Source organism: Rana temporaria, chromosome 4 (genome assembly GCF_905171775.1).
Source record: "Rana temporaria chromosome 4, aRanTem1.1, whole genome shotgun sequence".
Classification (NCBI taxonomy): Eukaryota; Metazoa; Chordata; class Amphibia; order Anura; family Ranidae; genus Rana; species Rana temporaria.
Genome location: NC_053492.1, coordinates 371,928,950 through 372,001,038, shown reverse-complemented (window position 1 = coordinate 372,001,038; position 72,089 = coordinate 371,928,950). Strand labels below are relative to the sequence as shown.

General features: G+C 44.1%; 1 protein-coding gene across 2 annotated transcripts; it reads right to left on the bottom strand.

The window, feature by feature from the left end:
* Positions 1–22,681: 22,681 nt before the first annotated feature.
* On the bottom strand, positions 22,682–63,148 carry TMEM242 (transmembrane protein 242). 2 transcript variants are annotated; one of them, XR_005748737.1, is made up of 5 exons: positions 62,982–63,148; positions 54,313–54,413; positions 45,898–46,035; positions 44,361–44,544; positions 23,907–23,987 (listed from the first exon to the last, which is right to left on the bottom strand). XR_005748737.1 is itself a non-coding variant. In XM_040350960.1 (4 exons), exons 1-4 carry the CDS (start codon positions 63,064–63,066, stop codon positions 23,874–23,876), a joined length of 438 nt encoding a protein of 145 aa, XP_040206894.1. In that variant the 5' UTR covers positions 63,067–63,141; the 3' UTR covers positions 22,682–23,873. The 2 variants fall into 2 exon arrangements, 1 of the variants encoding a protein (XP_040206894.1); XM_040350960.1 differs by lacking the exon at positions 44,361–44,544 and having other exon boundaries at positions 22,682–23,987; positions 62,982–63,141.
* Positions 63,149–72,089: the final 8,941 nt, after the last annotated feature.

Genomic DNA, 72,089 nt, shown 5'->3' with positions numbered 1-72,089 from the left:
GGTGTCAAGCCACAGGATGGACAGAAGAAATACACCTATCCTTTTGGCCTACCTCTTCCATGAGCTAAAGTAAACCCCTTGATGTATACTTGCCTGAATCAGAAGACCGCAGCAATTTTTTGCTTCCTCAGCCAAAATCTCCTTTTCTCTGGACATACCTGTGTAATCAATCCCTACAGACCTCTATGAGATGGTCTCCTGTATTTGGAGAACGTCCCATATGGCCATGACTGTGTAGCTGTAGACAGGAGAAGATTTCAGCTGAGCTTTGGGATCTAATTCCGGTAAGTAGGCATCTGGGGAAGGGGTTCTTTTTCTGAAAGAACAGTTATTCCTTTATCTTCATTGTTCATGAAGCCTTTAGTAATATACATGTGTCCTAAGACATTGTACAGCAATTTCTATAAATGATAACTGTTGCGATTTAACATTTCTTATAAATTCACCCTTACCTAATTTTTTTGTCATTTGCTGACTCACTCTCAATTGCTACAGTGTTTTTACATCCCTCTCATTTTATATTTCAAGACACTTTTCTCATTGTTAAGTGTTCCTGTAATATAGTCCATTTAATCATCATTTTCTTGCAAGTTATGTATTTAAAAAAAGACATCTGACGGAAAAAAAAAATCTGATTTAAAAACAATTCAATGGCTCCCTCTAATGGTGTTTTATTGTATTGTAATAGTAGAGCAGCAATGCTGATGCGTGAACTATAGTTAGTTACTTTATAGCATAATCCCAAACATAATTATAATAATGTTTGGGCTATATATTACATATGCATATGCTTTACGCACAGTGCAAACTTATAATGACTTACAGTTCATAAATTAAATTCTTTCATGTATTTTGTCCAAAGTATATTTCAGATTTCTCTGACATCGCAGCCACTAACAGGGAGTACGTTAATGCTTTGTTACTAGAATTTTAACAGTTTAACTGATAGCTGTAATTTATAACTTTAATGCTAGTTATAGTGCTCAGCAAAACAAAAAACTTACAGCAGTCTGGACTAAGTCTAGGCTACATTCTACTTTGAGATTTAAACACGTGTAGTTGTCTCAGTTGCAGTCCCGGGAAATGTGTATCCAATGAAACAACTGACAACCCTGTTAAAACAGTTATATAGAGAGATTTATGTAATTTAAATAAGTTTTCTAAATTTTAAATAAAATTAAATGTTTAATTTTAAAATTAAACAATCTGCCCCAAGCACTTTTCACCATCAATTTGTCAGGAAATTACATATATTAACTGTCTTAGAGACATTTCCTTTAGGGGAGACCAGTTACCAGGGGCGGACTGACAACTCATGGGGCCACCGGGCAATAAAAGACTATGGGGCCCCTGGGCATACAGATGGCCACCATGCCAGGAGGCAGTGCAGAGGCAGGGCAGTTAAAATCTCTGGATTTTCACATCAAAAGCATGTCGGTTTCAGACATATCAGGAACAGATGTAAAAAAAAACTGATTTTTACATACTGTCCCTGGTTTTATTGAGCCTGGCAACCCTGATGGGGCCCCCTAGTGGCATGGGGCCTTCGGGCAGTGCCCGAGAGCCCCAATGGTCAGTCCGCCCCTGCTTGTTACTAAAGCCAGCTATTTGTGTGCTGGGGGAACCAGACCACCCCAGGAAAATAACGTCTTCAGGAAGATATTCTCATCACAGCATAATAAAATAGTTCTCTAGCAGAGTGGGGGGGAAGGTTAGGGTTAAGAATCTGACAAGCCTGGAGATGGGCTTTAAATGTATCAAAAATAAAAAAATATTGACCATATAGCTTAACTCTAACAGGCTGATAACTTATGCCCTGTACACACGATCGGACCTTTGTCCGACCAAATTCACACAATTCCATCGGAGTAAAAGAGAACATGTCTATCTAAACTCAGATAGAATTCATCGGAATTTACGATGGAATTACACCAATAGAGCATATACACAGTCGGAATTTCCGATCGAAAAAGTCCGTCTGACTTTTTCCATCGGAAATTCCGATCGTGTGTACGGGGCATAACATGTAAATTTACTAGCAATTTCTTTGCCTGTCTGCCTATCTAATGACTTAGGGCTAGTTTACACTTGCTTCAAAACATGGCTTCGGACACGCTTTGTGAAAGCTCCTGTCACTAAATAAAATGGTTAGCTTACAGTCCTTGTAAGAAAAGGTTTGGAACTATAAAAATTTACTTTCTAGGCACAAGACTAAACAATATGTAAAGTAATTAAAGTTTTTAATTGAGTATTAGTAAATAGATTATACACAAACGAATATAAAATACAAGGAAGGTGACCCCATAAACTCTGATAAATCCTCTAGTAAGTGCAACTATTTTATAAACCCTGATGGTGCGGTGATTGAGTACACAGTAATGGCAACCAATTGGGAATGTCGACGTGGAGTGATTGGATCAGAATATGAGGCCGTACAGAAATTTGCTCTACATGTTACGTGTAGAATTACACTTCTTCAGGAGCACATAGATCTATTGACTGCTTAAGCCCCGGACCATGTGTAAAGACTAGGCCACTTTTTGCGATTCGGCACTGCGTCGCTTTAACTGACAATAGCATGTTCGTGCGACGTGGCTCCCAAACAAAATTTACGTCCTTTTTTATCACAAATAGAGCTTTGATCACCTCTGCGTTTTTTATTTTTTGCACTATAAACAAAAATAAAGTGACAATTTCGAGAAAAAAATTCAATATTTTGTACTTTTGCTATAATAAATATCCACATTTTTTTTTTAAAAGCTTTTTTTTCTCAGTTTAGGCCAATATGTATTCTTCTACATATTTTTGGAGAAAAAAAATCGCAATGAGCACATATTGATTGGTTTGCACAAAAGTTATAGCGTCTACAAAATAGGGGATAGTTTTATGGCATTTTTATTATAATTTTTTTAAACTAGTAATGGCGGCTATATGCGACTTTATGGCGGACACATCGGACACATTTTTGGGACCACTGTCATTTTTACAGCGATCAGTGCTATAAAAATGCACTGATTACTGTAAAAATGACACTGGCAGTGAAGGGGTTAACCACTAGGTGGCGCTAAAGGGGTTAAGTGTGCCCTAGGAAGTGATTCTGTTAGGGGGAGGAGCTACTGGTGACACGTCACTAATCACTGTTTCCGATCACGGGAAACAGTAGATTAGTGACATATCACTAGGCAGAACAGGGGAATGTCTTGTTTACAAATCACGTTCCCGTGACCCGCAAGCACACTCAGGAGGCACGCTGCGGGTGCGCGCGTGCCTGATGGGCAGCAAATTTAAAGGGACGTACAAGTACGCCCATTTGCCTGCCCGTGCCATGTTGTCAACGTATATGTGTGTGCGGCAGTCGGCAAGTGGTTAAATATATGAGAAAAACATCACATAAGTATACTATTTACAAAAAGATGAATACAGAAGACGTTCTGATGAAGCCCAACAAATACAGCAACTGCCAAACATGACCACCGGGGGCCAAAAAGCAAAGCCCCTCAGTTGGGATGAATCTATATATAACAAAGTTGTATTTGTATAAAAAAAAGCTAGTTGGGATTAAAATAAAGTATAGAAAAGTTCATCAATATATATTTTCAAATGTATAAATACGGTAGTACTTACATATAAAGTAGATTGTCTAGAAAACAGTGGCAGATGACTATAAATATGTGTCAGAACCACACAGTTCAAATTATAAAATCTATGGGTGAAAAATGGAAAAACTATATAGAGATAAGATATATGGAGGTATATGCATGAGACCCAATGGGTCATAACCTAAGGCCCCATGCACACGAGACGCTGCTAAACTCGAGTTCAGAGGCATTTGGGCATTTTTTTCAACTGCCCCTGAACACATTTAATGTTATCCTATGTGTCCATGCACACAATCACGTTTTTTGGCGTTTCAAAGCAGTTGGGTTTAGGGCCGTTTTTCCAAACCCAAAATTTTGGGTTCAGAAGCATTCAGCTTTCGCGTTTTGGACGCAAATCGCAGCAAATCGCGGCAAAACGCGGTACCGGCGTTTTGCCGCGATTTCGTCTATAAGCGTTTTTAAAGGTGACCTATTTTTTTACATTAGAAATCTCAAAAATGATGGCAAATGATGAAAAACCATAAAAAAAAACATAAAAAATGTAATTGCTTGTATTGCATTGTGGACAATCCACAACTTGTGGCAGGTGACGTGGCCAGTGGACAATCCACAACTTGTGGCAGGTGACATGGCCAGGTGACGTGGCAAGTGGACAACCCACAACTTGTGGTAGGTGACGTGGCCAGGTGATGTGGCAGGTGACGTGGCCAGGTCACGTGGCCAGTGGACAATCCACAACTTGTGGCAGGTAACATGGCCAGGTGACGTGGCAAGTGTACAATCCACAACTTGTGGTAGGTGACGTGGCAGGTGATGTGGCCAGGTGACGTGGCAGGTGACGTAGCCAGGTGACATGGCAAGTGGACAATCCACAACTTGTGGCAGGTAACGTGGCCAGGTGACATGGCAGGTGACGTGGCTTGGTGACGTGGCCAGTGGACAATCCACAACTTGTGGCAGGTGACGTGGCCAGTTGACGTGGCAGGTGACGTGGCCAGTGGACAATCCACAACTTTTTAGCCGGTTGACGTGGCAAGGTGATGTGGCAGGTGACGTGGCCAGGTGACATGGCCAGTGGACAATCCACAACTTGTGGCAGGTAACGTGGCCAGGTGACATGGCAGGTGACATGGCTTGGTGACGTGGCCAGTGGACAATCCACAACTTGTGGCAGGTGACGTGGCCAGTTGACGTGGCAGGTGACGTGGCCAGGGGACAATCCACAACTTGTGGCAGGTGACGTGGCCAGGTGATGTGGCAGGTGACGTGGCCAGGTGACATGGCAAGTGGACAATCCACAACTTGCGGCAGGTGACGTGGCCAGGTGACGTGGCCAGTGGACAATCCACAACTTGTGGCAGGTGGGGTGGCCAGGTGACATGGCAGATGACGTGGCAAGTGGACAATACACAACTTGTGGCAGATAACGTGGCCAGGTGACATGGCAGGTGACGTGGCTTGGTGACGTGGCCAGTGGACAATCCACAACTTGTGGCAGGTGACGTGGCCAGTTGACGTGGCAGGTGACGTGGCCAGGGGACAATCCACAACTTGTGGCAGGTGACGTGGCCAGGTGATGTGGCAGGTGACGTGGCCAGGTGACATGGCAAGTGGACAATCCACAACTTGCGGCAGGTGACGTGGCCAGGTGACGTGGCCAGTGGACAATCCACAACTTGTGGCAGGTGGGGTGGCCAGGTGACATGGCAGATGACGTGGCAAGTGGACAATACACAACTTGTGGCAGATAACGTGGCCAGGTGACATGGCAGGTGACGTGGCTTGGTGACGTGGCCAGTGGACAATCCACAACTTGTGGCAGGTGACGTGGCCAGTTGACGTGGCAGGTGACGTGGCCAGTGGACAATCCACAACTTTTTAGCCGGTTGGCGTGGCAAGGTGATGTGGCAGGTGACGTGGCCAGGTGACATGGCCAGTGGACAATCCACAACTTGTGGCAGGTGACGTGGCCAGGTGATGTGGCAGGTGACGTGGCCAGGTGACATGGCAAGTGGACAATCCACAACTTGCGACAGGTGACGTGGCCAGGTGACGTGGCCAGTGGACAATCCACAACTTGTGGCAGGTGGGGTGGCCAGGTGACATGGCAGATGACGTGGCAAGTGGACAATACACAACTTGAGGCAGGTGACGTGGCAAGTGGACAATCCACAACTTGTTGTAGGTGACGTGGCCAGGTGATGTGGCAGGTGACGTGGCCAGGTGACGTGGCCAGTGGACAATCCACAACTTGTGGCAGGTGACATGGCCAGTTGACGTGGCAGGTGGCGTGGCCAGTGGACAATCCACAACTTGTGGCAGGTGATGTGGCCAGGTGACGTGGCAGGTGACATAGCCAGGTGACATGGCAAGTGGACAATCCACAACTTGTGGCAGGTGATGTGGCCAGGTGACGTGGCAGGTGACATAGCCAGGTGACATGGCCAGTGGACAATCCACAACTTGTGGCAGGTGTTGTGGCCAGGTGATTTGGCAAGTGCATAATCCACTTGTGGCAGGTGATGTGGCAAGTGGACAATCCACAACTTGTGGCAGGTGTCGTGGTCAGGTGACGTGGCAAGTGTACAATCCACAACTTGTGGTAGGTGACGTGGCAGGTGATGTGGCCAGGTGACGTGGCAGGTGACGTAGCCAGGTGACATGGCAAGTGGACAATCCACAACTTGTGGCAGGTAACGTGGCCAGGTGACATGGCAGGTGACATGGCTTGGTGACGTGGCCAGTGGACAATCCACAACTTGTGGCAGGTGACGTGGCCAGTTGACGTGGCAGGTGACGTGGCCAGTGGACAATCCACAACTTGTGGCAGGTGACGTGGCCAGGTGATGTGGCAGGTGACGTGGCCAGGTGACATGGCAAGTGGACAATCCACAACTTGCGGCAGGTGACGTGGCCAGTGGACAATCCACAACTTGTGGCAGGTGGGGTGGCCAGGTGACATGGCAGATGACGTGGCAAGTGGACAATACACAACTTGAGGCAGGTGACGTGGCAAGTGGACAATCCACAACTTGTTGTAGGTGACGTGGCCAGGTGATGTGGCAGGTGACATGGCCAGGTGACGTGGCCAGTGGACAATCCACAACTTGTGGCAGGTGACGTGGCCAGTTGACGTGGCAGGTGGCGTGGCCAGTGGACAATCCACAACTTGTGGCAGGTGATGTGGCCAGGTGACGTGGCAGGTGACATAGCCAGGTGACATGGCAAGTGGACAATCCACAACTTGTGGCAGGTGATGTGGCCAGGTGACGTGGCAGGTGACATAGCCAGGTGACATGGCCAGTGGACAATCCACAACTTGTGGCAGGTGTTGTGGCCAGGTGATTTGGCAAGTGCATAATCCACTTGTGGCAGGTGACGTGGCAAGTGGACAATCCACAACTTGTGGCAGGTGTCGTGGTCAGGTGACGTGGCAAGTGGACAATCCACAACTTGTGGCAGGTGACGTGGCCAGGTGACGTGGCCAGGTGACGTGGCAGGTGACATGGCAAGTGGACAATCCACAACTTGAAGCAGGTGACATGGCCAGGTGACATGGCAGGTGACGTGGCCAGGTGATGTGGCCAGTGGACAATCCACAACTTGTGGCAGGTGACGTGGCCAGTTGACTTGGCAGGTGACGTGGCCAGTGGACAATCCACAACTTGTGGCAGGTGACGTGGCCAGGTGATGTGGCAGGTGACGTGGCCAGGTGACATGGCAAGTGGACAATCCACAACTTGTGGCAGGTGACGTGGCCAGGTGACGTGGCCAGTGGACAATCCACAACTTGTGGCAGGTGGGGTGGCCAGGTGACATGGCAGATGACGTGGCAAGTGGACAATACACAACTTGAGGCAGGTGACGTGGCCAGGTGACGTGGCAGATGACGTAGCAAGTGGACAATTCACAACTTGTGGCCAGGTGACGTGGCAGATGACGTGGCAAGTGGACAATTCACAACTTGGCAGGTGATGTGGCCAGTTGATGTGGCAGGTGACGTGGCCAGTGGACAATCCACAACTTGTGGCAGGTGACGTGGCCAGGTGACGTGGCAGGTGATGTGGCCAGGTGACGTGGCAGGTGACGTGGCCAGGTGACATGGCAAGTGGACAATCCACAACTTGTGGCAGGTGACGTGGCCAGGTGACATGGCAGGTGACGTGGCAGGTGGCGTGGCCAGTGGACAATCCACAACTTGTGGCAGGTGACATGGCAGGTGACATAGCCAGGTGACGTGGCCAGTCGACAATCCACAACTTGTGGCAGGTGGCGTGGCCAGGTGACGTGGCAAGTGGACAATTCACAACTTGGCAGGTGACGTGGCCAGTTGATGTGGCAGGTGACGTGGCCAGTGGACAATCCACAACTTGTGGCAGGTGACGTGGCCAGGTGACGTGGCAGGTGATGTGGCCAGGTGACGTGGCAGGTGACGTGGCCAGGTGACATGGCAAGTGGACAATCCACAACTTGTGGCAGGTGACGTGGCCAGGTGACATGGCAGGTGACGTGGCAGGTGGCGTGGCCAGTGGACAATCCACAACTTGTGGCAGGTGACATGGCAGGTGATGTGGCCAGGTGACGTGGCAGGTGACGTGGCCAGTCGACAATCCACAACTTGTGGCAGGTGGCGTGGCCAGGTGACGTGGCAAGTGGACAATTCACAACTTGGCAGGTGACGTGGCCAGTTGATGTGGCAGGTGACGTGGCCAGTGGACAATCCACAACTTGTGGCAGGTGACGTGGCCAGTTGATGTGGCAGGTGGCGTGGCCAGTGGACAATCCACAACTTGTGGCAGGTGACGTGGCCAGGTGACGTGGCCAGGTGACGTGGCAGGTGGCATAGCCAGGTGACGTGGCCAGTGGACAATCCACAACTTGTGGCAGGTGGCGTGGCCAGGTGATGTGGCAAGTGGACAATCCACAACTTGGCAGGTGACTTGGCCAGTTGATGTGGCAGGTGGACAATCCACAACTTGTGGCAGGTGGCGTGGCCAGGTGATGTGGCAAGTGGACAATTCACAACTTGGCAGGTGACGTGGCCAGTTGATGTGGCAGGTGACGTGGCCAGTGGACAATCCACAACTTGTGGCAGGTGATGTGGCCAGGTGACATGGCAGGTGACGTGGCCAGGTGACGTGGCAAGTGACACGCTAAATACACATACACTGCTGCTCTCTCAGCTGCTCTGGTCTCACAAAATAGCTGAAATGGTTAAATAATATTGTTTTTTGAGCTTAGGGAGGGTCTTATGATGTTTCTTAACTAAATGCTTATAAACGCAAACGCGTTAAAACGCGGTAAACCGCCGCGAAATTAACGGCAAAAACGGGCGTTTTAAACGCCGGTTTTTGCGTTTGAAAACTTGTGTTTAGATGAGTTTGCATTTGCTTCTCGTGTGCATGGGGCCTACTGCTAACATACAACTAAGTACTGATGAGTAAAGCTATATAATTTATAGGAACAGAGCTTACCAAGTAGTTGTCAACCACAGATAATTAACATTGTGGATTGCTGATAAGCAAGAGATATCCAGGGGAAGGAAGAGCTCTACCCGGAGCACAAACGTATAGATGAAAACATATTTTGGTGATGTATACCAACAGATGTTATGATTTAAAAGGTAATTAATCCAGTGATAGAAAGAAGGGCTTGCAGCTCAGGGTAGCCGGTCCCTAATGATAGATAGACAAGATACACCGTCAAAAAGGCCGTACCGTCAAGCCTTTCTGACGGTATATCTTGTCGTTCTATAATTGGGGACCGACTTTTTAGAACTTTGTTATTGTATAATATGGATGTGAATTGTATACTTATGCGATGTTTTTCTCATATATTTAATAGATCTATGTGCTCCTGAAGAAGCGTAATTCTACACGTAACATGTAGAGCGGCATTAAGGTTCACTTTAATATGCCAAAAGCTCCTAAATTTAAACTAGAGCTCCACCCAAAAAGGGGAAAGTTGCACTTGTTTGCTTGCTATCCCCTCCGCTGCCACATTTGGCACTTTTTGGGGCGGATACTTGTTTTTGACAGGTACTTGTCCCTACTTCCCCAGAAATACGACCCTCCACCTTTTTTCACTGCCGCCGGGTCATTCAGAAAGCGCAGCATAATTCGCGCATGCACAGTAGGGAACCATTTTTGAAGCTGTAAGGCTTCACTGCCGGATTCCCTAATGAGGAATTGCGTCGGCAGTAACCGAGAGCCGACTGAAAAATCGGCTGCGGTGCCGACATCACGGGATCCCAGGATATAAGTGTCTTAATATAAAAGTCAGCAGCTGAATCGACTTCAGTACAACCAGCCTGAGGGAGGAGTCTAGAGATGGCGCGGTCAGTGTGGAGGAGTAGCTAGACGGGATGCCGGCTCTCCAGCCCTGCTCCGAACTGATGTCGATATGAGCGTGAGCTGGATCCCCCGCTCCCTCCACTGAAGAGTCCCCCCCCCTCCCTTCCTCCTCCCCCCCATCGGATTGTAGCTCCCGGCCGGTTGGCCGAAACGGACTTGCACGGGTCTCCCCGAACTGCTAACCTGGCGGGTGGGCTGTTGTGTGGGCTGGGCGGCTCCCCTGGTTTCCCTGGCTTGCAGGCTGGCTGGCGGTGCGGCGGTGCTGCATTGTGTCGGCCGGTGCTGCGTCTCCCTGGTCTGCCTGGTCTGCCTGGTTCTCTGGAGCGGGCGGGTGGATGAGCTGCGGAGGTGTGCCGTGCGGCTTCGGGAGGGGGCCTGGGGGGAGGGGACGTCACGCAGTCACGCAGTATCAGGTGGCCCAGTGGCCTCATAGCTTGCAGCCCAGCGAAGTGAGGCACTGGCCCCATCATTAAAGCCAAAGCCAAAGCCATAATAGTAGGTACAGAAATAACCTGGAAACTCACTGCAGCAGCTCGTAAGCACTTCCTAGTCAGACAACTATTGGACTGGTGAGTACATTCTATGAGCACACTTCATCCAGCAAAGTGGTGAGTACAAATGTCCTTTTAAATATGAACTAAGAAAAAGAAATACACGAATTGGATACCTCTTTCTGAGGAGATTGACAAATGGATGGGACTGACATGAAAGCATGAAATAATGCTCATAAGGGACATGTGCGCAACACTGTCATTTGAAGTGTCTGTAAAGATGTCGGTAACTTTATAGTCTCCCCGGTGGTTCCCTCTTGATATTTTCCCTCTTCCCATGGGGGTTAATTAAAAAAACACAGTGAAAAACTTTTTTTTTTTGGCAAAACGAGACATACGGAACGTTGGTTCTTTTTTTTTTTTTGGGCGCACCATATTCAATAGACGGGCACCAAAATCGCAGAGAAGAGGGGGGCCAGTACACTTGCTTGTGGCTCCGAATACCCTTATCCAAGGCCAAAGACAAAGAGCGGAAAAATTATAGCAACCCTAAACTGTGATAAATGAAACATCAAAAGGCACTGTTTGGTGCTATACGCAACTTATATTGTACTCTTTCCACGTTATACCTCAGTATTCACAATATATAGGCGAGTCGGCAGAAAACGTGTTTAAAAATCCCTTGCAGATATAACTGTAAAAGCGTAGTACACAGTGCAAGTAAACAGACCATAGAGCCCTGAAAACCCGTAGAAGGAGGTCCCTGAGGTATACGGGCGCTGGAGACCGACAAGAGGGGGGGTCAGTATACGAGTTGGGTGCTCCTAATAGCTCCAAGTCAAGCTAAAGATTAGAAATACTATAACAACTATAAATTAAGATATAAGAAACATCAAAGGGAATTGTCTCGTGCAGTAGACACCAACCACAAGTTTAAACGGTCTTCCCATAGAATCTCTCTAAAGTAACGCAGTTACAACTCAGGTGTGAGGATGACCACAAGGGGAAAAACAGTGAAAGGTGGGGCAATCCCAAAGGTCCCCCGCTTAAGTCAAAGCCCAGGCCCGATGTGTAAATTTGTGATCCATGGGACAAATGGAGATAATCAGCACATAGAAAAACCACCAGCTACAGTATTTGTAGCTGCTGACATAAAAAAAAGTTGTTGGGGGGGGGGTTTAGGGGCTGGAGCTCCGCTTTAGGTTTAGGAGCTGCCAGTGTATATGAAGCCTTATGCTAACATGAAATACACAACTGTGAATTTTTGTTTTCATTTTTTGCCCAGACTGTAACAAATAAGCAGGGAATTCTAGGAAAGAGAATGGTTTCACTTCAGTAAAGATACAAAACATAATTAAAGCTTCACTCAGCAGATGTATTAATGAAAATTTATAATGAAATACAATTAATAGTAAAAAAAAAACCAACAGCCTTTAACAGAAAACTCACAAAAAAGATGTACTCACATAAGAATACATGGGTTCACTAAACACACATCATACTGCTTTATAGTTTAACCATAAATCCTAGGAAAACCTGCGTGATGTTGGTACCTGTCTTAACTAGCCTAGATGCTGACAAAGTCTTCAATGACAAAATATGTAGGGCAGAGAGGGGTAACAACATTGTTCAGGTTTGCAGAGGATTCATTGTGAAGCTACTGAGCAGTGTGATGTTTGTTTAGTGATATGTTCTGAGGTGAGCTACATGCCTTTATTCGTCTTTTGAAAGAAATAAGGGAAAATACATTATTAGACTTTTATTTGTCTGTTAACCACTTCAGCCCCGGAGGATTTGGCTGCCAAATGACGAGCCACTTTTTTGGCACTGCAACGCTTTAACAGACAATTGTGCAGTTATGCGACGTGGCTCCCAAACAAAATTTACGTCCTTTTTTCCCCACAAATAGAGCTTTCTTTTTGCACTATAAGCAAAAATAGAGCGACAGTTTTGAAATTTTTATTAATAATTATTTTTTTTACTAGTAATGGCGGCAATCAGCAATTTTTATTGTGACTGCGACACTATGGTGGACACATCGGACACTTTTGGGACCATTCACATATATACAGCGATCAGTGCTGTAAAAATGCACTGATTACTGTATAAATGTGACTGGCAGGGAAGGGGTTTACCACTAGGGGGCTAGGAATCGGTTAAGTGTGTCCTAGGGAGTGCTTCTAACTGTGTGGAGGCGGGGCTTACTGTGACAGGACACTGATCGCTGCTCCCGATGAGAGAGAGGAGACGATCAGTGTCCTGTCACTAGGCAGAACAGGGAGATGCCTTGTTTATACATGCATTCCCCCGTTCTGCCTCCCCATTGTACGATCGTGGGACACCGGCGGGCATCGAGTCCGCGGGTTCGGTCACGGGGCTCGCGGCAGGGGCGTGCGCGTGACCACATGGCAGAAAATTTAAAGGGGCGTACCTGTACGCCCATTTGCCTGTCCGTGCCATTCTGCCGACGTAAAAGTGTGTGCGCTGGTCGGCAAGTGGTTAAAGTACATTTTTTCTGGATGCCAATACATGTGTAAAAAGGAAATATAGAGGTAAAATTTAAAAAGGCATATATGATGGAGTCTGTGATCAACATTACAGTTTTATTTCCTGTTGTTAATGCCAATAGGTCCATTACTAGTCCACTTGCTGTAAAGGCCAAACTGTGTAGAACAAGTGACAGTTACAGGGGCTGGGACAAGACATTTACCATTGGGAGAGGTACTTACAAAGGCCAGTTTTTATTCAAATGAAAAAAACAACTGTTGCTGTAACTGCTTAAAAAGTGTTACTTAGTGTTGGGCTACAGTTAATAATTTTAAAGTTTGTCATTTACTTTATTTAATAACTTTATTATGCCTCTGGATGGACTTCATTGTCGGTTTTTATTGTTTCCTTTCCATTAACTTCTGTCAACATTTAAGTCTCAATTTGGCTGTAAAAAAAACAAGCAATGGATGTATTTTCTGTTTATATGTTATCTACTCTATTATTTATTTTTATTATAGAAATAACATTTTCTATCTATATATAGAACCCTGAAGAAAGAAGGGGTTCTGAAACGCGTCGGTTGTGGCCCATGGACCTCTGCCATGGTATTAATATCACGGCAGTCCTGGACCTATGAATATTACATCTTCTTTGCTATGTTATGTTTACGCACATGTTGATCAGCCACTTGTCTTGTTTACATAGATATCTTTATATTTTACCTGATGTTAAATAAAATTCTATATTTTTTATATATCTATTTTTTTTATATATTTGTTGATTCTACACATTGTGATTGATACATCAAACAATAGGGCCACTAAAGTCCCGTTAAGGGGGAATTTTTTCCACTTGTTCCATGCCATTGGGATGTGGGTCCACCCCATAGTTCGACCTTATCTCAACATTTCTTTATTTATTAAGATGCAAATGTCAAAGTATTTACAAATCAAATCATTTTTTAGAGGACTTTTTAGAGGACTTCAAGCAGTCACTTAAACTGTGGAAGGCTGAATGCGGGGTGGCAGCTGCTATCATATTTCGGAGCTACAGACACACCAGGCAAAGGAATGCGAAGGTGCGAGACAGATGAGTTGTATGTAAATGTGCAGTGGAGTGCCAATTAAAAGTAAAAAGCAGCACAACATACCAACTCACGGAAATTGTACTATATATACAGTGGATAAAATAAGTATTGAACACATAACCATTTTTCTAGGTAAATATATTTCTAAAGGTGCTAAACCAGCTGAAATCCATCAGCAATTAGAAAGTCATCCTGCCCCTTTTCAGCAAATTAATATCAGTCTTAACTGATGGCCTAAAAACAGCTGTCTCATTTCCAAGGTGTCACACAAAAAAACATCTCATGATGGGTAAAAGCAAAGAGCTTCGCAGCCTAAGGCCGGGTACACACGGACAAACATGTATGGTGAAAGCGGTCCGTCGGACCGTTTTCACCATACATGTCTGCCAGAGGGCTTCTGTACGATGGTTGTACACACCATCGTACAGAAGTCCGCGCGTAAACAATACGCGGGGCGTGTCCGCGGTGTCGCCGCGTCGATGACGCGGTGTCGCCGCGACAATGACGCGGCGACGTGGGCGGCCCGCCTTTAAAATGCTTCCACGCATGCGTCGAAGTCATTCGACGCATGCGAGGGACGGCGGGCGCCTGGACATGTACGGTAGGTCTGTACTGACGACCGTACATGTCCGAGCGGGCTGAATTCCAGCGGGCTGTTTTAAAACAAGTCCAGGAATATTTGCCCGCTGGGAAAAGGCCCGGCGGGCAAATGTTTGCTGGAATTCGGCCCGCTCGCGCCCACACACGAGCAAACATGTCTGCTGAAACTGGCCTGCGGGCCAGTTTCAGCAGACATGTTTGCTCGTGAGTATGGGGCCTTACTGTTGCAAAACATACTGATGGCATTGGTTACAGAAGGATTTCTAAACTTCTGAATGTTCCAGTGAGCACTGTTGGGGCCATAATCCGGAATTGGAAAGAACGTAATTTACAATAAACCGGCCACGACCAGGATTTCCTCACAAAATTTCTGACAGAGGAGTGAAAAGAATTATTAGAAGAGTTGTCCAAGAGCCAAGGACCCTGGGGCGTTGCGCTAGCAGGGGGTGCTTTTAACCCCCGCTAGTGGCCGAGAAAGGATTAAAACTGACCTGAGAGAGCCGCCCCTTTCACTCTTGTGTGAAAGCCTGAGGGCTTTCACACTGGAGTGTTGCGCTGGCAGGACGCTCAAAAAAGTCCTGCCAGCCGCATAAAAAAAGAAAGGCTGGTATAGTGTAAAACCTTTTACGAAAAGCCTTTCTTTTTTTTATGGGAACACACTGAACCTGTATATGCACATGAGAACCACTACTACCTAGGCTCAGACGTCCGATGCATGGCACTATAGACCTGAGGTTGGGTTATAAACCACAAGCGCCTATTGATCTCCTATAATCAAGAGATCACTTTTATCCGGTAAGCGGCAGTGTGAGTGAGTGAGAAACTTGTATAGCGCTACATATGCAAACTGAATTGCCTCAAGGCGCTTGGTATCCATTTACTACTATTTTTTGCCTTCAGAATAGATGGGTTTTGAGTTTTTTCCTGAAGGCCAGGTGATTCCCTTCCATTCAGATGCTGGTTGGTAAAGCGTTCCATAGTCGAGGTCCTTGGACTGCAAATCGTCGTTCTCCTTTGGACTTGTAGCGGGCCTTGGGTATTTGGAGTAAATTTTGGTTGGTAGATCGGAGGACGCGATTTGGGTTGTGACATTAAAATTTTTCGCATAGATATTGGGGTGCACTGTTTTGTACACATTTATGCGTCAGGCAGAGTGCCTTAAACGTGATTCGATCTTTTACGGGCAACCAGTGGAGGGACCTAAGGGAGGGAGAGATTGATTCCCATGGTTTTTTATCTGTTACAAGTCGTGCCGCCGTATTCTGGATGACTTGTAGATGAGCAATTTGGTACTTTGGGAGTCCGAGGTAAAGGGCGTTTGCGTAGTCGAGTCTGGAGTTGATTATCGTTCCCACCACGACTGTTATGTCTTCTTTTGGGATAAAGGGAATGAGTCTACGTAGCAGACGCAGCAGATGGTGGGATCCGCTGACTACTGAACTTTGTGCATCCATTGTCATGTCGGAGTCAAAAGTGACTCCAAGACTTTTGACTTTGGTGCTAGGGGTGATGGTTTGTCCCAAAATGGGCGGGGGCGTCCATGTTGTCATAACAAGTCTTTTTCGGTTGGCGTAGAACAGAAGAAGTTCTGTTTTTGATCCATTGAGTTTAAGGTAACTCTCCGTCATCCAATTCTCTATCAGAGTAAGGCATTTCTCTAGTCCGAGATAATGATCCTTTTTCTTGCTGATACGAAAGTAGAGTTGGGTGTCATCCGCGTAGGAATGATAGAGTAAATTCTGGTTACTGATGATTTCGAGGAGGGGGCGGAGATAAATATTGAATAGTACGGGCGACAAGGGTGACCCCTGAGGGACTCCGCATGACACCGTACGTTTTTCAGAAGTGAAAGGACCTAGTTTCACTATCTGTGATCGGTTTGCCAGAAAGGAGGAGAACCAGGGTAGATCCGAGTCTGCCACTCTAGCTACTTCAGCTAGGCGAGTCAGCAGCAATTTGTGGTCTACTGTATCAAAAGCTGCACTTAGGTCCAACAGTACCAGAAGACAAGATTCTCCTTAATCTGCAGCTTTGAGAGCGTCATCCCATATTTTGAGAAGTGCTGTTTCCGTCCCATGACCAGGACGGAAACCCGATTGAAATGGGTCCAGTAGTTTGTGGGTGTCTAAATGGTGTTGTAGCTGTTGCACTACAGCTTTGTTCATTACCTTGGAGAAGATGTTTAGGCCTGTTATGGGACGACAATGGTTTGGGTCTGTGGGGTCGAGCCCGGGTTTTTTTTTAAATGGGTTTAATTATGCTTTGTTTCAGGGAGGTCTGCACCATGCCTTCCTTACAAGATTGGTTTATGAGGTGCGTGATAGCAGGTGCCAATATATCGGCACATTCTTTCAACAGTCTAGTGGGAATTATATTATTAGGTGATGTACTGTCTCGCAGGGTATCGATGATATATTTGGTGGTGTCGATGGAGATAGACTTTAGTGTAAATTTTGTTGATTGCGGCATATTTGTATTAATATTGCCTTTTTGGTTGAAAGGGGGGTGGGTAGAGGTTCTCTTTTGCTGAATAATTTCAAGGATATTTTTAATTTTGTTAATGAAAAAATCCGATAATTAGTTGCAAAAATCTTGTGATTCAAAATTCGGAGCCTCTAGGCAGGCTGGATTCATGGTCTGAGCAACTAAATTAAAGAGTTCGCTGGGACGGTTGCAGGCTTTTGCGAGGATATTAGAAAAATTATCTTTTTTTGCTTTAAAGATTTCTTTGTGATATTTCTTGGTAATTCGTTTGTAAATTATGTAATTTTCCTCTGTTGAGCTTCTTCTCTAGGCTGCTTCCGCTCTTCTGCTTCCTTGCTTCAGCAACGTGAGATCGTCGTTGAACCAACCGGAGTTGTTTTTACGGATGAACATTCTACGTTTCGGAGCTACTATGTCTGCTGTCTGTAGTAGAGCTTTGTTGATGGAGTTGAGTGTTTCCGCTGCTGTTTGACATGGCTCTATTGTTTTGATATTGTTCAATAATGTAGTTTTGAAGAGTTCCGAGTGGAGCTTCTTCTGGGATCTTGTCCAGTGTGTTGTTAACGGGTTTGTCATTTTTTTTAAGAGGGCGTTTGTAATGATTTTGAATTTGATTGCATGGTGATCTGTCCAGGGTAGGGGCTCATTTTCCAGTATGGTGATATCCATATCTTGTTTGAAGATAAGATCGAGAGTGTGACCTGAAACATGTGTGGGCCCGCATACCAGTTGCTGCAGACCTTCCAAGTGGTCAATGCAGGCGTCGGCGATGGGGCCCTGTGAGGAGTTGGCCCAGAGGTTGAAGTCCCCAAGTAGCAGGAGATGTTTGATGTTTAAGCTATAGGTGGAGATGAATTCTGTCAGTGAAGTGAGGAGCTGCGTTTTTGGTCCAGGTGGTCTATAGCAGAGTAGTATGTGAATGGTGTCCTGGGGATTTGTTTGAAGTTGCAGAGTGAGGCCCCGTACACACGACAGAGGAACTCGACGTGCTTGGCACGTCGAGTTCCTCGTCGAGTTTTGGGATGAAGCCGCCGAGGAGCTCGGCGGGCCGGCTTCTCCCATAGAAGAACGAGGACAACGAGAAAATAGAGAACATGTTCTCTATTTTCTCGTCGAGTTCCTCGGCGGCTCCATCGAGCCAAAACTGTACAGACGACAGAGTTTCTCGGCAGAATCCGGGTTTTGACCGAGTTTCTCGGTGAATTCTGCCGAGAAACTCTGTCGTGTGTACGAGGCCTCAGGGTTTCCATAAATAGTAGTGAGGTCTGTGGATCTGGTTTGATGAGTGAGAGGTGAGCCTTGTAGATCACTGCTAGGCCTCCTCCTCTTTGCCCCACTCCGTTTTCGGTTAAAATACCATAATTCTCTGGCACCAGTTCTCCTAGAATGGTGTTGCAATCCCATGTTAGCCAGCTTTCTGTGATGAAGAGGCAGTCAATGTTGTGTTGAACGATGAAATCGTGGATTTCCTGTCTGTGCTTTACTGCGGATCAAGGCCCGGATTTACATACAACGGCGCATATTTATGCCGGCGTAGCGTATCTAATATATACGCATATGCTACGCCGGCGCTGCGCACAGAGGCAAGCACTGGATTCACAAAGCACTCGCTCCCACTCGCTGTTAAAGATACGCTGGTCTTCCTCGGCGTAAGCCAGCGTAGGTGGAAGTGGGCATGAGCCATGCTAATGAGGCGTGACCCCATGTAAATGAAGGACTGAGCGTCATAAAGATACGAATAACGTACGGTGCATGCGCCGTCCCGTGGACGCATCCCAGTGCACATGCTCAGAATCACGTCGAAACAACTGCCTAAGATACGTCGAATCACTGCCTACGACGTGAACGTAACCAACGCCCAGCCCTATTCACGCATTACGTAAACAACGTAAAATCCGACGGCTGTGTTCCCTGGTCCATTCCTTAACATGATTGTGCCTCCTATATGGGGAATAACTTTACGCCGGACGTAAGTCTTACGCAAACCGCGTATATTATGCGCCGGGCGCAACTACGTTCGTGAATCGACGTATCCCTCATTTACATATTCGAATCGTAAATCAATGGGAGCGCCCCTTGCGGCCAGCGTAAATATGCGCCCACGATACAACGGCGTAGGAAAGTTACGTCGGTCGGAAGAAGCCTATTTTCAGGCGTATCTAGTTCTGTGGGCGCGGCGCATAGAAACGACGGCGCATATTTACACTTACGCGGCGTATCTCGAGATACGTTGGCGTAAGTGTTTTGTGAATCCAGGCCCTAGTGTTGATCAAGGCGCATGATAAGTGTTGCAGCTGAAATGTAGGCGTCCTATTTTTGACGGTCGATCGTCGATCGGTTCTTAACAGTTGCTCTTTCTCTAGTACTTTTTTTGTGGCATCTGGTAATGTTGAGGCGGTTGTCCTTAGACCCCCAAATGTTTTTTGCTGAGTATTTCATGTTACCCATGATAGCAGATGCGCCGACGATGATGAGAGTGTGAACTCTGGTGGAGGCACTTTCTATGTATTTATCTTATGTTTCCTATTTGTGTGATTTATACTGAAGCCAATTGACCTGTGATCGCCGTTTCCTAAATTTCCCCTGTGTTTCCACATCCGTGATCAAGTCTGTATTGTTGGTAATCAGTAGATCCAGTAATGCTTTATTTCTAGTTGGTGTGTCCACCATCTGACCCATGAAATTGTCCTGCAAGACATTTAGGAACTGGCAAACCATAGACGAATGTGTGGTTCCTCTGCCCAGTCTATGTCTGGATAATTAAAACCCCCCATTATGATAACACTTCCCATCCTTGCTGCTAATCCGAATTTTGATAGGAGATCCATCTCCCCCTCCTCCCTCAGGTTACGGGGCCTATAGCATACTCCCAGTATTATTTAGCCCCTAGCTTCATCCCTTTGGAGCTCTACCCATAAGGATTCCACCTCCTCCCTAGCTCCCTTAGTGATGTCATCTCACATTTACTTGTACATTATTCTTGATATATAGGCATACCCCCCTCCACCTTTTTTACCCTCTCTATCCCTGCGATAAAGGGTATACCCCTGAATGGTTGCCAGCCAATCATGAGAGCTGTTGAACCAGGTCTCTGAAATTCCCACAAAATCCAAATCCTCCTTTTATAACAGTATCTCTAGTTCACCCATCTTGTCCGCCAGGCTCCTGGCACTAGTGAACATGCTACGTAGTTTAGACCAGTCGCATACTATCCTCTTATTGGGTGTTCCGAGATTGCAACTAGGACTGGTTAATATACTTACCTTGAGCTTATGTACTTTAGTCAACCTACCACTAATGCCCCCAATACTACCCTCTGGAATATGTTCCTCGCTAACTATCTCTACCTCTGGACCCTCCCCCGTCGCATAGTTTAAAAACCCCTTTAACTTTTTGGCCATCTTCACTTCCAGCCGATCTGCACCCTCCTCATTTAGGTGCAGGCCGTCCCTTCTATAGTGCTGGTGACCGACTGAGAAGTCGACTCAGTCCTCCAGGAACCCAAACCCCTCCTTACTACACCAGCTCCTCAGCCACTTATTTACTTCCCTAATCTCCCTCTGCCTTTCTGGTGTAGCTCAAGGTACCGGTAGTATTCCTGAGAATACGTGCCCTAAAATCATTCTTTAGGACACTCCATCTACTTTTGACTTTGTCATTGGTGCCAACATGCACCATGACAGCCGGGTCTTCCCCAGCCCATCTCTGTAATCTGTCCACCAGATCTGTAAAGTGCCAAACCTGAGCGCCTGGTAGACAACATACAGTTCGGCACTTTAAGTCTTTGTTACAGATTGCCCTTTATGTCCTTCCCAGAATCTGTCTTTCATTTCCCTTTGCTCCCCCCCCCCCCACTCTCACTAGAGGAGTTCTTGCCCCAGCAGCTAGGAGAGTCCCTCAACTCCAGCAGGGCTTGTCCCTGACCTTGTCACCAATGTCACTCAATAGAGCGTACGTATTGGGATGCTCCAGCCCTGGATCGGCCTCTCTCTGGCACTTACCCCTCTACCCTTCCTGACTGTCACCCATCTACTATTTTCTAGTGAATGCACCTTTTTGTCTCCACCCGCCTCTGTGCTGGCCCCTGCCGTCACCTGTAGGGTACGTTCCTGGCTCTCCTTTAGTATGAAGGGTCTTGTCAGTGTTGACAGTTGCTTCCCCAGATTCAGAACCTGAAAAAAATTTGCTCACATTTTGCACAGCAGTATTCATCCTCGATCAGATGATCAAGGAAAGCATGTATGCCGCAAGATGTACACCGAGTCGCATCTCCACACCCACCGGGCATCGTACCTACTAATTTAATGAGGATTGGGATTATACCCTGTTCAAATTACGTAACAACTAGCTTCCTGACACTAATACTCAACAAGACAATACACAAGTACTCGCAGACCAACGTGTATTTGCAGACCAACGTGCACACACAATACACAAGTACTAAAGATCCACACACACTACTCAGACAACACTCAGGTATTACCTGACACTAATACTCAATACAGCCCACATGCATTTACAGCACTCATGTACTTACAATACACAGGTACACACTACACAGGTACTATGACCCCTGTTATAACCTCCTGTTTTCAACTCTGGGTTTTTACCACTTCAGCCCCGGGAGATTTTACTCCCTTCCTGACCAGAGCACTTTTTTTACAATTTGAGATTTTTTTACAAATTGCGCAGTCATGCAATGCTGTACCCAAACAAAATTTGCGTCCTTTTTTACCAACAAATATAGCTTTCTTTTGGTGTTATTGATCACCTCTGCGGTTTTTATTTTTTGCACTATAAACAAAAAAACAATACATATTATTGTAAAAAAAAAAGAAAAATCGTAATAAGTGTCTACAAACTATGGGAAAGATTTATGTCATTTTTTTTTACTAGTAATGGTGGTGATCTGCGTTTTTTTGTGGTGTTACGATATTGCGGCGGACAGTTTGGACACTTTTGAGACTTTTTTGGGACCACTGACATTTATAGAGCGATCAGTGCTAATAATATGCACTGTTTCTGTATAAATGTCACTGGCAGAGAAGGGGTTGACACTAGGGGGCTATAATGGGGTTAACTGTGTGTTTCCTCACTGCGTTCTAACTGTGTGGGGATGGGACTAACTAGGAAAGATGACAGATCGTTGTGACTACTTTGTAGAGACACATAATCTGTCTCCTTTGCTCTGACAGCACAGGGATTTGTGTGTTTACACACACCATGTTCTTCTGGGACAGTTTGGTTGCTCTATTTTATGGAGCAGACGAAGTAGAATCTGCACTGAAGGGAAATTTTGTTAAGTTTCCACACTGAGGTATTACAGAAAACTATACCACATTTTGGCCACTATATGGAGCCCACGATACGGGCATTATTCTCTTAAAAAAAATGTGTGACATTTCGTTCAGCTTGCATCATGAATATTTCTGACATGCATGCAATGCACGTTTTATAAAAAGACCCCTACATTTCCAATTGTAATCCACATAATCCACTAAAGGGTAGCCCCAGTTAAACTTGGTTTAATAATCTAGTAATTCTCAGTTGAGACACAGAAAAAAACAGAAGCATTCATAGGATAATATTCATAGGATAATATTTTTATTATGAAACCAGAAAAAAATATGTAACTTCACATTTTCATAATGTATTAGCACTATCAACATAATGTTCAAATATAAATGGACATATGAGTTGTACACTGCTGCTGCACTGTGTATCTCAACTCAGGCTGAAAGTCATGATTCAACTGATTTTACATGTTTTGCAATCCATGACTTCTTCAGGGAACCCGAAACTTGTAGATCAGCTGCAGGACTTTAATCAGGAAGTGAGTCACACAGTGTTGTGACACTGTACAGTGAATATGGATAGCATTGCTCTGTTCTGACGTCCTGGTAGTAACAATGATGAGCCATGCCTATGCAGTGTTATCTTAACATGGCCGCTTGTAGTCTCAACCAGGGGTTCATATTACAAGGTGGCAACACAGGAACACAATTATGAGACAGTTGCCAAACAGCAAGTGGCCTTCATAACAGGATCACCAGGTTTTTTCTAATGAAAGCTGCAGATTTAAAAAAAAGAATGAAAACTTTTAAAATTACATTACAGTGTTGCAGCTTATATACAATTTTAGTAATCAGGTTCAGATCTACTTTAATAAATCCCTCTCACTGTGCTTATAGGAGGTTGAATGTATGAAGTTTGGTTCCAGGGTTTTCCTTGGTACTGTGGCTCCTACAATTATCCATACTGTAGGCCTTCCTAAAAGGTAGACAAGTAACTTCCATTTCTGACCCTAAACTGCAGCTCCTTTTCCGCCAAGGACGAGTGAGGGACTAGCAGGTAACAGCAATAAATTGAGAGGGAAGTCTGAGCTGTTGATTTCTTCTTTTTCTAAACTCATATCTGTAGAGATCAATCATTTATTTTGTTCATGAAGTCACTTATTTGAATGATGTCTGGCTTTGGAAATTCATTTTAAGAACTCAGAAGTCACTAAGGTAACCCACTCTTTACACTATTACAGTTGTTAAATAATCCTTTTATAACAACCTTCTTAAAGAAGTAGTATTACATTTCCATTTGGAAACAAATATGCGTAGAATATCTGTAAGGGTCCAGAAGTCCTTTTGCATATATTAAATGCACATTCATCATTCATAAATGAACTTCATGCAATATAGTGTGTAGCCAAGTAACTTCAGAAGCTGCTCCGCTAACCAGACTATAAAGTTGATACCATCAGGTACGTGCCGATACATCATTTCGATTTCAGGAGGCTTTCCAGGCTGAATGGCTCAGAAGTGGAAGGCTGCTCTTGGGTTCTAGGCACAGCTGGAAATATAGACTGCATTTTCTCCCGGAATTCCTTAAGCTGCAGAAAGCAAAAGAGATGACATAAATATAAAACAAGTGATGGAACTCATGCTCATTAGTCTATGTTTTTTGTCTATTATTATCATATCTGCACTGCTTGGACCAAGAAGGGGGTAGACCTCAAAACTATCCTGAAAAAGTAAAGTGTTACTAAACCCACAACAGTAAAATCAGTCTGTATATGCAGTAAAGCATGCTTGTTATGCTCACTGTAGAACCTAAGGGGTTAATCCTCTGCATTGTGTAAAAAGGCTGCTTGCTCTTGTATGCACAGATCCTCCCCACCCTGCACCGTCCCTTTGGACAAGTCCCTAGAAGACAGTGGGGTAGATTCAGGTAGGGGCGCGCACTACTACGGAGGCGCAGCGTACCGTTTTTACGCTACGCCTTCGTAAATTACTTGAGCTACGCTTCATTCACGAAGCATTTGCTCCGTAATTTGCGGGGGCGTTTTGTAAAAGTGGCCGGCGTAAGCGCGCGTAATTTAAATGATCCCGTAGGGGGCGTGGATCATTTAAATTAGGTGCGTTCCCGCGCCGAACGTACTGTGCATGCTCCGTCGGGAAAATTTCCCGACGTGCATTGCGGTAAATGACGTCGCAAGGACGTCATTTGCTTTGACGTGAACGTAAATGGCGTCCAGCGCCATTCACGATTCACTTACGCAAACAACGTAAAATTCGAAAATCGCGATGCGGGAACGACGTGTATACTTACCATTGGCTGCGTCTCCTAATAGCAGGAGCAGCCTTACGCAGAAATCAACAAACGCAAACGACGTAAAACTCGAAAGCCGGGCGCGCGTACGTTTGTGAATCGGCGTGAGTATGCAATTTGCATACTCTACGCTGACCACTACAGAAACGCCACCTAGCGGCCAGCGTAAGAATGCAGCCTAAGATACGACGGCATAAGAGCCTTATGCCAGTCATATCTTAGGCTACAGTCAGCGTATCGAGCTTTCTGAATACAGAAAGTCGATACGCCGGCGCTACTTAGCAATTACGCTGCGTATCTATGGATACGCAGGCGTAATTGCTTGCTGAATCCACCCCAGAGTCTTTGAAGTCAGGCTGCACATGCTCAATTTGGTGTGTATTGCTAGAGAGATTTTTCTTGGGAGAATGCATGTGATCAGCACAGGGCCAATCAGCACTGTCCAGACAGAGGGTCAGGGGTCCTGCGGACTCATAGGACAGCTCTGTGCAGTATGAAAACTCCTCCTACAAGCTTCACCAGGAACTGGAAGTCACAAGACTGCTATATACTGCTGATGAGAAAAGATATTTAGCAGTTAATATTTACTAAAATAATTGCATTTCCATGTTCTGTGTACTGTGGTAGACCAGATATAGTGAATGCAGGGTCCTGTGTTTAGTAACACTTTAACTTTTAGTGAAGAAACTGATTGTTTCCATTATTTCCTATGGGGAAACTCGCTTTGATATACAAGTGCTTTGGATTACAAGCATTCTTCTGGAACGAATTATGCTCGTAATCCAAGGTACCGCTGTATAGACATCACAGGAACAGGAAGTGAGGAAAAATCTTCCCAATGGGGCCACACATAGAAATGAAAGCCCTGGTGAAATTTTTTCACCTCTCCTATAGCCAAAACGTACATTTAACCACTTAAGGACCGCCTCCTACAAATATACATCAGCAGAATGGCACGGCTGGGCAGATGTACGTACAGGTACGTCCTGTACATGTACCCAGCCGTGGGTCGCGGATGCGCGCCCGCGACCCGGTCCCAAGCACCGGGACCCGATCGCCGCTGGGGTCCCGCGATTGGTCCCCGGAGCCGCGTGTAAACACGGCTTCCCCGTGCTTCACTGTGGCGGCTGCATTGATCATGTCATCCCTTTTATAGGGAGACACAATCGATTACGTCACTCCTACAGCCACACCCCCCTACAGTTGTAAACACACACTAGGTGAAACATAACTCCTTCAGCGCCCCCTGTGGTTAACTCCCAAACTGCAACTGTCATTTCCACAATAAACAATGCATTTCAAATGCATTTTTTGCTGTGAAAATGACAATGGTCCCAAAAATGTGTCAAAATTGTCCGAAGTGTCCACCATAATGTCGCAGTTACGGAAAAAAAATCGCTGATCGCCGCCATTAGTAGTAAAAAAAAAAAGAATGAATAAAAATGCAATAAATCTATCCCCTATTTTGTAAACGCCATACATTTTGCGAAAACCAACCGATAAACGCTAATTGTGATTTTTTTTTACCAAAAATATGTAGAAGAATACGTATCGGCCTAAACTGAGGAAAAAAACAATTTTTTATATATTTTTGGGGATATTTATTATAGCAAAAAGTAAAAAATATTGCATTTTTTTCAAAATTGTCGCTCTATTTTTGTTTATAGCGCAAAAAATAAAAACCACAGAGGTGATCAAATACCACCAAAAGAAAGCTCTATTTGTGGGGAAAAAAAGGACACCAATTTTGTTTGGGAGCCACGTCGCATGACCGCGCAATTGTCAGTTAAAGCGACGCAGTGCCGAATCGCAAAAAAGGGGCCTGGTCCTTTACCTGCATTTTGGTCCGGGGCTTAAGTGGTTAAAAAAAAAAAAAAAAAAAAAAAAACAAGGTGGAGGTAAGTTAAAGTTGAACTATAGGCAAAAACCTTTTTTTTTCATTTTGGAGAGAGTAAGGGAGGGTTATAACGGCAATCATATATTTTTTTTCCACCACATGTGTCCCAGTTCAGAGATTTCATTTCACTTCCTGTCCCATATACAAACAGGAAGTGAGAGGAAATCTGTGCAAATTAGGAGGAGAATCCCTTGGGGAAAAAATTGAATGCTAAAAAAATACTACGGATGTAAAAAGATTGGATTTTACTTTGGTCTTTTACTTAGGTCTTTGTTTCTGCCCCTCATAATATCCCGTATTAAAAAAGAGCTTACAAATACTATGCAAGAAAATGTATTTTTGAATTACTTATGTTATAAAGTGAGTCACTTTACACCGCGCTCTTACAAAAAAAAAATTCTCAAAAAGACAGAAGACAAATGGTTAGGGATATACAACAATTACCAGTGCTGGGTACAGCAATTTGTCATTTTTTTATTAATAGCTGGAAGGACAAGTAATTCTGCCATTTTCTGCTGATGACACAAAATTAAGCAAAGGATTACATTTCAGCAGGATGGTGGCATACTACAGAACAATCTTAACAAATAGCAACATGGGCAGTTAAATGGCAAGTACAATGAAAGGCTGATAAAAGCAAGGTTATTCACCTTGACCGGGGTAATAGCTTTGCCTCTGTTCATTGAAATGAAACCAAATTCTCAGAAAATAATACTTAGGTTTGTAGGCAGTGTTAATAAAACTGCATCATTTATTTTTTATAAAAAAATAAATACAAATTGAATACTTCTTCTTGACTGAACAAAGTCAAGGAGAAATATTTAAAAAGTGTATATACAGTAGTAAATGACAGTCTACTCCCTCCCTCCTATGGCATGTCCTCCTATTGCTACATCTTATGCGGACAAGATAGAAGATGTTGATTGATGGAGGCTTCACCTCCCTGGTAGTCCCAACACATACAGTGCATCTGGAAAGGATTCATATGCTTCGCTTTTTCCATAGTTTGTTATGTTACAGCCTTATTACAAAATGTATTAAATTAAATTTTTCCTCAAAATTTTACAAACAATACTCCATAATGACAATGCGAAAGAAGTTTGTTTGAAATCTTTGTGAATTTATTAAAAAAAAAAAAAAAATCCAATGTACACAATTATTCACAGCCTTTGCTGAAGTACTTTTGGCACCAATTGCAGCCTCAAGTCTTTTTTGAGTATGATGCTACATGCTTGGCACACCTATTTTTGGCCAGTTTCGCCCATTCTATTTTGCATGAACTCTCAAGCTTTATTGGGTTGGATGGGGAACGTCGGTGCACAGCCATGTTCAGATCTCTCCAGAGAAATGGTATCGCCCAGGGCACCCGTCCGCCCCTGCCTCGTACCGGCGGCCCTGTGTGACCTCCGCCAAACCCCCGGGGTTCGATCGAACCCAGGTTAAGAACCACTGATCTACACATTATATCAGTTTTATTAATCTCGAACAGGATTTGTTTTAATAAATTATTGATATCTTTTACAGTAATTAACCCTTTGTTAACTTTATTCAGCTTAAACATATTTCTCTCTTTCTCCTGATAGCTATTATTTTATTTTTGTATTTACTGTGTTTATGTAAATTGTTGTTTGTTTTGTAGCATGGCATTAAAAAAATGTAAATTACCAATAAACTGTATTTCATTTGTGAATAACTTTGCAAGGCTTTGCATCAGAAATTACATTTCTGTGTCATTATAAACATGACAGATTACTGAATACAATTTGAATTTTTTATCTACAGTTTTTGTAAATCTGTTTACTGAGTTTACTTTACGCACAGGGCAGAAACTTTGAAAATCAATAGGAAGGAGGAATGCTTGTTTTTCACATTGCTGGGCAAAATCAAATGACCGTGATCATATGACAAGATGGATTTCTCAGTGATATTGATAACAGATACTTTAGGACTAATTCTAGGATGCCAAATGAAATACGTAACAAAAAGAAACAATGTGACTTAGAAAGAAAATGACTACAGATATGCAGCATTACTGTTGTTCCATCTGTATTTGTATTTATTACTGACGGCAAAACATGCTTTAATTTTTCTAGTCTGGTAAATAGAATACATTATTTATAATATTCAGAATTTTCAATTCCAGCCAGCAGGTGGAGATTTTTTTTTCCTTTTTTTTTTTGCGGTGGATGGGAAAAAAAATCTGATGTTTGCAAAGTTTAAAGGGGTTGCGTCTTGACTACAGGAGAGTCAGGACGCTCTCTACGTTGCAGATAAAGGAGCTGTGTGTTAGTGGGCGTCCTGACTCTCCAGCACGCCCCCTCAAGGGAGGGGGCGAGCATGACACTCCACACCAGGGAGAAAGTCTCGCATTACGGTGGTGAGTTACAGACAGAAGAACAGAAAGTGAGGATTTCTAAGAAGAATTAAGGACAGTTAAAAGCAAAATCGAAGGATGAGGTAAGTGAAAGAGGACGGCACTAAGGTAAAGGAAGCTATTTAGGGGGGAAAAAAATTACTTTTACAACTCATTTAACTGCTTGCCGACCAGCCGCTGCAGTTATACGGCGGCAGGTCGGGTCGGCTGGGCGAGATCACGTAGCTATACGTCATCTCGCGAATCAGCCAATAGGGGCGTGTGTGTGCCGCGCGCTTGCTCCAGGTCCCGACGCACGAGCCCGGTGGGCGCGATCACCGCCAGGCACCCGCGATCGCTCGTTACAGAGCGAGAACCGGGAGCTGTGTGTGTAAACACACAGCTCCCGGTCCTGTCAGGGGTAGAAATGCTGATCTTCTGTTCATACAATGTATGAACAGCGATCAGTCATTTCCCCAAGTCAGTCCCACCCCCCCTTCAACTAGAACACACACAGGGAACATAATTAACCCCTTCCTCGCCCCCTAGTGTTAACCCCTTCCTTGCCAGTGGCATTTTTATAGTAATCAATTTTTTTTAGCACCGATCGCTATAAAAATGCCAATGGTCCCAAAAATGTGTCAAAAGTGTCCGAAGTGTCCGCCATAAGGTCACAGTACCGATAAAAATCGCCGCCATTACTAGTAAAAAAAAAAAATATTAATAAAAATGCCATAAAACTATGCCCTATTTTGTAGACGCTATAACTTTTGCGCAAACCAATCAATAAACGCTTTTTGCGATTTTTTTTACGAAAAATATGTAGAAGAATACGTACCGGCCAGAACTGAGGAAAAAAATTGCTTTTTTATATATTTTTGGGGATATTTATTACAGCAAAAAGTGAAAAATATTATTTTTTTTTCAAAATTGTCGCTCTATTTTTGTTTATATCACAAAAAAATTAAAACCGCAGAGGTGATCAAATACCACCAAAAGAAAGCTCTATTTGTGGGAAAAAAAGGACGCCAATTTTGTTTGGGAGCCACGTCACACGCCCGCGCAATTGTCAGTTAAAACCACACGAAACGCAAAAAGTGGCCCGGTCATTGACCAGCAATATGGTCCGATGGGGACCTGCCCCTCCTTCCTCCTCCTCCACTGAGAAATGTTCTTTCATCGATTGCACTGTGTATAACACGATCTGTAAATGGAGGAGATAATTCTGTGACTGATCAGACTCTCCCCCATTAACAGATCGTGTTACAAGTAGTGTAATCAATGAAAGAACTTTTTTGGATAGAAGAGGAATAAGGAGGGGCTGTTAATCATTGTAGTGTCAGGAACTTCAGAGACAGGAAGAGGACAGGCATCCAGGCATTGGAGATTTGTTTATGATCAAGCTATCTGCACAATGTGGGACGAACGTCATTACCAGTAGGTGATGTGACTAAAGCTGTAGCTAAACTTCAGCTTAAATTTTTTTACTGTAAAGGTGTACTTGCGCTCTGAGATACTGTACTTCCCTCTGCTCTGTGTAGATATGCCCCTCTAGCTCATAAAGTACTATAATTTACAGTGTTTTTTTTTATATATTATCACCCTCTGAGACCATACCAAGCTTTTCAACACTTATACGTGATGTGAAAGAAGCCAAATGATTTGCCTCTCAGGTGAAAAGTGAAAATTCAGCCTACTGTAAATTTTGTAAAAATTTAACATTTAGAAACCGAAATTTGGTTGAAGTTCTTTAAATGTTTCTGAACATAAGGCCCCTTTCCCATGGGTGGGCAAATCCAGTCCACCTGTCAGTTTTTTTGGTGGACCTGATCGGAGCATCCATTGCCCTTTGTGGAGCGTCGGATGTAAACGGACATGTGTCTGCTTACATCTGCCGACATCAAATTCGATCCTATTCACCAAAAACAAGACAGATGGGGGATCCATTCCCTATCAGTCTGGCGAATCAGATCTGATGGCAGTTGGATGTAAGTGGACAGGCGGTCCATTTATATCTGACCACCCATAGAGGAAAGCTGGCTGTGTCAGTGTCCACACTGCATAAGCGGACCTCTCATCCACCTACTAAGCGGACAGATCCCCCACTGAGCAGAGAGATCTGATGGCACAGTCTACCCATGTGAAAGAGCACTTCAGAAACCCAATGGGCAAAGCATCTCTACCAGTGCTGCAGAGATGCTGCGTTGAACTGAACACAGCATACGAAATCAGGGTTTTGGCAATGTGTATATGTTAAATTGTCAAATCATATAATCATATTTATTCTGCTGATCCTAGCAGGGTATTGGAACTGCGAGCGGGCTAAAACAGGCCATACACTAGTACAGTGGTGGCGAACCTTAGCACCCCAGTGGTTTTGAAACTACATTTCCCATGATGCTCAACTACACTGCAGAGTACATGAGCATCATGGGTAATGAATAGGGCCGAAACAACTAATCGATTAATCGACAACTAATCTATTATGAAATTAATCGATTACAATTTTCATAATCGATTAATGGGCCAGTAACATAATAAAAAAACTAAAATTAGCCCTTCACAAAAAAGCTAATCGCTACTGTAAATATTACTTTCACTGTCCCACAGTAAATAAATGAACCCCTTACAATAGCGATTATTTGCTCTTTTTGTACTTATTTTTGTTTTTTTAACCCCATTATGTTACTAAACATCTCAGGCCTGGGTCCACGCCTCTGTTTTTTGGTGCTTTTTGCAGAAACACACTACAGTTCATTTACATGTTTTTCTATGGGACACGTTCACATCCATGATTTATTTTCGGCTGCTGCGTATTTGGAAAGGGCAGGGACTTTTTAACGCAAAACGGTGCTATATTTTTTTTTTTGGTTCAATATACTTCAATGGAGAAGCTGCAGAAAAGCATGTAATGTGTTTTTGCGGCAATTTGTGTTTTGTAGTCTGTCCAACAACAAATTGGCACAAGAAAAATGGAAAAATGCAAACTTTTTTTTTAAGGCTATTATTCGATTAATCGAAACAATAATCGGCCAACTAATCGATGATGAGAATAATCATTAGTTGCAGCCCTAGTAATGAAGTTCCAAAACATCTGGGGTGCCCAGGTTCGCCATCACTCCATTCCGCTTCAAAATTTTCCATTCTGATCCTTCAATCTCATCACTGGGGTCAAAAACAAAGATAGATTTGACCGCACTAACAATTCAAAAATCTAACCTTTATAACAGGAACGTTTTAAAAAGAAATTCTTCTACTGTATAGCCCAGGGCTCGACAAAATCCGGGCGCCAGGTCGCAATTGCGACTAGAATTAGCGACCTGGCACCTGGGGAAAGAAGCATAGGCCTGCAGAAGGCAGCAAAGCCGCGGCCTCAATTACCGGCCGGCGCGGCCCGACACAATCGCGCGGCGGGGGAGGTGGGGCGCACGGAGACACAGGAGATCCTGAGTCTCTGTGCGCCCCCACCTCCCCCGCCGCACGATCGAGTCGGCCGGTAATTGAGGCCACGGCTTTGCGGCCTTCTGCAGACCTATGCTTCTTTCTGTGATCTGGCGCCATCTTGTGGTGGCCGTTGGCATGACAAGATTAATTTAGCTTCCCCTGTGTTTTCACTGCCATCTCATTCCCTCTAATTAGAACCCCCAAAAATTATATATATATTTTTTTCTAACACCCTAGAGAATAAAATGGCGGTCGTTGCAATACTTTGTCACACCGTATTTGCGCAGCGGTCTTACAAGCGCACCTTTTTGGGAAAAATACACTTTTTTATTAAAAAATAAGACAATACTAAAGTTAGCCCAATTTTTTTTTATATTGTGAAAGATAATGTTACGCCGAGTAAATTGATACCCAACATGTCACGCTTCAAAATTGCGTCCGCTCGTGGAATGGTGACAAACTTTTACCCTTTAAAATCTCCATAGGCAACGTTTAAAGAAATTCTACAAGTTGCTTGTTTTGAGTTACAGAGGAGGTCTAGGGCTAGAATTAATGCTTTCACTCTAACGATCGCGGCGATACCTCACATGTGTGGTTTGAACACCGCTTTCATATGCCGGCGCTACTCGCGTATGCGCTCGCTTCGGCGCACAAGCTCGGCGGGACGGGCGTGTTTCTGGCTCCTAACTTTTTTAGCGGACTCCTAGATTCCAAGCAAATTTGTCAAACCCTGGTATAGCCAGCTAAAGCAATTCAACCCTGACTTATTTTTCTAGTCTTCCAATAGGTTCTTCCGAGAGTGGATTCACTTTAGTTGCCAAAACACCAACCTTGACCGAAAAGCTAAACAATATTTATAGCCATATCAAAGAAGGACCCCACTACAAATATATGTTTTTTGTAAAATTATTTTTATTGAATTTTTCAAGACACATACACAATAACAGGCCACAAACGCGACCAACAGTTACAGGTCAAAACACAGGGACCGGTGTACAAAACAAAACACAACCAAAACAAAAGGGGAAGGAGGAGAAGGGGAGAAGTGGGGGGGGGGAAGAGATGAGGGGGGGAAAAATGCTTGCAGTAGACATATTCAACATTGGTCGAATGTAATGAGATGGACCGTAATGAAATGAAGTCCAAGCATGACTGGTCCCCCCTATACAATATAAATAAAACCTTTTTGCCGACTCCCGACCCCAGTGCTGAGCTAAGAGACGGGTGCTCTCACTCCCTCCCAAAGGACCCAACCACAGTATAATAGACAACAACTAGTACCCCTTCCAAAATGGACGATTAACATGAGACATGCCGTGCAGTGCTCTATCATCCCCTCCAAAGATTTCCCTGACCCTCTCAGCTGTCTGACCACACATGCCTCCACCTACCCAACTTAATCGGACACCGTATCCACGGAGGCCATCCAGCCCCCCCATACCTTATCAAACTTGGTCAATGCCCCTCTATTCAAGTAAGTTGTCTTATAGAATGGGATGGCTTTGTTGACCAACACCTTCCAAGCTGTCACCGTTGGGGCTGAGGAGCTTTTCCATGAAAGGATGATTCTTTTCTTGGCATAGAAAAGCAAAAGAATAAGAAGAGTCCTTATAGCCCTGGTCGTAGCCAGGGGTTCAACTAGCTGCAGCAAACACACCTCAACAGTCATGGGGACCGAGATAGAAGTGACCAGAGGGCATGGAGAACCGCCAGCAAGCAGATCCCTGACCTCCGAACATTCTAGCCAGTCTGGCCGGGGTCAGGTATATCCTATGTAAAAACTTGTAATGTATAAGTCTGTCCCTAGTGGAAACCAGGGCCTGGAATGCCGCCCCCCAGACATCGTCCCAGTCGTCCCTGTCCAGTCCCGGGGCTACAGTCACCCAAGCACTCCTGCAAGGTGACAGCAGCTTGGTAGTTTCCTGAAAAAGTTCCTGATAGAGGCTAGATACTGTCTTAGGAAGCGTTTCGCTACGAGCCAGCGATTCCAAATCCCCGAACTCTAGAACCAAAGGATCCCCACCAAATTGAGCCAGAAATGCATGGCGCAACTGCAGGTATCTAAAGAAATGGGTATTGGGAAGGTCATAGCGTGCCTTTAGCTCATCAAACGTCATAAGGGTACCACTCACCACAATGTGGCTTAAGGTCTTTATTCCGTAGGCAGCCCACACCACTGGGTCCGGGTAGTCCAGAAAGTGTGACAGATTAGGATTCCTCCATAGAGGCGTTTTAGGGGAGAGGGTGAGGCGATCAGAAGGCCTCAACTCTTGTGCCACAGACCATGCTCTGATCACCGACCTCATGGAGTGCGTTAAGGGGTAAGGGGCCCTCGGGCCTCTATAAACTAAGTAGGAGAGTGCCTCATAGGAACCCACACAAGCCGCCTCCAACGATACTGCAGCATCGTCCGGAGTAGAGGTCAGCCAACGGTGTGCAACCGTCTACAAATATATGTTTAGAACAAACCTGATAACCTAGTCAAGATTTAAAAAATGCATACAAAAGTAATACAAGAAAAAAAAGATAATCATGCTACAGATACTTAAAATAAAAAAAAAACTGTTTACGTAACAGAAACTAATGGCACCTGAGGAAATACAAGTATTTTTTAGATACGGTATGTTAGATTGCTTTCTAAATATATATTTCCTTTTTTTTTTTTTCAGAAAAGGAAAAAAAAAAATTCCAGCCCAAGATTCCATTAGCTTGCTATTTTTGTCTTGTAACTGGTGGAAATGCTTTCACGCTGTTCATGTGGGAACTAGTGATTATGTCTTTGAAGTAGAACACTGAGTGGCACCAGCGTCATGAGGGCCAATGGGGAATCATCTCTAACTTGGCCATGTCTTTCATGTATGACTGCAGGGAATAGGATGCTGACTCGCTGGTAATGAATTACACGGATTAGCTGTGGAACGAGGCGATCAGAAACAGGCATGTTCCTGTTTTTCTTCTGCATCTCTTAGGGCTCGCTGGGACAAAAATAGCTCAGGAAACAAATACACACCGTTTCCTTTGGCTTGTTTGTAAAGCGATTATCCAAATGTTGCAGCACATGTACACTTGATATGAGCCGTCCTCTCCAAGGCACGTGTGGCATATGAGAACGCATAGCGCGGTACACTGAATGTACAATGGTTCTGATCCAGGGGGAGAATTTGTAATTCTTTAACATATAAATCCTTCTTCTATTTAAGGTATTATTTCCTACATCATTTTTCACATCTCATTATATATTTAAAGATCAACACAACATTTCCCAATAGATTTGCTAAAGAAAAATCCGACTGCTTTGTTCATTTTGGTTTCAAGTAGAATTTCTTAATACAGTATTTTTCCAGTTTTTGAAATTAGAAAAACAGCTTTCCAAAATAAGACCTGGGTTTAAATAAGTGGAACATCTTACACCCTGTAAAACTACTTCCACGTGTGAAAAAAGTAAAAAAAACAAAAACCAAAGAATAATTTTAGAACTAAAGCCAACATTTTTTATTTATTTTTTTCATTTTGAATAGCGTAAAGGAGAGGTATGACCCCCTGTCAATTTTTTGCAACACTTGTGGAGATTTCCCTTCACTTTCTTTTCCATAATAAAACAACAAGTGACAGAAAATCCCTTGCACTTTGCCACTAATCCCAGTTTTGCCTTATATACAGTATATAATATTTATATGTATATAATATTAGATATTTATATATACACAGTACATACACACATAGGCCCGGATTCACAAACAGCGGCGCATATTTATGCCGCCGTAGCCTATCTTCTTTACGCTACGCCGACGCAGCGCAGAGAGGCAAGCACTGGATTCACAAAACCAGTGCTGCCAAATCTGCGCTGGGTTTCCTAGGCTTAAGCCGGCGTATGTGGAAGAGGATGTGATCCATGCAAATGAGGCGTGACCCCATGCAAATGATGGGCTGAGTCTCAGACAGATACGTATAATGAACGGCGCATGCGCCGTCCCGTGGACGCATCCCAGTGCGCATGCTCAGAATCAAGTCGGATGTACTCTCTAAGATACAACGGATCACTGCCTACGGCGTGAACGTAACCTAAGCCCAGCCATATTCACGTCCAATGTATACAACGTAAAATACGACGATTTGAGTTCCCTGGTGCAGACCTTTGCATGGATGCTGCTGAGTTACACCTCCTTTATGGGGCATAACTTTACGCCGAAAGGAAGGCTTTAGGAGCAAATGTTATCATTTCTAATGCTGGTGTATGCACTGTTCTCCCTTGGATTTTTTTCAACTGTGTGAAGGAAAAGAGTAGCAGGGTGGTCAATACACAGGCACTGACAGGTAAACAATGTACTGACAGTCTCGCCGGATAACGGCTCTCCTTTGGTCACACAGACACAGCATGGGAGGTGCAGACTGCCGATAACCAGCAAGTCTGTTTACATGTTACAAACTGTGATAGGACACAGCGTTCACAGAGCACCTCAAGGGTGTCTGGGAGATGGGGTTCTGGGGGGATGTCCATGGACACCCTCCCAGAGCTGGAAGCCTGTGCTGTAGCCATCTTTTGGCTATAGTACGGACGGGAAGAGGTTACAAACCTTGAGCAAACAGTTATGAAATCTATAATTATGTATATATATATATATATATATATATATATATATATATATATATATATATATATATATATATATATATATATATATATATATATATATATACATATATATACACACACACACACACAGTACTGTGCAAATGTTTTAGGCAAGGGTAAAAAAATGCTGTGAAGTATGAATGCTTTCAAAAATATATACAGTATTCTAATTGTTTATTTTTATCAATTTACAAAATGCAAAGTGAGCAAACTGAAGAAAAATCGAAAAACTTCAAACCAGCTTCAATTCTTACACTTGCACACTTTCACTCACAAAGTCAGGGATTTTGTAGGATTAAAGTCAGATGTATGATTAACCAATCATACCCAGCAGGGGATAATCATCAATTTCATATGTAGTCATTAACTGAAACAGAAACCGCTGTGTAGGAGGCTTAAAACAAGGTGAGGAACAGCCAAACTCTGCTACTAAGGTGAGATTATGGAAGACAGTTTCATATCACAGGTCATACACCATGGCAAGACTGAGCACAGTAACAAGAAACAAGGTCGTTATATTACCTCAACAAGATCTCTCCCAGGCAGATTTTAAAGCAGACTGTGGTTTCAAGATGTGCTGTTCAAGCTCTTATGAAGAAGCACAAATAAACGGGTAACGTCGAGAACCGTACATGCAGTGGTTGGACAAGGAAACTTATTGCAGCAGGTGAAAGACGCAGCATGCTTACCTCCAGCACAGAACTGGCAGAAACCAGTAGGAAACCAGTACACCCATCTACTGTCCTGGGACGTCTTGCCAGAATTTCTCTACATGGAAGAATTGCAACCGAAAAGCCATACATCGGATGTGGAAAAAACAGCTAAGCGACTCAACTATGCATGAAAACCTAGGAACTCAGGTGCAGAAAAATTACAACAGGTGTTCTGGAGTGATGAGTGAAATTGTAAAAAATATTTGGCTGTAGCAAGAGGCAGTTTTTTGGCGAAAGGTCTGGAGAGCGGTACAATAATGAGTGTCTGCAGGCAACAGAGAAGCATGGTGGAGGGTCCTTGCAAGTGTGGGGGCTGCATTTTTGCAAATGTAGTTGGAGATCTGGTCAGGATAAATGGAGTCCTCAATGCTAATAGTGGAAGATATTTATCCATCATTCCATACCATCAGGGAGGCTTGCGATTGTCCACAAATATATTCTGCAGCGCATGTTCAAGATCTTCCTGGAAGACGCTAGTAAAGTGCCCTTCCCAAAAAGCAGCTGTAAGGCCTCTGCCACCGCACCGGTGCTGCAGCAGACCATGAAGTGCCAAATAAAGTATGTTTAACCAAAAACAATTTTTAGGCTGAAAATACCTAAATAGTGTTTTGGGATGTACTGTATTTGCTGGCGTATAAGACTACCGGACCAGTTTCAGCAGACATGTTCGGTCGTGTTCAGCAGACAATTGTCCGGAAGCATTGACCTTCCAGGGCCGCGCACGTCGCCGCGTCATCGTCACCGCGTATCGTGTCCGCGCGGATTTCTGTCTGATGGTGTGTACAACCATCAGACAGAAATCCGGCAGCGGACATTTACGCTGAAAACGGTACGGCGGACCGTTCCGCAGGTGTGTACGAGGTCTATCACTTAAAAAAACTGGTCAAAAATCAGGGGTCGTCTTATACGCCGGGTCAGCTGTTCGGATGCCTGCTGGATGTGCGGTAATACTGTATGTAGCTTCGGCTGCATACAGTATATAACGCTTAGCCAATCCCGGTGAGCGATGTATTCAAATAAATACAGAGCCTGCTCGGATTGGAGTAACACCCTCTGCCAATCCGAGCAGGCTACATACACAGTAGCCTGCTCGGATTGGCTTTGAGAGTCAGAGAGGCGTGAGCTGATGATGTTACAGCCCCTGCCAATCCAAGCAGGCTTTGTATTCATTAATAGAATACATTGCTCGCCATGATTGGCTCCAAAAGGAAGAAATATAAAGCGTCGGAAGGGGGGTCGTCTTATACGGTGAGTATAGGCAAAAAATCTTAGGGGGTAAAATTAGGGGGTCGCCTTATATGCCCAGTCGCCTTATACACCGGCAAATACGGGTACATAAAAAGATGCATTCACCATGTATTTTTTTTTAACTGGGGGGTCAAGGTCCACTTTAAAAATCTTCACTGCTCATCACTTTAGCAATAAACCTAAATTATTCTCTATTTTCCTATGAGACAGAAACAGAGGCAATTGAAAGTTATTTTTATTGAGATATGAATGGTCTCTGGTCCCCAATCTGCATGGTCTAAGGACATAGGTGGCATTAGGGCTCAAAGTTTCACATCTGCTGCTTACATCTGCTGCCTTGTGGATTGGCACCTTCAGGTACATTTCGCCTGAGATCAATGAACACAAGTTCATTCATCTTTGTTTAAAAAAAAAAATGTAATACAGGGTACAACCTTGACAAATGATTCATTAAGAGAGAGCACATTGCACACGCTAAATTAAACATTGAATGGAGCTATCTGAACATGGAGGAACAGAGGGGGTTGAGATAAAAATAGATAATTTCTTCTGTTTTCTACCATTTTGTGCTGCAAGGCAGCACTTCTGGCCTGCCCCTGCTGCCTCCAGGCACAGCTTTTCCAGGGGGCACTGGGCACTACAGTGCCCATCCACCAGGAGCTGGACACCTTTGTGCTCACGTGTGCAGAACTCTGCAATGCATGCACATATGCGCCAGTCTCTGCTAGTTCCCAAATGCTGGAAGTGACAAACGGAACATCTTTTTAAATGGCAACCTGGAACTGCGGAGGGGAGGTCATTTAGGAGCAGTTAAATGGATGAGCTCTGGTAACTGACTTTTTAAATCTAACCACTTGACCTCTGAAAGTTTTTTTTGCTATTCAGCACTGTGCTATTTTAACTGACAATTGCGTGGACATGCAACACTGTACACAAATTAAATTTATACAATTTAAACACAAATAGAGATATCTTTTGGTGGTATTTGATCGCCACTGTTTTTTTTATTATATAAAGGAAAGAAATACAGAATATTTAAAAAAAACTAATAATATTTATTTTCTTTTTGTTAAAAAACATATTAAATAAAATCAAATTTCTTCATAAATTTAGGCTAAAATGTATTCTGCTACATTTCTTTGGTAAAAAAAAAAATGCGCTTCCTGATCCTGATCCATACAGGCATTATACTAATAATGATGGTGATCAGTGACTTATAGTGTGACTGTGATAGTGACACTGGTTAGGGGGGGATGCTAATACAGTGATAATACTGCACTAATACTGTACTTATGGCACTTACTGGAAAGGGGTTAACTTAAGGAAATCAAGAGGTTATCTGTGTGCCTAACAAGTGTATTGTGTGCTGCTTTTACTAACAGATCTGTCTACTTTTTCTCCCTAAAATCAGAGCAGATTTCAGGGAGAACACAGAACTCTGTGCTGTGGTTGGCACAGCCAATCAACAGGTTTCAACCTAAATCATTGGCTGAAATCTGCTGAAAAACTCATGCTGTGTCCAATCACATTACAGGTTATAAACCAGGAGTATGCCGCGGAGCCTGGCTGTCCCACCCACTTGTAGTATATCTCCTGTGAGCGGTTTGGCAAGTGGTTATAGTGGGGCTCCACCCAAAAGGGGAAGTACCACTTTAAGGCCTCCATCCCCCCTACTCCTCTACAAATAGCACTTTGTTCTGAGAGGTACCTGCTCCCACTTCTGCTCAGATCACCTAGGCAATCCATCACAGGTCCCAGAAGAATGCAGGACCATTCACATTGCGCAGCCCGACTCGCGGATGCACGTGGCTTTGAAGCTGCAATGCTGTCACAGCCGGATACTCACAGTTGAAATGCTGACACCGGGGAGAGAAGCCCGTGGCTGGGGGGATCACATCGCTGGATCATGGGTGTTTATTAAAAGTCAGCAGCTACAGTTTTTGTAGCTGTTGACTTTTAATAAACCAAAAAACGACTGGAGCTCCGCTTTAACAAAGCAGGTAAGGTTAGACAGGTAAACATATAAACAAAATCTAAAGCGTCATCTGATGGCTGTATTGGCTATTTTGAGAATACAATATATTCATAAGCTATTTTTTTCAAACTTTTTTCTAAATGTTTTGCCCTGAACTTAACATATACAGTAAAACCTTGGTTTGCGAGCATAATTCGTTCCAGAAACATGCTTGTAATCCAAAGCACTTGTATATCAAAGCATTTTTTTTACAGGGTATAAAAGAGAAGAGAGGCACCTCTAAGTGTAGCAATAAGTTTCTAAATGTTGTACCTTTATTAACACTTAAGGACCGCCTCCTGCACATATACGTTGGCACAGCTGGGCACAGGCACGTACAGGTACGTCGCCTTTAAGAGCCCACCCGTGGGTGGCGCGCGCCCGCGGTTCGAAGCTCCGTGTCCAGCGATCGGTCACAGAAGCTGAAGAACGGGGAGAGGTTAAAACACAGTGTAAAACACACCTTCCTCGTTCTTCATAGTGGCACTGTCATTGATCGTCTGTTCCCTGATATAGGGAAAGACGATCAATGACGTCACATGTCCAGCCCCGCCCCCCTACAGTTAAAAACACACGAGGTCACACTTAACCCCTACAGCGCCCCCTAGTGGTTAACTCCTAAACTGCAATTGTCATTTTCACAGTAAACAATGCATTTTGATAGCACTTTTTGCTGTGAAAATGACAATGGTTCCAAAAATGTGTCAAAATTGTCCGATGTATCCGCCATAATGTCGCAGTCACACAAAAAAAAAAAATCGCTGATCGCCGCCATTAGTAGTAAAAAAAAAATATTAATAAAAATGCCATAAAACTATCCCCTATTTTATAAACGCTATACATTTTGCGCAAACCAATCGCTAAACGCTTATTGCCATTTGTTTACTAAAAATAGGTAGAAGAATACGTATCGGCCTAAACTGAGGATAAAAATGTTTTTTTATATCTTTTTTGGGGATATTTATTATTGCAAAAAGTAAAAAATATTGCATTTTTTTTCAAAATTGTTGCTCTATTTTTGTTTATAGCGCAGAAAATAAAAAACGCAGAGGTGATCAAATACCACCAAAAGAAAGCTCTATTTGTGGGAAAAAAAGGACGCCAATTTTGTTTGGGAGCCACGTCGCACGATCGCGCAATTGTCAGTTAAAGCGACGCAGTGCCGAATCACAAAAAGGGGCAAGGTCCTTAACCTGCATATTGGTCCGGGTCTTAAGTGGTTAAATGTAACCATATTGCTACACTTGGAGGCTCCTCTCTTCTCTTTTATACTCAGTTGTGACATGACGCTACTCTTATATCAAGACATCGCTTGTATATCAAGGCAAAATTTATTAAAACATTTTGCTCATCTTGCAAAACGCTCTCAAACCAAGTTACTCTCAAACCAAGGTTTTACTGTATATACTGTTTATAAACCAATTCCCCCTTTTTCGTATATACGCTGGGTAAATAGCTTTACAAATACAATGTTATTTATTCCTAGAAGTAACCATGACATCAAGATAAACACTTCTGCCTGGAACCTTTCATATACGCGGTTCTCTCGGGACATTTGTTTTCATGCCTCAAGTACTCTGTAATGAGATATTTTCAGCTGCAATATCATACACCCAGGCTAAATAGGACAAAGGGAGGAGACGGCCTTAATGTTAGTCCTGGAGAAAGCTCTCCGCTGCAGCATAATAAAAATGTTTCCTGGCCTCCAGATGTAGCCAGTATGAAAATATATCTTCCAGGCTTTTCAAAGTATTTCTAGGTAATTTATGTCCGTGAAGGCTAGATGACTCACCTTATGACATTCTAAACACAACTCTTTAGACTGAAAGCTTTATTTTACCACTGAGGAAAACATGTGTGGTCCATTTTAGCAATATAATATACAAGTATATTAAGAGATTCTGATGCTCCTGAGGAGTGGAACAAATAAAGACGACTGTTAGGCCAGTGCTTTCCATTCTGTCTATACAGAAATCAAGATCTCTTGATCTGTCCATTTAACTTAAAGCCAAATACCAGGCAAAACATTTTTAATATGGATAGGGCCCGAGCATTATTTCTATATAAAATCCCAACATGTACACAGAAAACAATAATAGCTAACAGAGGTTCCAACATCTTTTCACTTTATCCTAATCTTAGAAAACAGTTCAGCTAGATTTTCATTTTATAGTAACTAGCAAAAGTGAGCCTATTCCACGATGGGCGAGGTTAGGAATATTGCAAACAATGCAAAAAAAAAAAAAAATAGTAATAATTTAGCTTTCAGTATGTGGAAGCGAGGAGTGTGAAAAGTATGCAAGCTGGTAGTATGTACAGGAAAGGAATGTTGGGGGTATGACAGCAGGCATTATGTGCAGAACAGTGCAAATGATATGACAGCAAGCTGTATATGCATGAGGAGTGAAAAGGGCACGACAGCAGGCAATCTGTGCAGAAGAGCATGACAGCAGGCAGTATGTAAAGAATATGAATGCTGAGGACAGTGGGCAATATGTAAAGGAGAGGAGAGGAGACCAGAGCACACAACAGCAGGCAGAATGTACAGCAGAGGAGTGCGGAAGGTATAACAGCAAGCAGTATGACCAGAAGGGGAGCGTGAAAGGTATGACAGCAGGCAGGAGGAAGGTATGACAGCAGGCAGTACAGGAGAGGAGTGCAGAAGGTATGACGGCAGGCAGTATGTACAGGAGAGTAGTGCAGAAGGTATGACAGCAGGCAGTATGTACAGGAGAGTAGTGCAGAAAGTATGACGGCAGGCAGTATATACAGGAGAGTAGTGCAGAAGGTATGACGGCAGGCAGTATGTACAGGAGAGTAGTGCAGAAGGTATGACAGCAGGCAGTATGTACAGGAGAGTAGTGCAGAAGGTATGACGGCAGGCAGTGTGTACAGGAGAGTAGTGCAGAAGGTATGACGGCAGGCAGTATGTACAGGAGAGTAGTGCAGAAGGTATGACGGCAGGCAGTATGTACAGGAGAGTAGTGCAGAAGGTATGACGGCAGGCAGTATATACAGGAGAGTAGTGCAGAAGGTATGACGGCAGGCAGTATGTACAGGAGAGTAGTGCAGTAGGTATGACGGCAGGCAGTATGTACAGTGATGTGGGGGAGCAGGTCTGCTCTACCTGGTTGCTTTTGACACAGCCAGACAAACATATCATCTCAGACTTGTGTATCCTGGCACAGCTATTGGCCGACCACATGAAGAGACTGACCAGTGAGGATCTGCAGGTACCAGACTGGAGTTTTGGGGCACAAACTGTTCAGAGAGTTGACTGGCTCTGGGTTTGAGAACCAATCACCTACACATAAAAACATTTAACTTCTAAATTAACACAGAGGACACATACCTAATCACGATTTACACCTGCTTAGTTCTTTAGAGAATACCCAGTAGAAACTTTCAAGATGTTTGTATGATGTTGACATCAACTAGGCATCATTGGCAGTGTGAACAATACATTTCTTAGCAAAGTATGTTAACTCTGCTGCTAGGAATCTGGGGCTGGAAAATCTCCCAGCATGTACAAGTTCCTGAATAAAAAGGAAAACACACCCTCTCTATATTCGTTTTTGTTCCAAGGTTCACTTAGAGGTTTTGGCAAGTATCACAAACTGCATCACATAACAGAAAGTAGTACTTGGTAGTGATAAAGTAATATCAGACAGAAATAATTCACGGGACGGTAACTCAAAAATAAATAAACACTACAGCAAGAGAGGGACAACCTTCTAAAAAGACATACTCAGGAAACACATTCAGGGGAATTCAACAAAGGAACTTACCCCCTTCATGACCAGGCCGTTTTTTTGCTAATTGGCACTGCACTACTTTAACTGGTAATTGTGTGGTCATGAAACACTGTATCAAAACGAAATTTATAGAATTTTTTTTTTTAGAATTTTTTTCACACAAATAGAACTTGCTTTTAGTGGTATTTGATCACCACTGGGTTTGGGTTTTATTATATAAACGAAAACAACCGAAAATTTGGAGGGGGGGGGGGAATTAATTTCTGCTATAAAACATCCAATAAAATATTTTATATATATATATATATATATATATATATATAAATTAAAAAAATCTAATTTCTTCTTAAATTTAAGCCAAAATGTATTCTCCTACATCTCCGGTAAAAAAAAAAATATATCCTAATACCCCTGTGTATGGGGATGTACTCCAAGAAATAGATTTTACAGGCAAGTCCAAAAATCCAGTTTTCTTTATCGTACATCACAGGACATAGAGCCACAACAATATTATCCGTTACTCATGAGGATGTCCCGAAACAATGGTCATGAGGGGAGGGAGATACAGGCACCTCCAACAGGCCAAAAAATAAAATGCATCTGCCTGTGGGAGTCATGCTTGTAACTGTCAATCTTGCTATTGCTTGTAGTTTCGCAACAGATGGAGGGCCGCCAGTTTGAGACCCCTGTTCTAAAGCCTCTGACGGACAGCTAAGCCAACCCTAACCCTGGAACATGTACAGGAGACATAGATCTTCACCCAAGACAGAATGACGTCCACTGTTTTTGGGCTGCCCAGCTTTTGGGGCCTGCCTGATAATTGATGACACAGCTGAGTCTTTTTTCCAATTCAAGCTTGAATTGTCCTAATAAATTAGTATTGTCACCCCAGGACAGGAAAGGTGTTAATGGCAGAAACACAAGGTAAAAATAAACGTTAAAAAAAATCACATAAAGAAAGAAAACTAATGCAGCCACCACATCAGAGCATAGTCAAGCTTCAAATATTTCACTTTTGTTCTAGGTTTAGATAAAAATGTAAATATTTTAAAGCATTAACAAGAAAAGAAAGCCACCTCTGAATGTTCAATAAATATTGAAGGATACCATAGTTAACCTGTGTTAAATACTCACACTGTGTACTCCAAGTACTTTCCATACAGTCAAACTGATAAGTCCCACTCCACACCAGGCATACAGCGATCCCCAACCTAAAGCTCTCAAGGCAAAGGATGCACCACTTTCTGGCAAGGAAGCTGTGGCAGTAGCACCCTAAAAAAGAAACAAAAAACATTAATATTGAACTTCCGTCCACATATAAATATAATTTACTTGACCCCATGCAAACATTTGAGTTAGGTCGGACATTTAAATAAATCCTGTTCCTCTACCCTTGTAGTCATCAATATATGTCACCGTATTAATGCATTATAAGTCCATGTATGCTTATTGGTGCTGATCAGAGCTGAGATGTGAAGCCCTGCTGGTGCTCAGGATTACAGGGATGCCGGGGTGAAAAATAACTCATCCAGTGAATGGTGAACATTAAAGCAAGAAACCAAGGCACACCTGAGCCAATCCTAGTAAGGATAAGTACATGTGAAAGCCTCATGACGCGTACACACGATCATTTTTCAGCTTGTAAAAAAACAAAGTTTTTCAGCCTCTAGAAAAAAAGCTTTTTTCAACTTCATCATTAAAACGATGTTGCCTACACATGATAGTGAAAAAAAATGCTCTAGCAAAGCGCGGTGACGTACAACACGTACGACGGCACTATAAAGGGGAAGTTCCATGCTGATGGCGCCACCCTTGGGGCTGCTTTTGCTGATTTTGTGTTTGTAAAAGACGATTCGCGATTTTCTGTCTGTTACAGCGTGATGAATGTGCCATCTCCATTACGAACGGTAGTTTTACCAGAACAAGCTCTCCCGTCTTATAACTTGCTTCTGAGCATGCATGGGTTTTTAACGTCGTTAACCACTTCAATACCCAGCCATAGTCATATGACGTCCTGGGCTTTGTGTGGTGAAATCTGAATGATGAGGGCAGCTAGAGGCATCATTCAGATATCATTCTTTAGTGCCGGCGATTCTGTGCACCATAAGAACGATCATAGCGACGGTTCCGACGCTTGATCGTTCTTACAGGCGGCGGGAGGGGACATCCCCCCTCCCGTCACCATCCAGTGCTTCTCCGGGCTCTCCCGTGCCATCGGGGGCCCGGAGAAAGAATCTGCGGGACTGGGCGTTCCTAATTGATTGACAGGCTTCCGACCGTCGCATACAGCGCGTCACGAGTTGCCGAAAGAAGCCGAACGTCGGTGCGCAGGCGCCTTATAGAGCCGACTCGCAGTCCGGCTTCTTTCGGCAACTCGTGACGCGCTTTATGCGACGGTCGGAAGCCTGTCAATCAATTAGGAACACCCAGTCCCACAGATTATACCCGGAAGCCGCGGAGAACATCTATCTCTAAAACGGTATGTACGGCAATGATTTAAAAAAAAAACACCGATTGTGCTTCTAACAACTCGCCTGAATCTATGTTAAAAAAATGTAATCATTTTGCTGCGATTTGCATTTTTTTTGTTTGGCCAATTAGTTGTTGGGCAGATTAGAAAACACAAATTGCCACAAAACATTTTTTATGCAGCTTCTCCATTGAAGTATATTGAACCAAAATAAACAAAATAGCACAGTTTTGCGTTAAAAAAAAAAAAGTCCTTGCCCTTTCCAAATACACAGCAGCTGAAAAAATCATGGATGTGAAACCATGTAAATAAACTGTAGTGTGTTTCTGCAAAAAGCACAGAGGTGTGACCCAGGCCTGAGATGTTTAGTAACATAATTGGGGTTAAAAAACTAAAATTAGTACAAAAAGAGCAAATAATCGCTTTTGTAAGGGGTTAATTCTTTACTGTGGGACAGTGAAAGTAATATTTACAGTAGAGATGTGCTTTTTTGTACTATAAAGGGCTAATTGTTTTATTTTTTTAACCCCATTATGTTACTGGTAATCGATTAATTTCTTAATCGATTCGTTGTTTCGGCCCTACATCTCTTATAAAGTTTTAGTTTTTGCATGATATTGCCATTGTGTATTTGTTTATGTCTTTGTAAATTTATTTGTCACAGTACAGAGGGCCCCTGGGTTACGAACCCGTTAGGGACTTTCCTCCTGTTTGTAGATCGGAAATGTTCGCAAGTCGGCCGCGCATTTGCAGACCGGCAATTACGGACATTTCCGGTGTTTTGTCGAATGCCGTTCTGCGCATGCGCGGCCAATTACGGCCTTTTTCCCGACGCTCCGTCTGGCCGCGTATGTGCAGAACAGCAGACGGTCCGTGGAAAATGGCAGAAGGTCCCCGCAGCGCCCAGTTCGTAAGTAGGAGAAGTTCGTAACTCGTGCGTTCGTAAGTAGGGGACCCCCTGTATTTGTCGAAGCTTTTTTTGTTCATATGTCACAATAAGTTGCATTCATTATCATTATATTTGAATATGTCCAATCAGCCTGTGCTCAATACTTTTCAGAACATTTGATGTTCGTTTTCGACTGTAGTTCCAAAAAACAGGAGCAAGAATGAAAACATTTTCTCAACAGAACAAAACTTGGAATGTGGTTTTCTTTAGGGAAAAAATCACACATATTGTAATGAAATCTGTTCAATACATCAGGGATTACATCTAAAGAGCAGATATGGATGACATTTTAAAGGGCTTTCGAACAAAATTAGTTGACAAACGATGTCAAGAGAGATTGTTCTAAGAATGAATGTTTTGATAAGGATTTTCATATGTTCGCGGGAAATTCTACTAGTGTATGGTCAGCATTAAAGGGGTTGTAAAGGCAAAAGGTTTCTTATCTTAATGCATGAAGATAAAAAGCCTTCTGTGTGCAGCAGCTTCACCCCCTCCTCAGCGCTCCTAAAACGTACCTCTCTGTCCAGCGATGTCCACAAGTGTCTCAGCCATCCTAGAATTTCTTACCCGATTGGCTGAGACACAGCAGCGGCGCCATTGGCTCCTGCTGCTGTCAATCAATGGCAATAAGCCAATCAGGGGAGAGAGGGGGCGGGGACGGGGCTCCTTGTCAAATGGACACAGGGAGCTGTGACTCTGCTCAGGTGCCCCCATAGCAAGCAGGAGGGAGAGGCCAGGATCACAGAAGAGAAACCCAAAAAGAGGAGGATCTGGGCTGCTCTGTGCAAATCCACTGCAACAGAGCAGGTAATTATAACATGTTTGAAAAAACGATACTTTACAATCACTTTAAAGCGGTGGTTCCCCCTTAAAAACAACTTTTTTTTATTCCACTGCCCCCCCACATTCCATCACGATGAAGGCACATATTTTTTTTTTCCTGCTGTACATACCTTACTACAGCATATTCACCCGTGCATCCGGGTTGCGAGTCCCGCGGGAGTGGGCGTTCCTCACATGCTGTTGATTGACGTTTTGCTCAAAAACGAGCTCTCCCCCCGTCGCGTAAGCCGCGTCACGGTTGGCGAAAGGAGCCGAACGGCGAGTCGGCGCTATACTGCGCATGCGCATCGCCGTTCGGCTCCTTTCGCCAATCGTGACGCGGCTTACGCGACGGGGGGAGAGCTCGTTTTTGGGCAAAACGTCAATCAACAGCATGTGAGGAACGCCCACTCCCGCGGGACTCGCAACCCGGATGCACGGGTGAATATGCTGTAGTAAGGTATGTACAGCAGGAAAAAAAAATATGTGCCTTAATCGTGATGGAATGTGGGGGGGCAGTGGAATAAAAAAAAGTTGTTTTTAAGGGGGAACCACCGCTTTAATGTTCAGTTACCTATAAGCAAATCAGTCAGCTTTTTACAGCATTGCATTGTGAGTTTCTTTTTTTGAAAGAGCTATCCTTCAAAATAATTCTCAGAAAAAGAAAATCACTGCATCCCAAGAAACCATAGTTCATCCAGAGATACATACAAAAAAAAAAAAAATTACTTAGAGGAAGAAAATTCCTGTCTGGACCCTAGAGGCAAATTACTGCCACAAACATTGTACTGTGTACTGGATTTCTAGAACTGAATGCATTCCTTTACATGCTGTTCTTTGCAGAGATCATCCAACCATTTGTGTAAGAATCTACCGTATCAACTACAATCAGTTCCTGGCTGCGACCCATTTTCACAACTGTTACCTTAAAAAAAGCTCGCAGTTTGAAGATCAAATCCTATTTTTTCCCAACAGCAAGGGTGCCATTGTATCTTTTGTAGCTTTGGGGTTTATTCACGTAAGAGGTTTGTGACACATTGTGCTGTATTTTTTTTGGTGGAGGCAAAATACACGAACAGTAGAAAATCTATTGTTTTTAGAAGGTTCAGTCTATGCATGCTCAAATTTGTTGTGCATTAATCTGCATTTGGCCATGAGTCAAAAATGGAAAATTATGTTTCTCTCTCACATTCTCAAATCTATGCCTCTAAAGCAGTGGTTCTCAACCTTTCTAGTGCTGTGACCCCTTGATAAAATGTCCCAAGTTGTGGGGACCCCTAACAGTAAAATTATTTTTGTAGCGTTGGTTGTCCGCACCAAAGCAGAACAAGCTATTTGCGCATTTAGAGCTCCCTGAGTCCCTTCCACTCCTACAGTATTAAAACCCCTTCTGGTACATTTTAGGTTTTACCACTCTATTTGTTCTCCTTTCCTTCCCTTTTATCTCTCTATCCTAATTTCTTGTTTTCACCCATCCCTCTCTCTAGCCATCTTTCTGGTTCTCTCTCTTATTCTTTCTCTCCCTTATTCTTTGTTCCTCTAATGCTCTTCCTTTCCCTTCCATTGATTCTCTATATTTATTCCTTCTCATACTCCTTGGTGGTGGGGAGTTGGGATGAGTGGCAGTGCTGGTGGGAAGTTCTGATCGGCCAACTTGGATGCTTTTGATCAAGGTCATCTGCTGATCTGAGAACTGTAGTGGGGACTTTTAATGGCAACTATAATCACAGGTAGTGTTACTCACTGTGTCTCCAACTTTGTGGTGTCTCATAGCAGTGACACCTATGCTGAAATCAGGAGATAGGGTCCCCCTCAAGCCCCTCCCACTTCACATTCCTCACCAGTCAGCCGTGAACTCAATGGGCGGCTGCGAAGAGGCTGAGTGGGTGGCTGTAGGCTCCAGGAACAGCCCAGCTGGGTGGCCACAAAGAGGCTGGCAGAGCAGTGTGGGCTTCAGGAACAGCCCAGGATATGGTGACCCCTGGCAAATCATCATTTGACCCCTGAGGGGGTCCCGACCCCCAGGTTGAGAACCACTGCTCTAAAGGGTTATTTAACCTTTACAAATAAAATGAAAAAATAAACTTACACTGTACCCCCTCCCCAGTTTCCGTTGGACTTATTTCTAGAGGTCGACCGATATATCTGCCGATATTTGGTCGTTTTTAAGAAATCGGACGATTATTGTGAAAATTAGGCCGATTTTCAGCTGCCACACTAAACCCTGCTGACCAGTGCCCCGCTCCACCTACAGCAGCACGTGAAATGAATCATTCACCCACACTGCCGATAGTCTGAGCGCCGGCCCCTATAGAGGAGAAGAGAAAAAAGTTTCACTAGCACCGCCCAGCCCTGCCCCCCTACCTCGGTGGGCTCTTTTGGTGGGACACCTTGCTCAGACTGACAAGCTGGCATTGAGTTGCATTGTGAAAATGTGATCCATCCCCCTTCACAACGCATCCCCCACCCATGGCCAGCACCATCCATCCATCCCCCTCCACAACACATCCCTCACCCACGGCCAGCCCCATCCATCCATCCCCCTCCACAACGCATCCCCCACCCATGGCCAGCACCATCCATCCATCCATCCCCCTCCACAACGCATACCCCACCCACGGCCAGCACCATCTATCCATCCCCCTCCACAACGCATCCCCCACCCACGGCCAGCACCATCCATCTATCCCCCTCCACAATGCATCCCAATCCAAAAATCGGCCACAAAAATCGGCATCATATATAGGCCATCGGCCTATTATCGGTAAGGCCGATTATTGGTATAGCTTTTATATAAGTATTTTCTGAAAAATCAGTATCGGTAGCAAACTAGACCGATGTTACCGATGTTGCTACAAGGGGTTTTACCGGGGTGATGCATCCAGCTGCAGGCATCACCCTGGTACCGTTCTTTAGAGCTAACAGTCAGCTTTATTGTAACAACAAACAATGCGGCTCAACAGCCACTTGGCTGTTTTTACATACAGTGAGAGGGGACATCCCCCTCCACCGCTTGCCCGGGCTCTCCCATCCCACCAAGAGGCCCGAGCAATGAGCCAGCACGTCCGCCGGCTGGTCGAATGCCCGAACAAAGCCGATGCTTCGTTCGGGTCTCGGATCTAGTAACCTGGAAGTGATTTTTTTTTTCGGCACCGGAAAAAACGATAATGGTCGATCCCTAGTTGGAAACCAAATTAAACTGACTTTAGAACCTTTATTGTATTTTCCACAAATGAATTACTTCGCAGTACAATCAGCTAGAGAGGTAACTTATTTTAAAGCTCCTCAATTGCTTCTAAGGAAAATGTAATGAATAATTTGTAGATACAATGGAGAGGGACATTCCGCTTATCTAGTTTTCCTGGTGACTGATATCACTAAGTGATAAAGAAAATCACACATTTTGAGTGGTCGCCAGAACAGGAGAAGAGGGGAAATCTTCCAATGGGGACACTAGTTCTGATAACCCTGTTTTGGCTATGTCACAGTCATCAACTCTGTCCTCAGGGCTCACCGACAGGCCAGGTTTGCAAGATAACTGAAATACATCACAGTTGATATAATTTGCTTCTCAGTGATTGCAGTATTCTAGTCTGCATCTCCCCAAGGTAATACATAAAATCTGGCCTGTTAGTGGGCCCTGAGGACAGGGATGATGACCACTGGGCTATGAGATAGGATAAGAAGGAAAATCTCCCCAATGAGACACAGGTGGCAAAAAGAAAATTGACAGGGGTTATAAACCTCCATTTCTTTATGGAAAACAAAAAATTGTCTATAGTTCTTCTTTAACATCTAATCCGAACATAGTAGTTACACAGCAACAGATTATTAATATTTGTTTGGGTGTGTTGGGGAGAGTGAATTAAACCATAATAATTAAAGTTGACAATTGTAAGCACTTCTGAGACTGGTATAGCTTCTCCCCACCCCTGTAACTGTTTTTCAAGACAGCTTGGTCTCCATGTAAATGTAAGAATAATATAAATAAAAAACGCAAGATAAAAATATACCGTATTTATCGGCGTATAACACAAACTTTTTTCCCCTGAAAATCGGGGACAAAGCAGGGGTGCGTGTTATACGCCGATAGCGTACCTCAGATCTGTCATCTCCTCTCCGTTCGGCTCCTCTGCTTTCACTTTACACACACACACAGTCTCGCCTCCGCCACCGCCATTGGACCAGTGTTCTGCCTATCACAGTAGCTGGTCCAATGGCGATGGCGGGACTGTGTGTGTAACGTGAGAGCCGAGTGCAGAGGAGATGACGGCTCAGTGATTTCCTGATTCAGGCTGCTGGCGTGGGAGATGGTGAGACTGCAAATGATATTAGTTTAAAAAGGCATTAATGACAATAATCAGGCTGCAATGAGGACTTTATTTGTGCTGGATTGAGGACTTTATTTGTGCTGCATTGATCAGGCTGCATTGAGGACTTTATTTGTGCTGCATTGATCAGGCTGCATTGAGGACTTTATTTGGGCTGCAGATGGACATTGATGGTCACTGACCCCTAATTTGCTTCAAAGTTATTTATTTAAAAAATATATTTTTTTCCTGAAACTTCCCTATTAAAATTGGGGTGCGTGTTATATGCCGGCGCGTGTTATACGCCGATAAATACGGTAACTCATAAACTGAATGCTATCATTATGGATATAAACCTCAATCCTGAATATTTTTTGCTGTGTTTTAAAATTGCTAGCTGTGCTTTAAAATAAATCTGTCCCTAAAATGAAATTGCTTATATTGTCTTCTGCTGCCCAAGCCACTGAACACAGATGTAATCAATAGAAATCTCAAACGTTACAAAATTTTACACCGTCTGATTATTTGCTGCAGTCAGTTGTTCCTCCATTTGACCCTTATATTACTACTGTAACCTGTACCAGCATGTTTTTTTCATTTCCAAATAATTGTGGCAAAAAAAAATAATAATAAAAAAAAAAAAATCAGGTCACCTTGAGAAGTCCACTTTCCAAAAAAAGGTTTAATTTCCTGGCATTTTTATTTGTAGTTTCAAACCAGAAAGTACGGGAAACTGATTTTTTGCAATTTTTTGGGGTCTTTTTTCCTTTTTATAGTAAAAAAAAATCACCAAAAAAGTATTTAAAAAAAAATATTATATAAAATTAATTTGTAAACAATGTTGCATGAGCGAGTATTTGTCAAGCACAATATTACAGTGCTGGAAACTGGAAAATGGCCTGGGAAGGAAGAGGGTGTAATATGCTTGTCCTCAAGTGGTCATCTTATATCAAGTTTCAGTGTTACAGGCTTTCCTGCATGCATGCACCAACACATACCTTACTGAACCAGTGAGGGCTTTTCTTCTTTGCAAGAGACAGTGTTGTACCAAAACCTGCGAGCATTCCTGCTGTTGCAACAGTGCCAAGAAAAATTCCTCCTGTTATAAAAATAAAAACTGGATTTAATATGCTATATGAAATATATAGCAACAACATCACTGGCAAATTACAGATTAGACTATATTTAGGGCTCATGTACACAGGCGCCGTGGCCTGTACAGCGTGAATGGGCCATTTGTTTTTCCCATTAAAGTGGCATACAGATAGACTATAGGGGTTATTTGCAAAAACTGGAGAAGGAAAAATCAGGTGCAGCTCTACATAGAAACCAATCAGCTTCCAGTTTTTATTGCCAAAGCTTAGCTTAAATTAGAAGCCGATTGGCTACCATGCACAGCTGAGAGAGCCATAAACGCCAAATATTTAAATGTAATTCCGTGAGAGCCATACAATATGTTTAAAACTATAATATCCACATCTCCCCCCACTCTAATATCCACATCTCCCCCCCACCGTAATATCCACATCTCCCCCACTGTATACGATTGTCTGCTTGCTTACCACTACACAAGCAGGCAGATTCACGAGCAGTTGAGGCGGGTGATGATGACGTCAGCGTGCCGCTCACCTAGGCCGCTGCCGGGTGTACCAAGATGGCCACGATCCGGAGCTAGGCTGAAGCCGCGGCCTTTCCTTTGGGCTCAATCAGCGGATCGGCAAACCACGCGATCTGCGGATTGAGAGGCGAGAGCCAGATGCAGCCATCAAAAGAGCCACATCTGGCTCGCGAGCCATAGGTTCCCGACCCCTGGTCCAATTTAAGAACTATTCCCCCATCCCTTCACACCTGTCAATCGAGCCGTTGTGTCCATACAGCTGCTGCATTCCCATAGAGCAGGGATAAGCAATCAGCGGACCTCCAGCTGTTGCCAAACTACAAGTCCCATCATGCCTCTGCCTCTGGGTGTCATGCTTGATGCTGTCAGTCTCGCTATGCCTCATGGAACTTGTAGTTTGGCAACAGCTGGAGGTCCGCTAATTGCATATCTCTGCCATAGAGTAACACAGGCCCGGATTCAGATAGGAGATACGTTGTATCTCTGAGTGCGGGCCGTCGTATCTATGCGCCTGATTCAGAGAATCAGTTACGCATAGATTTCCCTAAGATCCGACTGGTGTAAGTGTCTTACACCGTCGTATCTTAGGCTGCATATTTACGCTGGCCGCTAGGTGGCGCTTCCGTACAGTTACGTGATGAATATGCTAATTAGGTAGATACGCCGATTCAGAAACCAACGTCCGCCCGGGATTTTTTTTTTTTACGTTGTTTGCGTTAGGCTTTTTCCGGCGTAAAGTTACCCCTGCTATATGAGGGGTATATGCGGCATATCCTATGTTAAGTATGGCCATCGTTCCCGCATGGATTTTTGAAAATTTTACGTCGTTTGCGTAAGTCGTTCGCGAATAGGGCTGGACGTCGTTCACGTCGAATCCAATACGTCCTTGCGGCGTATTTTGGAGCAATGCACACTGGGATATTTCACGGACGGCGCATGCGCCGTTCAGAAAAAACTTCAAAAACGCGGGGTCATCTAAAATTTAAATAAAACACGCCCACAACATCCCCATTTGAATTAGGCGGGCTTACGCCGCCACACATACGTTACGCCGCCATAACTAAGGGCGCAAGTTCTTTCTGCATACGGAACTTGCGCCCAAAGTTACAGTGGCGTAACGTATCTAAGATACGTTACGCCCGCAGATAGATAGAGCATTCGGGCCACAGACTGCCTGCACGCAGCTACAACCACATAAACAAACGGCCCATTCACACAGTATGGCCACAGAGCCCACGTGAATAAGGTTTTAACTGGTTTGGTAAAATTTTGGTGAAAACTACATTGAAAATGTACATGTAAATGCAGAATACATAAGCCAGGGAAATAAAATGTAACACTGAAATACTTGGAGCTGTCATGGCTGATTTCTCCCTTTAAAATGCTAGCTGCCTGTTGGCCCAAAGGCTTTAATACTTTCTAATTCCTTGGAACAAGTATGCACATCAGGACACACTTGGGAGCTATGCCCAAATATCTGGAATATTACCCATAAGGGTCAATAAGTGTGCCCTATGTAAAATGTACAGACATACAGGGGGTTAGTTACCAAAGGCAAATCCACTTTGCACTACAAGTGCACTGCAAATGCACTTGGAAATGCACTTGGAAATGCACTTGGAAATGCAGTCGCTGTAAACCTGTGGGGTAGATCGGAAAGGAGGGGAAGCTCTGCTGATTTTATCATCCCATCATGTGCAAGCTAAAATGCTGTTTTTTATTTTCCATGTCCCCCTCGGATCTACAGCGACTGCACTTCCAAGTGCACTTTTAGTGCAATTTCAAGTGCACTGGCATCATTGTTAGTAAACATCAGGTATTAGGGGGAGGAATAGTGCCCCATTGCTGGTATCATAGGGAGTAATATTGCTCTATTAATTGTGTCAGTGGGAGAAATGGTGCTCCATTGTCGGTGTCAGATGGCAGAATAGTGTCTCGTCAGTGGGAGGAATTGTGCCCCAAGGACCGGAAAAAGGCAAGCAAAGGGCCGCATCCGGCCCTCGGGCCGCAGTTTGGAGACCACTGACCTATAGGGTACCTTCAACTTTTTTTACAACATAAATAAAAAATCTATATAGAAAAAATCTATATAGAAATATAGTATATAAATAAATAGATCGATATTACACAGTACACACATATTATACATGGATCATCATAAGAATATGACTTTTGACAGCATAAAGTTATACTGATTGGGTTGTCAATGGTATCAGCCCTATATAAAAATACACACGCACTTAGCAGCAATCTAAGGCTCCATTCACACTAATGCGTTTTTTGGTGCATTTTGCAGAAATGCAGGGACATTTTTTAACATGGGTTCCTATGGAACATGTTCACATCAATGCTTTTTTATGCCTCTGCGTTTTTGGAAAGGGTCCGGGACTTATTTTCCCGCAAAAAGAAGCGTTTTGCATGTAATAGAATTCAATGGACCCACATCCAAAACGCAAGTACTGGTTTTGCCACGAACCTGTTTATAGCTGGTTGTTAAAGGAAATGTAAAAAAAAAAAAAAAAAATTGATAGCGGTAAAAACGCACATCAAAAAAACGCAGCAAGCACCGCAAAAACGCTCAAAAGCTTTTTTTCCCGCAAAAAGCAGCGTTTTGCATGTAATAGAATTCAATGGACCCGCATCCAAAACGCAAGTACCGCGTTTTTACCGCGATTCGCGATTTTTTAACCTGTTTATAGCTGGTTGTTAAAGGGGGAAAAAAACGCAAAACGCAAATCGCGGTAAAAACGCACGTCAAAAAACGCAGCAAGCACTGCAAAAACGCTCAAAAGCGTTTTTTTCCCCGCAAAAAGCAGCGTTTTGCATGTAATATAATTCAATGGACCCGCATCCAAAACGCAAGTACCGCGTATTTACCGCGATTTTGTTTTTTTTTAACCTGTTTATAGCTGGTTGTTAAAGGAAATGTAAAAAAAATAAAATTGATGACTAAAAAAAAAAAAACTCAAAACGCAAATCGCGGTCAAAACGCACGTCAAAAAACGCAGCAAGCACCGCAAAAAGCACTGCAAAAACGCTCAAAAGCTTTTTTCTTGCAAAAAGCAGCGTTTGGAATGTAATAGAATTCAATGGACCCGCATCCAAAACGCAATTACCGTGTTTTTACATTTTTTTTTTCAACCTGTTAATTGCTGGTTGTTAAAGGAAATGTAAAAAAAATAAAGTTAATGGCAAAAAAAAACGCAAAACGTGGTAAAAACGCACGTCAAAAAACGCAGCAAGCACTGCAAAAACACTCAAAAGCTTTTTTTCATGTTTTTTTTCCCGCAAAAAGCAGCGTTTTGCATGTAATATAATTCAATGGACCCGCATCCAAAACGCAAGTACCGCTATTTTGCCACGATTCGCATTTTGCGATTTTTTTTTAACCTGTTTATAGCTGGTTGTTAAAGGAAATGTAAAAAAAAAAATTGATGGCTAAAAAAAAAATAACGCAAATCGTGGTAAAAACGCACGTCAAAAAACGCAGCACACACAGCAAAAATGCTCAAAAGTAACATGCATAGGTGTGAATCAAGCCTAACAGAGTAAGTGATCTTTTAGCTGTTCATTTCCAATGGTGTATTTGGGTAGCCTCGGTGGCGTAACGCTTAGCTCGGCTGGGTGCCGATGCTGAAGTCCATGGGTTCTTAGAGGGAGGCTTGGTTTTTATGAAAAAAAAAAAAAAAAACACTTCAAACTTTTACTCCATTTAAAAATTAGGGCTATTTTTAAACATTCTATTATAGGGTACCTTGAACTTTTTTTTACAAAAACAGGCACACCTCTCCGGGCCTTGCTCTTGTAGCTGCCCCCCTATGGACCACAGTGCCTTCCCAACCACACCTCAGAAATTGACAGTTAAGGCTCCATGTACACAGGAGGTTTTCACAACTGCTAAATGATTAAACTTGACAGATAGTAATCCACGTTTAAAATGCCCGTTTTGCCGCATTTACATGCCGCGTTTGGCCAAAGACGAAAAACGCCTATAAACCCAAACGCGGCTAAAAACCGGTACCGCGTTTAGCCGTGTTTGGCATTTGAAATGTAGAAATGTCTGAACACATTTTTTTGCTTTCAAAGCAATTGCCTAAAAACGACTGTAAACGAGACGGTGTACATGGTCACATAAGATAACATTGAATGTGTTCAGGAGCAGTTGAAAAAAACATCCAACTGCCTCTGAAGGCGCGTTTAACAGCAGCAGTGTACATGAGGCCTAATGAGAAGTCTTTAACCACTTAAGCACCGAACCTTTAGGCAGCTAAATGCCCAGGCCATGTTTTGCGATTCGGCACTGCGTCGCTTTAACAGACAATTGCGCGGTCGTGCGACGTGGCTCCCAAACAAAATTGGCGTCTTTTTTTCCCCACAAATAGAGCTTTCTTTTGGTGGTATTTGATCACCTCTGCAGTTTTTCGTTTTTGCGCTATAAACAAAAATAGAGCGACAATTTTGAAAAAAAAAAAACAATATTTTTTACTTTTTGCTATAATAAATATCCCCCAAAAACATATATATAAAAAAAAATGTCCTCAGTTTAGGCCGATACGTATTCTTCTACCTATTTTTGGTAAAAAAAAATCGCAATAAGCGTTTATCGATTGGTTTGCGCAAAATTTATAGCGTTTACAAAATAGGGGATAGTTTTATTATTTATTTATTTTTTACTACTAATGGCTGCGATCAGCGATTTTTTTCGTGACTGCGGCATTATGGCGGACACTTCGGACAATTTTGACACATTTTTGGGACCATTGTCATTTTCACAGCAAAAAATGCATTTAAATTGCATTGTTTATTGTGAAAATGACAGTTGCAGTTTGGGAGTTAACCACAGGGGGTGCTGTAGGAGTTAGGGTTCACCTAGTGTGTGTTTACAACTGTAGGGGGGTGTGGCTGTAGGTCTGACGTCATCGATCGTGTCTCCCTATAAAAGGGATCACTAGTTTGATGCAGCCGCCACAGTGAAGCACGGGGAAGCCGTGTTTACATACGGCTCTCCCCGTTCTTTAGCTCCGGGGAGCGATCGCGAGGGGCGGCTAGAAATTAATAGCCGCTCCCCGCGGGTTACCGACCGCCGCATGTACCGGGGGGGATCCCGATCGGACCCCTGACCCGCGGAAAGGCGGGGACATACATGTACGCCCATATGCCTGTACGTGCCATTCTGTGGACGTATATGTACATGCGGCGGTCGTTAACCGGTTAACTACATAATTCAGGGCTTGACATATTTGCTTGGAATCTAGGAGCCAGCTTAAAAAGTTAGGAGCCAGTTTTTTTTTTTTAACGACCGACAAAGCTGATTATGGTGTATATACTGGAGTTTTCTTTATTTTATCTTTTAATACTAGTAATGGTGGCGATCAGCAACTTAGAGCGGGACTGTGACAGTGTGGCATACAATCTGACACTGGGTCGGAACTGCTACTGACATCTCAAGTGACACTAATACAGTGATCAGTAATAATAATATACACTGTTTTTATTTCCTGCCTTGCAGGGACACAAGACCGCCATATCCCTGCTTAGGCCCCTTCCACACCGGGACGGATCCACTTGCAGCGGTCCGCCAGCTCAACGGGAGATCTCTCCGCTGAGCCGGCGAATGACAGGTCCCTCTCTGCTCACTGAGCGGGGAGGGGCTTGTCCAGCACCGCTGTCTCCTATGGAGAGATCGGACGAAAACCGACAGCATGTCCGTTTTCATCAGATCTCACCTGATCCGATCCGCCATGGACGGATGGTGACGTGTCGCCATCAGTCTGATTTTAGCGGATCGGATGTCAGCGCACATGTCACCGCTGACATCCGACGCTCTATAGAGAAGCATTGAGCGCCGGTTCAGGTCCGCCGGAAAAACTGACAGGCGGACCTGAACGCTCCGACTGTGTGAAAGGGGCATAAGGGTTCGATCAGGTCCATCTGAAAAACTGACAGGCGAACCTGATCATACAGCCTGTGTGAAAGGGGCCAATTAAGAAAAAAAAAAAAAAAAGCTATTAAAAAAAGGCTATATGAAGCTATTTAACCACTTCCATACAGGGCACGTATACACCTTCCCGCCCAGACCAATTTTCAGCTTTCAGTGCTGTTGCACTTTGAATGACAATTGCGCGGTCATGCTACACTGTACCCAAACTACATTTTTATCATTTTGTACCCACAAATAGAGCTTTCTTTTGGTGGTATTTGATCACCTCTGGGATATTTATTTTCTGCAAAAAAAATAAAAAAATGACCGAAAATTTAGAAAAAAATAGTTTTTTTTGTTTCTGTTATAAAACATTGTAAATAAGTAAGTTTTCTCCTTCACGGATGGGCACTAATGGTACTGCACTGACGGGCACTGATAAGGCGGCCCTGATGGGCACCGATGAGGTGGCATTGATGGGCACCAATATGCGGCACGGATGGGCGGCACGCATGGGCACTGATAGGCGGCACAGATAGGCGGCATGGATGGGCTTGGATAGGTGGCACGGATGGGTGGCACAGATGGGGACAGATAGGTGGCACGGCTGGGCACGGATAGGCGGCACGGCTGGGCACGGATAGGCGGCACGGATGGGCACTGATAGGCGGCATGGATGGGCACTGATAGGCGGCACGGATGGGCACTGATAGGCGGCACGGATAGGCACTGATAGGTGGCACGGATGGGCATAGCTGGGCACTATTGTATGTGTTGTACTAATGGATGCCAATCAGTGCCAAACAATGCCTGCCAATCAGTGATGCCCATTGTGGGCACTGATTGGCATCCATTGCGGCACTGATTGGCATCCATTTTTTGTGTCCTCATCCCTGGTGGTCTAGGGTGGCATACCTTTCTTTTTAATCCCTGGTGGTCTAGTGGGCATCCCTGGTGGTCCAGTGGGCATCCTCGGGGGGCTGTGCTGATAATCGATCAGCACAAACCCCCCCTGTCACAGGAGCAGCCAATCGTCTCTCTTCTACTCGCGTCTGACAGACGCGAGTGAGGAAAAGCCGATTACCGGCTTTTCCTGTTTACATGGTGATCAGACGTGATTGGACACGGCTGATCACGTGGTAAAGAGTCTCCGTGAGGGACACTTTACCTTGATCGGTGTTGCGGGGTGTCAGACTGACACCCTGCAACAACGATCGCCGCGATGCGCGCCAGCGGCTCAGAATCCTGAGGACGTCATATGACGTCCAGTCAGGATTCTACAACCACTTTGCCGACGTTAATATGTCATTGGCGGGCGGCAAGTGGTTAAACCAGCTCCACCCCACACTCACCATTAGGCTAAAGGCACCTGTATAAATGTCACTGGTCCCAAAAAAGTGTCAGATCTGTCCGCCATAAAAATTGCAGATCACCACCATCACTAGTTAAAAAAAAAAAATGCCATAAATCTATCCCCTATTTTGTAGACGCGATAACTTTTGCACAAACCAATCAATATACGCTAATTGGAATTTTTTTTTACCAAAAATATGTAGAATACATATTGGCCTAAACTGAGGAAGATTTTTTTTTTTTTTTTTGGAGGGGGGTACAGTAATTATTAGAGCAAAAGGTAAAAATATATATATATATTTTTTAATGTTCACTTTTTTTTGTTTATAGCGCAAAAAAAACAAAAACGCAGCGGTGATCAAATACTAGGAAAAGAAAGCTCTATTTGTGGAGGAAAAAAAGACATCAGATATGTTTGGGTACAGCGTTGCACGACCGCGCAATTGTCAGTTAAAGCGACGCAGTGATGTATTACAAAAAATGGCCTGGTCAGGAAGGGGGTAAATCCTTCAGGGGCTGAAGGGGTTAAATGCTTCACGTGTGTTTTGTTGCATGCAAAAACATGCATTTTATTGGCCATTTACAAAGACAGTTTTTCATGCGTTACATTCACTGCATGCACAGATATAAATGGAGCTTTACACTTTGTATTTGGTGACAATGTAAAAAACTGGCGAGGACTACTATTTAATTATTCTACAAACCGCACACAGGCTGTCTGGGGAGACTTGGTACTGGCACCAGACTAGTTTATATGGACGGAGGAAGCTCAGCACCTTTAATGAGAAGCAGCTTGTCCTTCGGGGTGACCTGTGCTCCGTATTCCCCATCCGTGTCCTGTACAGCCGCCCGATCCTCCATGACATCCCAGAGAGGTGACAGGACACGGCATGTACGGGGGACACGCTCACCGAGACCCCGCCCCTTCCTCCACAAACTGCTTCCGGTTCACTAACACCTAACACAGATCTGTGCACAGAACCTGACACACTGATTTCCTGTATAATTCCTCCATTTCTGCCATGTCTTTGTTTATATTCCCTCTAATAATACACTATAATATATAGAGGTGGATGTCTTCCTATTATACAGTGTGTTTACAATGAAATGAAAGTAGTGTAATAAAAAAGGAGAAATAATATGTAATTATTATAGGTGTATAATGCTAGGGATGTGGGAGCGCACTCACAGCAGGTTCCTGTAGTACACTGAAAAAAAAAAAAGTTTTTTGTAGGTACACTGCGGTGCTATTGTTAACCACTTCAATACCACGCACCTTCCTGCCCAAGCCAATTTTCAGCTTTCAGCGCTGTCGCAATTTGAAAAAATTGCGCGGTCATGCTACAATGTACCCAAACAATTTTTTTATAATTTTGTTCCCACAAATAGAGCTTTCTGCCCAGCAATGACACTGATGGGTGGCATTGCTGGGCATTACAGATTTAAGGTGTTCCAAAATGGTGCCAATCAGTGCGCAGATAGGTTGAGTTCAGGCAGCTTACACTAAGGTGACCAGATTTTTTAAATGAAATCCGGGGACATATTTTTTCTTTACTAGTAATGGCAACAATCAGCGGCTTTCTGCCCGCCGCCCCCTGCCCGCCTCACAGCCTCTCAAGTCTTACTCTTCCGGCACCGGCTACTACTGGATGGGGAGCGGAGGAAGATCACTCCACCAGGGAAGGCAAAGCGATAGGCAGGTGGCTGGCCAGGATTTGAGCCAAGGCAGAAAAACATGCGCCCGAAACTGAAGAAATATTCCCTCCTCTCCGACCAGCACATGATCATCAGAAAGGGGCACAGATAATGGGAAAAATACAACCCCCTTATGCTAGTAGGCACGGCGGAGTGGGGGGGTGTAATTCTAATTTTTTTATTTTAATTCTGCACTGACTGTCTTTAAAATTGCCCCTGCCCCCTATTAAATCCAATCTGGGGACAAAACCAGGGACAGACTTGGTCGGGGGACAGTGTCCTCAATCTGGGGACTGTCCCCTGAAACTGGGGATGTCTGGTCACCCTAGCTTACACATGCCCGTACCCCTGTTTGTGCAGCTGCTGTATCCTGATAGATTTGAATGCACTGCCTGCACACAGCACCTGGAGTCTAGAGATACTGAAAGAAACTGCCTGTTCACTGTTTACGCCCCTCAGCCCTCATGTGAATGAGGCCTTTGGGGAGCAGTCACAGTACAACACTCTCTAATGCCTGCATTACAGGCTGAGGCTGTGGTCATGTGAAATCAGCATTAAAGGTGAAATATTTTTTTCAGAATCATACTTACCTAGGTGGATGCAGCATCGGTGCAATGCTGTAACTGGCCCCGCCGGCTCTAACACTAAGAACCAAGCGACAATCGCTAAGTTCTCAGAGCTACCTGAACAGAGAGCTGCCCGCTTTTCCCGCGCTCACTGGAGATCTGTGCTGTGGAAGGGGCGGGAGCAGCTGACTTAGGGTGACCACGTGTCCCGGATTGCCCGGGACAGTCCCGCATTTTGCAGGTCTGTCCCGGGTACCTTCATTCCAGGACAATACAGTATCCCGGAATGAAACTGACCCAGCCACCCCCCCGGACCAATCTGATGCCCCCAAAAAAGGCTGCCACATCACCGCTTTACTCACTGAGTGAGTGAGTGAGTGAAAAACTTATATAGCGCAGCACATGCGAACTAAATCGCCTCTGGGCGCTCGTTGTTCCTGTCTCTCTTGATATCAAAAGAGATGAGTTTTGATCTGTCTTCTGAAGGCCAAGTGGTTCTCCTCCAACCGAATGCTGGTTGGTAAAGCGTTCCAAAGTCTGGGACCCTGGAACGCGAATCTTCTTTCTCCTTTGGATTTGTATCTGGCTTTGGGTATCTGGAGCAGATTTTGGTCGGTGGATCGCAGTACGCAATTGGGGTTGTAAGTTTTTTTTTTTTCGCATAGATATTGAGGGGCCCTTCCATGGATGCACTTATGCGTCAGACAGAGTGCTTTAAAAGCAATTCTGTTTTTTACAGGCAACCAGTGAAGGGCTCTCAGCGAAGGTGAGATAGATTCCCATGGTTTTATCCCAGTCGCAAGTCTGGCGGCCATATTTTGAACGACTTGCAGACAAGAGATTTGGTACTTAGGGAGTCCGAGGTAAAGGGAATTTGCATAGTCCAGTCTGGAGTTAACAATTGTTCCCACCACGACTGCTATGTCTTCTTTAGGAATAAATGGAATGAATCTGCGTAGTAGGCACAGCAGATGGTGGGATCCGCTGACTACTGACCCTATTTGTGCGTCCATTGTCATGTAGGTGTCGAAGATGACCCAGAGACTTTTGACTTTGGCGCTAGGGGTGATGATTTCGCCCAGAATGGGCGGGGGTGTCCAAGTTGGTGCAAGTTGGTTCTTACGACTGGCGTGAAGCACTGGCAGTACTTGTCCTGGCCGGGAATGCCTGGAGGAGCACGATTCTCGCCCCACTTGTGATTGTATTAATCATAAATCCTGCTTCTTGTGTCCAATCACTGTGCTGTCATTCGTTACAGCACAAGCTGATTTTTGAGAAGGCAGGTTTCCCTGAATGGTAGTTTGGAAATGTGGTCACCTTAAGCCGACCGTGTGCCTATCAAGGCATGTGGGAAGATTTATTGTCGCGGATCTTGCCCCAGCCTGGACCTGCTCTTAGTGTGTCCATCACTTCCTGTAACTTCTCCCAATGGTTGCAGCAATTTCAAGTGCATAGTTGCCAGTCACCGTCTCCCCGCGACATTCCCGGAAATCAGACAGACATCCTGCTCAGGCTCTGTCACGGACAGTGGGAGTTTGGCACTGACACAGTTATCACAGCCAGTAGTGTCGCTATGGAGGTGCAGACTGCATCTGGGTGACACCAGTGACGTAGCTATCAGGGTTCTGTGTGGCTCCTCTGTCACACTGAGTTACGCCCACCATATGGCTCCTTTCAATCTCCAGTCTGGTCCCCATTAAACTAGTGATTGGTGGGATCGGCTGAGGAGGGGCTGAGTGTCTTCTGTGCCTTGCGATGCCGCTGGCCTTCCCCCTTCCATGCAGCTTATCTCTGGGTTATTAAAGGATATAGGACGGTGCGTGGTGAACAGGGAGAGACACCCGGTAGTATGATGCAGGCACCCATGCCTGTAGCCATAAAAGCCAAAGCCACAGTGAGTCCTCCTATAGAAGGCTGTCTGCTGACTGTGCTGAGCCTGACTCCTCAGTGCCACTGAAATCAGCAACTTCTGTGTGCCTTTCCCCCCATCGTCCTGTCCGAGTGTCTTTTTGAAAGATAAAAATTGCATTTTATGTTCAACTCGATCAGACCAAAATGAGGGACAGGAATTTGTCCAATGAAAAATACAAAAAGTTTGTCCAATGGAGCGTACACATGGTCGGATTGTCCGATGAAACAGGCCCAGTGGACATTTGTTGTCAAAAAGTCTGATCGTGTGTATGGGCCCTATACACACGATTGGACTTTTTGACAACAAACTTCAAAATGAGCAGGTTTTTCAGAAAATCCGAACGGATGTACGCTCCATCGGACAAACTTTTTCGGTTTTCTTCGGACAAATGTTCGCTCTGCAAACAGGCAAACTTTCGGACAACAAGAGTCAGATGGAGCAAACTCCTATTGTGTGTACAGAAGTCCATCGGACTTAAAGCGGGAGTTCACCCATTTGTAAAAAAAAAAAAATTTCTCCCCTTAGCTTCCTGCTCGTTCGGTCTAGGGGAATCGGCTATTTGTATTAAAATATGAGCAGTACTTACCCGTTTTCGAGCTGCATCTTCTTCCGTCGCTTCCGGGTATGGGTCTTCGGGAGCGGGCGTTCCTTCTTGATTGACAGCCTTCCGAGAGGCTTCCGACGGTCGCATCCATCGCGTCACTCGTAGCCGAAAGAAGCCGAACGTCGGTGCGGCTCTATACTGCGCCTGCGCACCGACGTTCGGCTTCTTTCGGAAAATCGTGACGCGATGGATGCGACCGTCGGAAGCCTCTCGGAAGCCTGTCAATCAAGAAGGAACGCCCATTCCCGAAGCCCATACCCGGAAGCGACGGAGAGGATGCATCTCGTAAACGGGTAAGTACTGCACATATTTTAAAATAAATAGCCGATTCCCCTAGTAAAAACGAGCAGGAATCTAAGGGGGAAAAGTGCCCTCTAAGGGTGAACCCCCGCTTTAAGTCCTAAGTACAAACACGCACGCTCAGAACCAATGCAAAAGATCAACCAGCAATAGCAGAAGTTGCCCAAAGGGTGGCACTAAAGTGCAGAAAAACCACGTAGTACGTCAATTACGCTTGTTGGCTGAAAAAGTCCTGCCGTGTGTATGCATACCTCATACACGCGTTCGGACTTCAAACAAATTTTTCCGTGGATTTTTGTTCGAAGGGCGTTGGCCGTGAACTTGGTATGCATACACACAGCAGCACTTTTTCAGTAAACTTTCCCAAAATCACATGGTTTTTCAGCTCTGTTACGCCCTTTGGTCAACTTCTGCTATTGTTGGTTGATTTTAACGTGTTTGTACTTTGGATAAAAGTCCGATGGACTTCTGTACACACGATAGGACTTTGCACCGTCGGACTTTTGATGCCGAAAGTTTGTCCGTTTGTAGAGCGAAATTTTATCCAATAGAGCGTACACACGGTCATATTCTTTTGAAAACCTGCTCATTTTGAAGTTTGTTGTCAAAAAGTCTGACCGTGTGTATAGGGCTTTAAAGGCAGTAGGGGACAAGTGCAGTATCAGATCAGGGCTGCAGCCATACAGGTGAGTATAAATGTTTATTAAGGCCTGTACACACAATCAGACTTTTTGACAACAAACCTCTGACGGACCTGTTTTTGCAGACAATCCGACCGTGTGTTACGCTCCATCGGACAAACATTTTTGCTTTTTCATCGGACAAATGTTCACTGTGAGAACAAACTTTCCGGCAACAAATGTCCGATGGAGCAAATTCGATCGTGTGTACACAAGTTCATCATGCTGAAGTCCAAAGTACAAACATGCATGCTCAGAGCCAATGCTAAAGATCAGACAACAATAGTAGAAGTTGCCCAAAGGGTGGCGGTAAACAGCAGAAAACCACGTAGTACGTCTATTATGTCACTATTAGCTAGATTCCCATAGAGTTATGTCGGCGTATCAGTAGATACGCCGACCTAACTCGGAATCTGCGCCGACCTAAGTTTAAGTGTATTCTTAAACAGAGATACACTTAACCCTTTTTAAGATACGACGGCTTGCGCCGTCCTATCTTAGGGTGCAATATTTAGACTGGCCGCTAGGTGGCGCTTCCATTGCGGTCGGCATAGAATATGTAAATCACTAGATACGCCTATTCACAAACGTACGCCCGTCCGACGCAGTACAGATACGCCGTTTACGTAACGCATTATCAGGCCTAAAGATATTCCATCAAATAGTTGGAATAGTAATGTTAAAGTATGGCCGCCGTTCCCGCTTCGAAATTCGAAAATTTTACGTCGTTTGCGTTAGTCGTCCGTGAATAGGAATTTACGTCATTTACGTCCACGTCAAAACTAATAGGCCCGTGCGATGTACGTTGCCGCAATGCACACTGGGATATGTAGGCGGACGGCGCGTGTGCCGTTCCAAAAAAACGTCAATCACGTCAGGTCAACCCGAATTGCAATAAAACACGCCCCCTCAGCCTATTTTGAATTAGGCATGCTTACGCCCGCCGCATTTACGCTACGCCGCCGTAACTTAGCAGGCAAGTACTTTGTGAATCAGGTACTTGCCTCTCTAACTTACAGCGGCGTAGTGTAAAAACACGCTACACTACGCCGCCGCAAAGTTAGGGCGGGCTATGTGAATCTAGCCCTATGTTCGTGTTTGTTGGCTGAAAAAGTCCTGCCGTGTGTATGCATAACAAGTTCACGGACAATGCCCTTCGGAGCAAAATCCACGGAAAAGTCTGATGACAGTCAGATCGTGTGTAATAGGGTTTACTTTTACTTCCTGTATACGTCTCCTGTGCATTTTCATGTAAAAAAAAAAAAAAGCATTTTAGCATGTGTGTGAAAAAACAAAAAGACAGTGAAGAGAGTTAAAAGCTCCTCAGTGTGTTTATATATCACGTTTCACAGCAAGCGCTGTTTAGCTATTTGTTCATATTTACACCTCTGGTTTAAGGTAATAGACAACAGCTGCAATCTTTTATTAATCTCACAGTTTTAGGTACTTACATTGGCGCGGGTGTTTTTTTTTTAATAGATCCTCAACGCTCGCTGAGACAGAATGACCTCCCCTTTCACCATCTGATCTGTATATTCCGCACTCTGCAGATGCCAATGACCGCTACGACATTTAATGGCAGCTGATGAGGTATAAGTAACGCCTAATGAGGCCTTGCAAAATGGTTTTGTCTAAGAAGTCTATGCAAAATGAGGTCAACCCTGTAATCTTTATATTAAAGAAAGCGCTGACATTACTACATCAAAGTGATGTACTGCTTATGGACAACTTAAATACCCAATTTCTCTTTGTATCCTTAATGATCTCTATTTCGTACATAAAAGTAATCTCTAAATAACACCTTTTAATTCCCCTTTTTTTCTGCTACTTCTAACATATGCCTAGAAATAACTGTTGAAAGAAAATATTTTTTTTTTCTTTAACCTCTTCCTGACGGCCGTACGACTTTATACGGCTGCAGTGTGGATATAAATTTCCGGGAGGCCTCCAGCCACTGGGGGGCGCGCGCATGCCCGCCGCATCACTGAGATGCCGATGCACGTGCCTGGTGGCCGCAATGTCCGCCAGGCACCCGCGATTGGCGGTTACAGAAACAAGGACGTGGATCTGTGTGTGTAAACACACAGATCCATGTCCTGTCAGGGAGAGAGGAGACCGATCTGTGTCCCTTGTACATAGGGACACAGATCGGTCACCTCCCCCAGTCAGTCCCCTTCCCCCACAGTTAGAAACACTATGCAGGGCACACATTTAACCCCTTCCTCACCCCCTAGTGTTAACCCCTTCAATGCCAGTCACATTTATACAGTAATCAGTGCATATTTATAGCACTGATCGCAGTATAAATGGGAATGGTGTCAAAAGTGTCCAATGTGTCCGCCATAATGTCGCAGTGCCGATACAAATCGCAGATCGCCGCCATTACTAGTAAAAAAATAAATAATAAAAAATAATAATTATGTCCCCTGTTTTGTAGGCGCTATAACTTTTGCTCAAACCATTCGCTTATTGCGATTTTTTTTTTTTACCAAAAATATGTAGGAGAATACGTATCGGCCTAGACTGAGAAAAAATGTTTTTTTTTTTCAAAATTGGGCTATTTATTATAGCAACAAGTAAAAAATATTGTTTTTTTTTTCAAAATTGACGCTTTATTTTGTTTATAGCGCAAAAAATAAAAACCGCAGAGGTGATCAAATACCACCAAAAGAAAGCTCTACTTATGGGGAAAAAAAAGGACGTAAATTTTGTTTGGGAGCCACGTCGCACGACTGCGCAATTGTAAGTTAAAGCGACGCAGTGCTGGAAGCTGAAATTTCACCTGGGCAGGAGGGGGGTATATGTGCCCAGTAAGCAAGTGGTTAATTAGAAAAAGGGATGTTCACTATTACTCTGACAATTTGTTGATGCTTTGTTGTTGTGTTGCTGGAGCCTTTCCATAGGAATTAATGGCAAATGATGTATTGCTTAGGTAGGAAGAGCAGAGCTCGGCTGGAAGAATTTAAGAAAAAAGAGGCTTTGTAGAAGTATGCAATAAATTTAGGCCTTGTTCACATTGGCATTAGGAATAGTCATTTAGGGCCCAGTCACACTTGCAGTTGGGGTGCAGTAAAACCCCACAATTGAGCCATGTTTTACCAAATCTCAACCGCTCCCCCCCCCCCCCCCCTGCTGCTGTTGAGGCAGCGGCCAGGGGTGTACACATGCCGCAGCTACAATGTTTTGCTTTGCGGCAGGAATTGTACCATCTCTGTTCAAGTGAATTGGGCTGCACTGCAACCACCATGCAAAAGCACACAACGCACGCAGTTTTGGCACAGCTGACTGGTAATTAGGAGGCCCGGTTCACACTGATGCGCTTGAAGTTGGTCAGTTTTTTGTCCATTCTGAGGTATTTTACTGCGGATTTCAGGAGTGGGACATAGCTGCGATTAATGTTCTAGCCAATGAAATCATAGTGTAAAAAGGTAAAAAAGGTGTTAACTTGCTGTGTACTTCCTGGTTTTTGTGGAGAATCGCGTGGTGGAATTCGCACATATGTGAACCATCATTGCGATTCCAGAACGATTTACACTGATGTCTATGGAGACTAAATTGGCAACGCAGTAAAGTCGGACCCTTTTTTTTATCGCATCGCATTTGTAGAGGAATCACAACGCATGTATGTGAACGACCGTCATTGAAAACAATGACTTTGGGATGATATGTGAATTCAAAGTGTTTTTGACGCATCGCATTTGTTATGAACTCGCACAAGTGTAAACCGGGCCTGAAGAGCGATCTGAAGGTGGATCACGCTTGAGATGGCAAAGTAAGTCTAAACAAGGCCTTAGTGTGGGTTTTTGCTGCTCAATGCCTAGCATAGCAATCTACAATGTATAATATGGACAGCAGACAGAGCTGTTCACACTTAAAGCGGGAGTTCAACCATTTCTTTTTTTTTTTTTTTTTTTCCCCCTTAGCTTCCTGCTCGTTCGGTCTAGGGGAATCGGCTATTTGTATTAAAATATGATCCGTACTTACCCGTTTTCGAGCTGCATCTTCTTCCGTCGCTTCCGGGTATGGGTCTTCGGGAGCGGGCGTTCCTTCTTGATTGACAGTCTTCCGAGAGGCTTCCGACGGTCGCATCCATCGCGTCACTCGTAGCCGAAAGAAGCCGAACGTCG

Coding starts and splice junctions, on each gene's coding strand:
- TMEM242 (XM_040350960.1), bottom strand. CDS start 63,066: ATGGAGGATCGGGCGGCTGTACAGGACACGGATGGGGAATACGGAGCA. Junction 54,414..62,981: donor CAAGCTGCTTCTCATTAAAG/GTGCTGAGCTTC, acceptor TTTTTATAACAG/GAGGAATTTTTCTTGGCACT. Junction 23,988..45,897: donor AAGTACTTGGAGTACACAGT/GTGAGTATTTAA, acceptor TGCTTTCTGCAG/CTTAAGGAATTCCGGGAGAA.